Source organism: Prionailurus viverrinus, chromosome F2 (assembly GCF_022837055.1).
Source record: "Prionailurus viverrinus isolate Anna chromosome F2, UM_Priviv_1.0, whole genome shotgun sequence".
Classification (NCBI taxonomy): Eukaryota; Metazoa; Chordata; class Mammalia; order Carnivora; family Felidae; genus Prionailurus; species Prionailurus viverrinus.
In genome coordinates, this window is record NC_062578.1 from 33,797,218 (window position 1) to 33,869,306 (window position 72,089).

General features: G+C 37.3%; 1 long non-coding RNA gene across 1 annotated transcript; it reads left to right on the forward strand.

Annotated features, from left to right (window-relative positions):
• Nucleotides 1-12,117: 12,117 nt before the first annotated feature.
• On the forward strand, nucleotides 12,118-58,936 carry LOC125156042 (uncharacterized). The gene is made up of 3 exons (XR_007148449.1): nucleotides 12,118-12,243; nucleotides 32,438-32,614; nucleotides 58,695-58,936. It is a non-coding gene; the product is annotated as an uncharacterized LOC125156042 (long non-coding RNA).
• Nucleotides 58,937-72,089: the final 13,153 nt, after the last annotated feature.

The following is a 72,089-nucleotide window of genomic DNA, read 5'->3' on the forward strand; positions in this document are numbered from 1 at the left end:
CTGAAGTGGCTGATACAGACTGGCTTTGAGGCGTTTTTGTGACAATCGGTGAAAAATGATAGCAAGCTAAACTGTAGCATTCTTGTGCTCAAAGGGTAAGGCTATTCTCTGAGATCTAAGTGACTGTTCAGCCCAACAAATCAGTAGCTCATTTGATTCCATATTTCGTGTGTTTTTGTCTTATGATTCTATCATACAACTTAATTATAAGAGGGGAAATTAACTTCTGACTTCTTAAAAGATATACCAGAAAAAGGTTAATTTCTTATGTAGTGTTCTGGCCTGAAGAGGGGTCACATTAGGTAGAAGTAGATCACAAAATGATCAAAATTCTCACGTTTTGCATGATTGTCAGAATCTGTAAGGAAAGAAAGGGAAACGGAATTATTATGCCAGGATCAAGAGACACCTGAAGAGTAGGTATGAAAAAACTTCAGTATCTCCGCATATGTTCTCTGTTATTCTTAGATACACTTCTTTTGTTGTTGTTGTTATTATTTTTTGTTCTTGTTCTATTATAAAGCAGTTGTGGTATGTGTACACAAAAGATGTGACATATTAGATTCGAAGGGATGAGTGTTTAATGTTTTAAAACAACTTCTTTGCTGAATCACTTTGACAGGGATTAAAGTTATTTTGTCCAGGAAGTACTCACAGACCACATCCATCGGTGTTAACTCTCTTTGCTACCTGTGTGCCTATTTGTGCATCTATTCTTGTTATTTATTTGGCAGTTTACGGTGTTGGTTTGCAGGCTGTCTCCCTTACAGAATGCAGGTCCTTTGAGGATTTTTTTTTCTGTGTAATGTCACTATCAGAATTATGTCTACTGCAATTATATCTATATATACTCAAAAAAAAAAAAGCTTGATGATTGAATTATTGAATTAATGAGTGGGTGAATAGATGGTACCAGACTAGAAATACAGAAATGATCACGACAGGCTGCTGTTTGCACGTGGAAAGTAAAGGTGCTTCTGGTGTAACTAGAAAAAGAAAAAGTGACCAGTGAGGTCATTGTGGGCATGATGGGGGGTGCATAAAAGGACTACTTCTCAAACTTCAATGTATATATGAACCTCCTAGGGATCTTGTTTAAATACAGATTCTGATTCACTGCATCTGGGGTGGGGCCCGGGATTCTGCATTTCTAACAACCTCCCAGGTGCTGCTCGTGCTGCTGATCCATGTGTGAGGGGCAAGACCTCCCAGGACCTGTCTTAGAGGAGCAGATGGCAATATGATGGGGCGACTTAGAGAAAGGCTGAAATTGAGCACAGAGTAAGCAGGGCCTGGCAAATGGAACTACAGTGAACTCTTGTAATTTGTGGTCGTTGTGATCTGCAAAGTCACTAAACGCTGAATTAACAAATACTGAACCATTGCTCCTCGGAGAAATACAGAGCGAGGTTCCTGTGAGCCTCTGGTTGTATCATCTTTGCCAACTAATCCATATATAACCTTACTTTATGTGTTTTTCTGTTTAAAGGCACTTTAATATACATTGATGATTCATGAGCATTAAACTTATGGCCATCAGCACTATAACTCAGGCCTAAACGAAGCTTGTCTAACACATGTATTTTCTCTGCGAGGACATCAGTCTTCTTGCCCTTCGGAACACCTCAGACAGCACATCTGTACTATGCTTGGGAGTCATATAAACAGCCGAATCTCCAACAAAAAGCACAAAAATCTGAGAAATGTTGCAGCAAATACAGTGTACAAAAGACACATACTTCCAGTATGAAAGCTGAAATAAGAAGGCAGATGTCACCTTGTTTGACCTCAGCTGGTAACTTGCAAATTGGGTGACTCAAATGTTTTGCCTCTCGGCACATGTCTGCTACTGACCATGCAAATGTCATGAATATTGATTTGGAGGTTACAAATACATTTTAGTGAGTAGGTGAAATTACAAATATGGGACCTGAATAATAGCATTGACTATATAATATTCAGATGTGGGATGAGCCAGAAGAGGCATAATAACCTGAAACTAATGTAACATTTGTGTGTCAACTATACTGCAATTTAAAAAAAGAAGATTAATAAAAAGAGACATAATAATTGCAGCAACCTCAGCAGAACAACAACAGAAAGCTTTGGGACACTACTAAAATAACTGGATTCTTCTTGGAAACTACCAAGCAAGTGTGAAAGTCTCATCGGCCAGCAGGCAGAGTCTACTGTGAAATCCTGAAAGACTACAACATTTGTTAGTCTCAGGACAATGCAATAGGTCCAGCACTAGCCACGTTTCCGACTTCTGTGGGGAAATGAAGGCACTACAATTAGGCGAGATCATATCGGTATTCACATGTAGTCATTAGTTATAGAAGTATCTCCCGGTCAGCATTTCTCAAACTTTCCCACCAAAGTTCCTCTAATAGTAGAGGAGAGTCAAAAACGTATTCTGAAGAGCCTGCCTCAACAAGGTCCAATGTTTTATTTCATAAAATATCTGGGCTTGTTTTAACATAAAAGAGTTTCATGTTATTTACCACCAAATGAATTGAACTTCCATCAAGAGAGACTTCATGCCTTCTCATCCTCCTGGCACCCGTCATGGTGTGGGGGTGGGGGTGGGAGCCCACCATTCAGCGTGTGCAGGTCATCTGGATCAGTGTTTGTCAAACTACTGCCTATGGGCCAAGTCTGGCCCACCACCTGTTTCTGTAAATAAGTTTTGTTAGAACATAGCCATATCTACTCATTCATTTAACATTGCCTATGACTGCTTTCATGTTGCAATGGCAGAGTTGGGTACTTGTAACAGAGACAATAAGGCCCACAAAGCCAAAAATATTTGCTATCTGGCTCGTTACAGAAAAGTTTGCTCATTTCTGGTCTAAACTATTGAGTTTCTTTTTCTTAATAATTGATGCTATTATTTTCCCAACTTCTTAGGTAAAGAGGCCCTTCAGATATTAAAAACCAGGCAAGCACGAATTAGTTAGATCCCACCAATTATTAGCTCAGATACTGATTTCTATGGAGGGAGCCAGATCTTCCATTAGACTTGCATAACCCAAGTGAAACCAAACAGGGAGCAGGCCCGCTAAAGTGAATCAGCTTTTACTAGCCTGAGCTTGAGTCTGTCCCTCCTGACTGGAAGAGCCAAGGGTGTTTAATATCACGTAAGTGCCTCTGCGAGTAGGCAGTGATGGGTGATGAGCAAGGAGAGATTAGTGTTTAGATGAGCAAGGAGAGATTTATCTAGTACTGATAAATATAAATTAAAATAAGGAATTTAAACATAAAGGGAGGAGAGGGCACAAGGAAAGGGAAGAAGTATCTATATGCAGGGCTAGTGGAGGGATTTGGCAGCCCGACACCAGGGGCCCAAGGCAGTCAAGAGCAGAACCAGCTAGGGCAGAGTTCAAGCAAAGCTTTGAGAAAATGCTGCGGGTTTAATCTGGGATAAATGTGGCTGACAAATCCAAAGGACAGGCATTGAGCTAAAAATAGCAGATAAACCAAGGGAAAGGAAATACAGATTTGAAACAGAGCAAGAAGAAGGGTGAGAGTAAAGCTAGGAAACATCTAGAAATTTGCATCATAGAAAGAAGAAAACTAGCTTGTCTTAGGTGGCCTTGGGGTTAGTGTTTGGAGTTTGGGCCATTTGAATCCATGGAAAAAATTGAAGGTATTTATGAGAATCATTTGTCCAATAAGTAAAAATTTCAGAATGCTTCTGAAATTATATATATTCTTTTTTTTTTTCCCCATGAGATTCAGGGCAGGACTAGAGAACCACAAAGAAAAGACTTTAATTCCTCAGAGTTTGGGAGGTGGTTAGTTTCAGGAGTTCGGGGGGGAATGGAAAAGCAGCATGGGATTTGTAAGATAAAGGACATTTTTTGGAGCAAAGTTTTAAAATTTTGCTTTTTGAAGGGTTCGGCTTAAAGGAATAGAGAGAGAGATTCATGTTTGGGGAAATCGCAGAGATTTTTTTTTCTTAAACTGGGTAATATGGCTTCTATAATTATATATGAGAAACCTGATTTGCTTTATGTATTATCTATCCCATGATTTTCATATCTGGGAAGGGCACCTGGGTGGCTCAGTCAGTTAAACATCTGACTTCAGCTCAGGTCCTGATCTTGCACTTTGTGGGTTTGATCCCCATATTGGGCTCTGTGCTAGCAGCTCAGAGCCTGGAACCTGCTTCGGATTCTGTCTCCCTCTCTCTCCGCCTTTCCCCAGCTCATGCTCTGTCTCTCTCTCTCTCAAAAATAAATAAACACCAAGAAAAAAAAAAAGAACTTTGACATCTGGGAAGTGTACTCCAAATAGGCATTCCTCCCTCTCGTCCCCTACAAATAAAATGTCTGGCTGGTTATGGTTGTTGATTATCCACTGTCAACTAAAGGTACAGAAAGATAAAAGGACAGGGATTTCTTTTTGAAAAAGGAGTTATGTAGTTTCCCTTGCTTCCCACAGGTAGCCATGTTGATGAATGGAATTGGCCTTAGGATGAAGTTGATCCATAAGGTAACTAAATGGTAAGACTAAAAGAACCTTAACTCTTGTTGGCATCATGAAGCCACTGATATACTCTATGCTGGACTTCCAGTTTTATGATAGGTTATATTTCTTTTTTTGCTAGGTCATTTTGAGTTGGAATTTCTTTTTTAATATATATTAAAGTTTATTTATTTATTTATTTATTTAGAAAGCGTGTGCACTCACGTGCACACAAGTGGGAGAAGAGCAGAGAGAGAGAGAGGGAGAAAGAGAATTCCCAGCAGGCTCCACACTGTCAGCACAGAGCCTGACTCAGAGCTTGAACTGATGAACCAAAAGATCATGACCTGAGCCAAAACCAAGAGTTAGATGCTTAACTGATTGAGCCATCCAGGTGCCCCTGGAATTTCTGTTACTTCCAGCCAAAATCATACTGATACATACCATTTTGATATATGTACCAAGATCTCCTCCAGGCACTGAGGCTATGCTGCTGAATATGAGCTAGACAAGGGCTAATTAAGAAGACAAACAAAGAAACCAGATGATTTTAGTAGAATAATCTATGATGATTGTTAGACCCCAAAATTCTGACTATCCCGTCCATGCTACCCTGATTGAATGATTTACATTTAGGGAAGGGGATAGATTCTAGGGGAGCAATACAAGCCCATAGCAAGAGTTAAGTTTTCTAAAGGTGAAGGGAGATACATATATATGGTGAAAACTGGGGAGATGTCAGTGAGAGGGGGAAGTTATGGCAGGGGAGACAAGAGGGAGATGAAGGGGTGTTTCCACTACAAAATTCCTTTGAAGGACATTCAGAAGGAATGTCTAAGAATGTGGATGAAAGTCAGGAGAATATAGAATCAAGCCAAGAAAAGAGTAATTAAAGGAGTCAATGGTCAACTCTGTCAAAAGCATCTAACAGATCAAGAAGGATGCAACTGTAAATTGTCTATTAGATTTGATAACAAGGATATCATTGAGAACCATAACAAAAGTAGTTCCTGTGTAGAGAGAGGGGTGAGAATCAGAAGGGAGTGAGCTGAACAGGGAATTGGAGTAAAGAAGTGGAATCAGGGCTTGTTTTTTTTCTTCCAGAAGCTTACCTGGGAAAGGGAACAGAGATATGGAAGGAAGGTTGTGTACATTTGGTGGTGAAACTTGAAAGTTCCTTAGGAAATTCTGTTTGGACCTGTTAATGAAGACTTTCTAATATAGAAGAATGATTGAGCTCCTTTAAGCCTGATTATGGACCCCTATCATACAATCGGTATTTGGAAAGGCAAGCCTGTTGTTACAGATCCACTCTGCAATTCACGCACTGAGCAATGGGAATTAAACAGACTGGCCAGGATGTCCCAATAGTATACTCAATTTGTTGAGTTTGACTGTGAAAGTCATGGCTTTTCATTCATTGTGTAAGATTGCTGTTTCAAGTACCTTTCTCAGCTAGATATGCTTACTCTACAGTTGTAAATCAAGCTCAGAGTTTATTCAGCAAAAATGTAAACGTTTGTTTTTAATTGATAATGTTTTATATATAGGTGATGGGGTAATCACACTGGTCCTCTCTAAACCCTTGGGTCTATTTCCTTTTAGTCTTCTTGCTATTTCTGTATATTAGTACCTCTGATGTACTTCATTAGTCCTGGGAGCCACTAGGAGCAGTTATGAAATGTCAGGTTTAGGCCCCTCTCCAAAAGCTGAATATATTTGAAAAGGTAACACATACAGAAGCGAGCATCATTCAGCAAGGGCTTCATTGTGCAAGTCCAGAAACAAATGCTGTCTTTGTTTAAAATTCTGATAGCTTCTTTATTATGGAATTTCTGCACTAATTTTGATTTTTAAAAAATCCATTAAAATATTATATACCTTGATTAGTGAGGTTTTTAGTGCCCTTAAATTTTGCATCTAAAGCAGTGCCTTCCTCACCTCACTCTGGTCCTGACGTGTAACACATTGGCTGAGAGACTGGCCTTGACCTCAGACAGATGTTAGTTTGAACCCGTTCTCCCACTTATTGAAAGGGTGACTTGAGCAAGTTACCTGACCTCTGTAAGTTCAACAACCTCACTTGTAAAGTGGAGATCATTAGACAAAGTGAGTTAATACAGGTAAAGTGTTTGGCTTAGGGATAACAAATATTCAATAAATCGAACAGTATTCCAAAACAAAAATGAATAACCTAGATAATTACCATATAACAACCCTGTCAAATACCTATATACACATGAGCTTAAATTTTCTAGTAGTCACTTTTGAAAAGGAGAAAAGCAAAAAGTAAAAATAGTTTTAATAATTGATGTAACCCAGTATATACAAAATGCTAATATTTCAGCATGAAATCAATATAAAAATTATTAATAGGATATTTTACATTATTTTTTATACCATGTCTGGGAAAATGAGTATGTATTTTATAATTACAGGGCACCTCAATTTGGACAAGGCACATTTCAAGTGTTCAGTGGTCACCTTGCTGGTGACTGCCATACTGGATGGCACAAATACAGACATTCTCAAAAGACCATTGGAAGCAAGAGCCATTGGGACAGGAATGTGGAAAAAATAAGGCATTTCTAAACTTTTTTTTTAATAGGGCAACTTGAGCAAGAGCACAACTTCCAAGTTCAAGGCAATTTTTACTACCCTTTGAGTAACTCTCATGAGGTCTTTGAAATATGAAAGACTGTGAACATTTGGGAACACAATTAGAAAAAAATAACCATTAGGAAGAGTACATTACTTCCTTTTTAATTTCTACAAGTTTATCAAACACTATTTGCTTCTTCTCTTATTCTGCTGGGTTCTAAGAACATTTTAGTATTACTTATAAGTACAGTGGCCATGGATTTAAAATACTTTGAGTTTTAAATCAGTCTGTCCTTAGTGCCAAAAATTGATGAGCATTTGAAAACATAACACTCTGAAACTTTACAGGTATTTTGAAGACTCGAAAAATTCAGACTTAAAGGAAAGAAAAAACTAAAAGTTGGTAAGGAATGATCATTTTAAAGACAGTCTTATTTAGGGGCGCCTGGGTGTCTCAGTGGATCTCACAGTTTATGAGTCTGAGCCCTGCATGGAGCTCTCTGCTGTCAGCCCAGAGCCCACTTCAGATCCTCTGTCCCTGCTGTCTCTCTTCCCACCCCTTGCTCGTTCTCTTTCTCTCTTTTTCTCAAAAATAAATAAATAACTTAAAAGAAAATAAAGAAAGTCTTATTTAGGGCTAAATACCTAAAAAGAAACAATGAGCCAGTGGTAGTATGCTTTTATTTAAAGGAAAGAGTCTATGTTTAATTCACTTAACTCACTTGTGTTAAGAAAAAAGAAAATATTTCCCAAAGAACATGTGCAATACTCTTAGATATGGTGTATGATCTGAAGCATTTTTATAAGATGTTAACTTCAAGTATATTTGCTCCCAGGCCTCCCTCAGCCCTCCCAATGGCATATTTACCTTCCTCGCCATTTATGGCACCTCAGGTTAGCAGTGAATGCAGAAGAGCCAGATTTATCAGGAACAAGTTATTTTCCTAGCATAAAAAAATGCTGCTTTTTTTTTGTGCTGATAGTTTATGTATGGCATTTGACATTTCACGTCAAGACATAATTTTGGAGTGCATGAATTGACTCTTCTTGTGCATGGTAGGGATGAAATTTCTTGAACTAAAAAGTGTTTCCCCATGACCTATATATCTTTAAGGTAAATGCTGAGTCATTCATGATACATTGGAAAAGTCTTTCTTCCTCCAGCTCCACCCTCCTGGATTGGAAATAAACATGCCAAATCTCATGTAGAAATCGTTTTCTGGAGGTTTTCCAGGTCTGAGAGTATGGGAAAGGAGGCCATTTAAATTACAGCAGCCTACTGCTCCATTGCTGTGCTGAGACCAGAAGTTTCAGCCACACCTGAGGGCTCTTTAGAAAAACAGAATCTCAAACTCCATTCAGAACTATCAGATTAGAACCTGCCTAGTAGTGAGATCCCCTAGATGATTCTCTTGCAAATTGATGTTTATTTAAGAAGCACCTATCTATAGGTTGCAATGGTCTCCACAGTTCTGTTTAAATAATCTTTGTTCAAAGATCATAATAAAATGTTTCATTACTGTTACCATTCTTCAAATTAAAATGAAAAGGTTTCATATTTAACCATTTAACTAACTTTAAGAATTCCCTTAAAATACTGTATAATAATGTCATGCTGCTATTTAAAAGTGACTTGACTATTACTTTAAGAAATGTATTTTCATGTGACCTATAAGTATCATTGTAATCTACAGGTTTCACAATGTGGAAAGCCGTTCTTAGTACTATGCCTTTGTGGATAAGACCTGGGCGTGGGTATTTTATCAAGCTCTCTTGGGGAAGCTGATATGCAGCCAGGGCTGAGAGCCCCTGCTCTGTCTCCAGGATATCTGATCCAAGGCTTCAAGGTCTTGGTGGGATTCAGAACATTGTGACCAGTATCTCTCTCTCTTTCTCTACCCACCCCTTCTTTCTCTTTAACATAATTTTGGCTCTGGTTCACTTAATATGTGTAGTAGTCCCCCCAGTGGACTGATACAAGTGGGGGTTTCTTTCCTGCCTTTCCTTGTTCTCTCTGGTTTCAAGGTCTCAGTCATATCCCTGAACAAACATTCTATAGTTCTTCTGCCCCAACTTTACTCATTAATCATTTCCTTTTACACTTCTGGTCTCTTTCCAGCTTTCCAGAGTCTTTCTGGAATCCAGGAGACTGAAAATAGCATCCCAGATGTGTCTACCTCCGTTTTCCTCCCTCCCTTCTCTATGATAGTCTTCAGAGACAGCCCGAAATAGCACTGTCCTTTTCTTGCTGGGACTTCCAACATTCTCAGGCAGTTTTTCATTTTTTAAATGAAAAAAAGATCTGAAATAGCTAAATTAGATATCTAATAATTCAGATCACTGATTGATTTTCTACAAAGCTATCAGTTATATTTAAAAACTAGAGACTCTATTGGAAAAGTAGCTGAGCTCAGAATTCAGTAAGTTTCAGCCTGCTCTGCTCTCCGCTGGCTCAATGGCTGTGAGAAGCACCTTAGGGCTGGTTTCTGTGCTTGGGCATGGAGCCAATGATACCCTATCCTGTTATGTTTATTCTAAAAGCATTTAAAAATGATTTTTGGATGAGTAGTATTAAGATTCTAAAGAATGGTAAATATAACCCAACTAACTTAATTCTATAAAACAAATTAAAAAAAAATTAATGTCTTAAAAACAATCCAACCCAATTATCTGTTCACATAATTTGGAAAATGCACATATTTCACAACTACTGAACCAATGTGGATTTGAGAAAATAGCTGTTAGAATGACTTATATATTGTATATTTCTAACTGCTTGATTTGGAGACTGTTTTGATAAGCCCTTAGTTAGTAAAGATACTTCTTAAAAAAGAAACAAAAACTTTTATCCCATTTGTTATCATATGTCTCGATGTTCTGGAGTGCTGGACTCTGTTTTCTCTTTCAGGAAATCACTTCGAATATTTTTGTCCTCTGGCCCAAGCTTCCCCCCACTTTGGGTTCTAGGCTGAAAGATCTCTGCAGCCTGTAATCTATTTTTCCACTTGATCAGTCTACCAGTTTGGTCTTTAATAATTCACATCTACATTGAAGCCTAAGACAGAAAGGCATGTCAAGTGGACACAATGAGAAAACCAATTTAAAGATGGGAAAGAGCATCAAATGATTGCCTTGGGTTTTGAGTTCACTGTGAAGAGAATTAAAGTACCCTATGTCTTAAATTCATACAATTCTTCTACCAATATCTTGGCCAGCCAAAATACCCCAAATCAAGTAGGGTGGTATAATTTGCCAGGAAATGTACTTTTCAGGAAAGTGCTTTAAAGATAAAGATTAAAAGTACTTATGAGATCTTTAAAGGGCATGCTTAAAAGTTACACTTTTACTAGAAAACTATATAAATAAAAATAAAATCATCAAATCATTTAAAGTGCGAATTATCAAGATTTAAAATTTTTTAAAAATTGATGTAGGAGTTTATAAATGGGACAGTAATCTAAATTGTTTTTGAAATAAACGGTCTGATGTAAATGCATAAATAACAACTTAAAAAATTCTAAGAATTATCAAATAGGCTGTGTAGAATTTATGAAAGCATTTCTAAAAGAGAAACATTCCAGAACACACACACACACACACACACACACACACACACACACACATTTTAAAATATTGTTAATTCATCAATATGTAGTTTGCCTTCTCTATGGCTTAGCAAAGGCCAAGTTGAAATCCTGAGCTGCCTTCCTCATTGTCAACCATATTGAATCTACATCCAGCTATCTTTTCTATTTCACCCAGCTGAAATGTGCCCATAACTCACTTTAATACCAGCCAGGACAAGTCTGCTGATGAAAAACAAACAAACAAACAATCCAGCCAACTTGACCCTTACATGTAACCCTGATTTCCCTCGACCAAAGCAATCACAGGGAAAAATCAAGGGTTTCAGGAACAACCACAGTGGGATTAGCTCCAGTTTCAGTGACATTTGTTATTTTGACTCTAGATCTCCCTGCACATGGATGACCCAATATAAGTGCTATGTGGTGGCTGGTAGGCCAGAGTGGGACTGACCAGAGAGAGAAGTTCCCTATGCTGCTGCTGCTTCCCCTGTGGGCCTGTTCACACTGCTTCCCCACCCAGAAGCTGCCCTGAGGTACTGCCCCTCCCTGCCACGAATCCACCTTGCCTACAGCCAGGCCAGAACTGCTCTTTATTTGTTCCACTGGAAGGCTGGGTGTTTTCAACCCAAAAGAAAATGAAATTTCATAGTTTCATATTCAGTCTTAGATAGTGTGATCTATAAGTAATGATAGTTCTTTGGTCTCTTTCAGGAGTATTTTGTGTTTTCCTAGCTCCTTTTAGTCCTGCAGTTTTATAACCTGCTAGTATGTGGAAATACTTAGGGAGCTTTTAAAAATCTATTTAGACACAGGCCTGAAATTTTAATTTAATTGGTCTAAGGTAAGGCCCAGACTAAGTGTCTTTGAAAAGCTCCCAAGGGGTTTTAACACAGAGCTAGAGCTTAGCTTGGAAAGTAGCCCCTTGAGCATTTCTGGGAGTCCATGGAAGATGTCATCAGTGTGGTTAGGATTAACTGGTCAGTCACCAGGGAGCTCTGTCCTTCCTTCCTTCCCCCAATGCTTGGCATTGCTACATCCCTGCTCTCTCCCACTAGATACGTCTCTTTCTGCCCTGTCACCAATACCACTTCTAGAGGCCTGAACCACTGGAGAGTTGACTAGGTGCCACTTTTAGGATTAGGGCCAGTGGGCCTCAAAACTAATAATAATAAACACTTAACGATCCTATTCCTATGTGCCAGAACTGTTCTAGACACTTTACATATATTACATCATTTAATCCTCACAACAACCCCATAAAATAGGCACTGTTATTATCCCAATTTATACATGAGGAGAGTGGAACACAGAAAGGTTATATAATATGGCTGGCAAAATCCTAAAGAGGAACCCCCCAAATTCCATTCCCTTGTTATTCAAACACTAATACAGACTACTGTTGATGGGATTCTGTAGATGTACTTAAAGTTCCAAGTCAGTTTCCCTTAAGGTTCAGAGATTAACCCAGTTAAGTCTGATCCAGAAAGAAGAGTTTTCTCCAGCTGGAAGCAGATGGGGATGTCAGAGAGATTTTAAGCATGAGAAAGACTCAACATGCTATAGCTTGCTTTGAATGTGGAGGAAGGTATGTGACAAAGAATGCAGATGGGCTCCAAGGAAAGATAGTGGCTGGAGGCTGACAGTAAAAAAATGGTCATGAAAAACAGGGATGACCTTGGAAGTGAATTCTTCCCCAGATCCTCCATATCAGGTAGACCCCAACCTACCTCACAGCTTGACCTCAGTGCTATGAGACCCCAAAGAGCAGAGAATTCAATCACATCCTCTTGGATGTCTGACCCACAGAATTATGAACTAATAAATGGGTGTTGTGTTAAGGCTCTAAAGTATGGTAATTTGTTACAGAGCTGTAGAAAACTAATACTGATAAAGTTGCCCAAGGTAAGCCAGACAGTAAGCAGTAAAATCAAGATTTGACCCTAAGTAATATGGGTCAACAGCTCTTTCAGATTACTTCAATTCCCACACCCAATGGATCAAGGCTGCACTAAATGATACATAACTGTACTGGGCTCTCCCACTGATGACCTCCTCACAAGGGTTTAGTAATGAGGCCAAATGTGTTTAACTCCCTTCTGAAGATGTCTCCCAGCTGGCTGCTTAATCCCTTTGGCAAAACCTTTTGGTAGATTTGCATCATGTTCCCCAGAATTAACTCCACTTGGGCTTAGGTTGAGGTATGATCTCCTGTGTACACAAATTTATAGTTCTGTTTGCTGGGAATGTACAATAATGCCTAGGAAGTCCAGGGCTATTTATGACAGGACCCATTAATTTACATACTTAGCCTGCATTTTGAAACCTGATGTGGTATTCAGATATAGGATGTATTTCTTTGGATTCTCTCCTACTTCAGTATGCATGAATCATTGGTATATTTATATTTATTCATTTCTTTCTCATTCAAACAAATAGTGAGTATTCACTGACTAGTATGTAATAGCTTTTCTTTCTATAGCTCTGAAAGTTTTTATTTACTGAATGACAACTATGTGCCAGAGAGGATGCTAACTGCTTTGTAATAATCTCTCATTTAAACCTCTGTATACAGGTATCATTATTTTCATATTACAAATAGGCAACTGAGGTACAGGATTATGAAGAAAGAATCTGTCTAAGGCACACAGCTTACAAGCAGTGGAGCTAGGTTTCAAATGGGCTCTCACTTCAAAGCCCCTTATTTAAAATAAAAAGGCTGCTACCTATCTTCTGAGCACCCCTGAAAGTTTAGAACTACCCCATGGCACAGGGCTTCAGTATGGTTCAAATGAATGACCCAAAGACACTCACAAACTCGGTCTTCAGGCAACTTCTACATTAGCCTGCTGTGCTATCACATATCTGCACATCTGGTAATATCATCAATATAAAAACCATTTCACTTATGGATGCTGGCTCAGGTGGGGTCTTGCAGATTTAAAGATATTTAAGTAAAAAACCCAAGGCAAAAACCATCTTTGTGTGGATTCATCCTTAACCATACTTGGTTAGTTTATTTAGAACAAATAAATCACACCAATTCTGAGGTGCCTTCTATACCTTTCTTGTGCTTTCTAAAAAATAAAATGCTTACCATGTGCATATGTAAGAATTTGTTGATAGTATCAAATAACAAACCCTACATGAATAAAATATTTCTGGATGTTACCCTAAGTCAGTCAGTAATGCTGACTCTTTTGATGTCCATGAATCTGCCAATTAAGCAATCCTCAGATTAAAATCTAGTTTATTCTTTCCTTTGTGAGAAAAAACTTGGTTAATAAAATGATCACATTTTTCTATTCTAACATATTCTAAAGTAAGGTTTGTGAATTTTTAATACAGAAATGAAGCGGAAAGGAGTAGCTAGAAGAAGGACATTATGTTATGTTTGAATGTGCCATGTCATGTTTGAAAATTAGGAGACCTCTGGGGCACCTGAGTGGCTCAGTCGGTTAGGCATCTGACTTAGGCTCAGGTCATGATCTCACAGTTCGTGGGTTCAAGCCCCGCGTTGGGCTCTGTGTTGACAGCTCGGAGCCTGGAGCCTTCTTCAGATTCTGTGTCTCCCTCTCTCTCTGTCCCTCCCTTGCTCACACTTTGTCTCTCTCTGTCAAAAATAAATAAACATTAAAAAACAATTTAAAAAAATTAGAAGACCTCAAATCTTACCCTTCTCATGTCACCTGCCAACTATGCTTAGTTGGCTGTCTGAGTCCCATTTTTTACATATGAAACAAAAATAATGCTTAAAGCATTATATGAATTTATGATTGTTATTATCATTATAATTATTAAAAGTGAGAACTGACAGTGGGTAGATACCCTAGACTCTGGAAGTCATAAATCCTCTGTAAGGGGCTTTTCTGACCTGGCTTCAATTTCCCAGGTAACTCCCTTTTTGTTTTGCCACTAGAACCCTTTCTAGGCAATAGAACAGTAAGATGATGATCCTATTATTGCAGAAATAATTGGTGTGGTGGTATCCAGCACTACAGTTGGCTGTGATTATCTGCCCACCAGGAGCCTTTGGATTTGAGCAAGTTGCAAAGTACAAATGTGAGCTTCACATAGACTCACTCAGGATATGCCCCAGTACCCATTATACAAAAGTGTTTGATAAAGTGATTAATGAAGTAATAAATGAAGGACTGACTTTTTATCCTCAAATGGAGCCCAATGATTAGGCTAAGAAAGAGAATCAGAAATATTTCCTCTTTTATTTTCTTTAGGAGATTATTAGTCAGAATTTTTGTCTCCAGGAAACCAAGCCCCTAGTATAACATTTCTTTCTTTTTTTTAAAGATAAAATTTTTAATGTAAATGAGGAAACCAAATTACCAAGAAGATACAAAAATCATGAAATCATACCTACTTAATAATATAATCTTAAAATACACAAAGCATCTTAAAATTGGTGGATTTACACGAGGAAACAGACAAATCTACAATTATAGTAGGAGATTTTTAAAGCATATCTCTCAGAAGCTGACAGATGAAGCAGACCAAGAGTTATAGAAAATTAAGGCTCCCTAAATTTGAACAAAACATTTAAAAAGGGCTAACTCAAGCACATAGCACATAGGCTCCTGCCCCTGTCAAATAGACAACATACATTTTTTTTCAAGCACAAATGGAACATATTCACAGCTAGACCACAAGGGAAGTATCAATAAATTTCATTGAATCAATATCATAATGACCATCGTGTCTGAAAACAATGCAATATTAGTGATTATTAGAAATCACCAATAAAAAGATGTCCAAACCACTTCCCCATGTATTTTGAAACTAAATGGCATACTTCTAAATCATTCATAATTTAAAGATGACATTCAAGGGAAATTACAAAACATTTGAAACTAATAGTTTTGAAAACTCATCATATCAACTCTTTTGGAATGCAGCTAAAGAAGTACTTATAGAGAAAATCAAAGCCTTAAGTACATCTATTAGAAAACCAAAAAGACTGGGGGCACCTGGGTGACTCAGTCAGTCAAGCATCAGACTTCGGCTCAGGTCATGATCTCATGGCTCCTGGGTTCGAGCCCCATGTTGGGCTCTGAACAGTGCAGAGCCTGCCTGGGATGCTCTATCCCTCTCCCTCTCTCTCTGCCCCTCCCCCACTTGCTGTCTCTCAAAATAAATTAAAAAGAAAGAAAGAAAGAAAGAAAGAAAGAAAGAAAGAAAGAAAAAAAGAAAGAAAGAAAGAAAACAAAAAGACTGTAAACTAATGAGCTCAGAGTTAAACACATAAAGCTAGGAAAAAAACAACAGTGATATTTGTCTTAAGGAGTGTTACACTTTTTATTTTTTGTAAGGAATGTTGCACACTCCTTATGGAATGACATATATATTTGTATATTTTCATCCATTGTGTAGCAAATACAAGTGTTAAATAATGTCGGATACCTCCCTTACCATGTAAGAATGTATATTTTACCAGTAAGTTATTTTCATTCATTCGTTTATTCACAGATTTCACCAGGACATGGTAAGGCTATTAATTTTCTCCTGAAGTCCAAGTACTCAGTAAATTTATCCATTTGATAAATATTCACTGGGTTCCAGGTACCTTGGTAAGTCAAATATTTACTCTGGTGAAACCACCAATGATCAAAACATTTTCAGAACTTCCTTTTCATTTGTTTCCAGCCTGAAGTGTATTACTTTTATAACACTGCTCAGTCATGGAACCAGTGCACAAACTTTGTCTAATCCAATCCTTAGAAGAACAAGGAGTCATCATGTTATATGTGCAGAGAGCACATCTAACAGGAACTCAAGACATAACTCAGGGAATCATTATTAACTATGTCTGACAAACAAAGACATGGAGACTTAAAACCATAAATGACTTTCACAAAGTCAACATCCTAGGTGTAAGAACCCCAACTCAACCTCTGACTCTCAATTCAGTTGTTTGAATTCAATATACAAGTATCTTCCATAGTAACATCTTAGTATTCTGAAAACACTCAAAATTCATTGAGAGCTAGGTTTTATAAATAAGGTGGGGAACCAAACTGGATAATAACAGGGGGTTTGTATTCAGATTGTTTTGTTTTTAATTAAGATTGAGGCCTGGGGGTGCCTGGGTGGCTCAGTCGGCTAAGCGTCCGACTTCAGCTCAGGTCATGATCTCACGGTTCATGAGTTCGAGCCCCGCGTGGGGCTCTGTGCTGTCAGTTCAGAGCCTGGACCCTGCTTTGAATTCTGTGTCTCCCTCTCTCTCTGCTCATCCCCCACTCACACTCTGTTTCTCTCTATCAAAAAATGAATAAACATTAAAAAAATTAAAAAAATAGATTGAGGACTGGACTGTCAGATAATGAGCCATATTTTCTTGGGGGAGCTTATGAAGTGGCTCTGTACATAATTCTGGGAATGTAGCTCTAAATTTTTGTTGAGCAGTGTCAGGCTAAGAAAATCTCATGTGTTTTCTACAGAACTGTTTTTGGAGGCATGGAATATTTTTGCAGGATATACAGGGGATCACAATTAGTTCCAGGAATCTTGGTCTTCATCTTTCCTTGAGCATACATAGCATTAAGTGTATTTTATTTACCTTTAAAGCAGACACTAGAGCATAGCACTTGAGGTCTAATGAACACACAAAGAATAATAATTTATATCACAAGTATATAAAAATAAATATATATATACTATATATATGTGTATATATATATTTAAATATATAAATAAGCAAACAACTCATAATTAAACAAATCTAGGCCCAATCAAGAACAAGGAATAAGAACTGCATCATATACCAAGAAAATCTGCCCAGGTTCCCTTTCTCAGGATTGTACCAAGAGCATAGGAATGAGGCAGTTTAGACTAGTGGCAGGTAATTCTGAATAAGAGCCTGTCTTCCTTCTTTGAAGACTTGAAGGTAAATGGCATAAGCAAGTTAAGCAGAAATCCTTGGTAGTGGTTTCTAGATAAGGATTGCAGCCCTCTGGCCTTTCTGTGATAAGGCCAAGGAGAGAATGTTACATAAACAAAAGCCAGGAGGGATTTGGGCTTAGACGTCTTTGTGGGCCGGCTGATCAAGCTGAACCATTTCACCCTCAGGGGTAAACACGGTCTGCAGAGTGTGGTTACAGAGTATAGGAAAACTCAAATTCATAGCCTTTTATTTCTAAACTTTAACTTTTATGTATATGCTAAAATTTGACATATTCTCAAGGTTTCTACATCCCATAACTATCAAATAACAGCAAGTAATCTATGACTGGCCATTTTTCAGTAGAAAGGAAATAGTTTACAAAAATATTGAAAGTAATCTTTGACTCTTAGCAAGCTAGTGTTCATTTGTTTTTTCTCAGGTCCTGCACCAGGAAACTCCAAAGGTGAACTTTCACATTGCATTGAGGTTGTTAGAGGTCACACGGAGAGTCAGTTGAGTGCCAGAAAAATCACTGGGCCAGGTATATCATCCATGACCTAAGAAACTCAGCAAAGGAAACAAGCATTTCTAAATATTGAGGCTGATATTGAAGGAAGTGGATGGATAACACAAACCTACATAAATATACAGTAATGGTTATCATCTGACAGAACAAAATCTGTAAAGCCATGACCATTGGAACAAAGCAGTTATTCAATGTTAGGTGAGAGATAGATAACCAAAGATCAAAGCATGCTTAATTAAGACCATTGTCCCAATCAGAACCACTCACAGTGCTTCCGCAACCATACCTGCCACACTCAATGCAAAAGAAGAGAGGATCACTAGGAAAATAGTACCTGGTTCCACACCAAAACCTCTGCCACTGCTACCAAACCCAAATACTTATCCTCCCCAAAGAAAGAATTAATCCACCTTTCACTTATTCCTGACTTTACCAGTTATTACTCATAAAAAAACCCCTTTGTTAAACCAACCTGTCTCCAGACTGTTTGAACCCCAAACCCCATTACTTCCCGCCTCCCAAGCACTTTGGTTATGCTTTTCAAAATAATGATATGATTTTCCTTATCAACTTCCTCAATCTCCCTGCCTTACTTGAAACCTGGCTGTTCTCAGAGAAACCTACGTTTTCTACAACACTCTCAAAGGGAGACGTTCCTTCTGTTACCTTTCACGTAACTTAGGAGTGAAAAATGGGAACAGTGTCTTTCCTTCCCATACCACTTTCATATCTTTCTCCTTATCCCCATAGCAGCCCCCACTTCCACTCCTGGTTTTAAAAAGAAAAAAAAAAATGGTCAATTAATTTACAACAAAGGAGACAAGAATATACAATGGAAGAAAGACAGTCTCTTCAACAAAGTGTGCTGGGAAAACTAGATAGTCATATTCTGTGAAAGTGGACCCCTACCTTATACCATACACAAAAATCAACTCAACCTGGATTAACAACTGGAACATAAGACCCGAAGCCATAAAACTTTTAGAAGACAACATAGGCAGTAAGCAACTTGACATCAGTCTTGGTAATGATTTTTGGATTTGACACCAAAAGCAAAATGAACAACAAGTGGGACTATATCAAACTAAAAAGCTTCTGCTCACCAAAGGAAACCATCAACAAAATGAAAAGGCAACCTACAGAATAAGAGAGAAATATTTGCAAATCATACATCTGATAGGGGATTAATATCCAAAATATTTTAAAAATCATACAACTCAAAGAAAAACAAAAACAAAAACAAACAATTCCATTAAAAAATGGGCAGAGGAACTGAATAGACATTTTTTCCAAAAATGACATCTAAATGACCAACGGGTATATGAAAAGGTACTCAGCGTCACTAATGTCAGGGAAATGCAAATCAAAACCACAAAGGGGTATCACCATATACCTGTGAAAATGGCTATTATCAGAAAGAAAAGAGATAGCAGGTGCTGATGAGGATGTGGAGAAAGGGAACCTTGTATACTGTTGGTAGGATTGTAAATTGATGCAACCACTATAAAAAACACTATGGAGCTTCCTCAAAAAAAAATTAAAAATAGAACTATCATTTGATCCAGTAATCCCACTTCTGGGTATACATCCAAAGGAAACAAACAAAAAAAGATATCTGAACCCCTTTGTTTACTGAAGCATTTTTTACAATAGCCAAGATATGGAAGTAACCTAAGTGTCCATTGATGAATGAATGATATAGAAAATGTGATATATATACATACACATATATATAATAAGACATGAAATATTATTCAGCCATAAAAAAGAAGGAAATCTTATAATTTTTTACAACATGGATGGACATTGAGGGTATTCTGCTAAATGGAGTAAGTCAGAGAAAGGCAAATATGTGGGATATATCTCACTTATATGTGGGATATAGAAAACCAAACTCATAAATATAGAGAATGGATTGGTGTTTCCCAGAGGAAGGAGATGGACAGTAGGGGAAATGGGCGAAGGTTATCAAAAGATATAAATCTCCAGTTATAAAATAAATCCTGAGAGTATAATGTACAGCATTGTGACTATAGGTAACAATACTGCATTGTATATTTGAAAGTTGCTAAGAGAGGAGATCTTAAAGGTTCTCTTCAGAAGATAAAATAGTTTGTAATTGACATTAACCAAACTTACTGATATATGCAATTTATGCATATATCAAATCATTATGTTGTACACCTCAGACTAACACTATTGTATGTCAATTATGTCTCAATAAAACTGAAAAAAACAAAACAAAACAAAACACGTCTCCTTGAAGCTTCTATCACTGAGTTAAACCACCCTTTCTCTTCACTGCAGCCAGCCAGTGACTGCCCAGTCATATCCCCTTCATTTATTGAGGACTCCATTTCTAAGACTCTGTGTCTTTCTTTCCACCCCAACACCAGCCATCATCCTAGGAGACTTTAACTTTCATATAGATATTCGTATTCATTTCTCCACAGTCATCTCCTACCATGGTCGCACTTTGGACCTTGTCTTCAAGGTGAAATGGTACAACCTCCAAAATCACTCATTGAAAATCACCTTTCTCTTAACCTTCTAGCTAACTTGCTCATTCAAACATTCATTCCTGAAATCGTTCCTTCACCTTACTGGGTTCACTAATGCCTTGATCACCCCTCTTTCCAAGGAAGCTTCTTTTTTATCTAGTCATTAATCCCCTTTGGTTTTCAATCCTTTATTTCACCGGCCCAGATTCCACAATACATCCATACCATCACTCTCTTGCAAATACTCTCCTCTCTTCTACTGCATCTACCATATCTCATATCACTCTTGTCAGTCTCTCCAGGTAATGTTACCCATTCTTGTGGCTTTAAATACCACCTCTGTGCTGACAACCCCTAAATTTATATCTCCACCTCCACACTCTCTTCTGCATTCATGTGAACACACACACACACTTAATTGTCTGCTTGACATCTCCCATTGGATACCTTACAAGCACCTCAAAGATATTATTGTCAAAATTGATTTTTCAATCCTCCTGGGTTTAATAATTCAGTGATCGAAGTAAATGTCACCTCATTTTGCATTCACTCTCAACACCCAGTCAACCAACAAAAGTCCTGTCAGTTGTATTCTTTGTAACTTTTCTCACCTTTCCTCATCTTTCTTCCTCATCTTTCTTCCTCTGCCTTTGGCCATCTCGTTCAAATCTATATTCAAGATTATAGCAATAGCTTCCCCATTGCTCTGACACAGCCTCTCTTTATACTACTTCCAAGTTCATGCTCCAAATAGTAGTAACCTCTTTAAAAAATGCTGATCATGTCCACATTCTTTAGAACCTTTCAATGACTTCCCTTTGTTCTTAGCATAATGTTAGAAATCCCTAACACGACCCTCAATACCAGGCATCATCTGATCCTGCTGTGCCTCCAGGCTTATCCTGCACCACTGGCTCAGACCTGCTGGCCTCCTATCCGTTCTTAAATGTGCAGAGCACCAGTCTCTTTCCATGTTATATTTTGCCGTTTCCTCTTACTGCTGCTCTTTGCTTGGTTAATGCCTGCCTGTCTTTAAAGTCTCAGCCTAAACATTCTTTAGGAAAATATTCTCTGTCCTACAGAACTATTTTTCTTTGTTAGATGTGCAACTAAGTAAAATACTATGAAATTATAGATAAAATGAAATAACTGTAACTACATAAAAATGCACATTTAGTAATTATGTGTTTAGTGTGTGTTCCCCATGCTAGACAAAAGTCCATGCCCTAAAGATTGCCTTGGTCTTATTTGTGACTCTGTCTCTGGTAGAATGAGCAACCATCCAGGTTTGCCCGGAACTGAGGAAGCTTCTAAGATGTGAGGCTTTTAGTTTTAAAATGAAGAAAATCCTGAGCAAACTGCAAGAACTGATTACTTCAGTAATCTCCAGTGCCTAGAACAATCCTCAGCACATACTTGTAAAATGGACATGGCCCTTTCTATTGAAATCGTTGAAGCCTGTCCTGATCATTTCCATGCTATCTCTGCCTTTCAATTCAATTCCACTGTTAGGTTTTCCCTTCCCTGGGTTCCTATGATACTTGGTAAGGAATTTCCAAGTATTACCAAGTATCATAGAAACCCAGGGGAGGGAAAACCTAACAGGGAGTTGAATTGAAAGGCAGAGATAGCATGGAAATGATCAGGACAGACTTCAAAGATTTCAATAGAAAGGGATATATATATACACACACACACATATATATATATACACACATATATATATATACACACACATATATAAATGTGTATACACATATATATATGTGTATATATATGTGTATACATATATATACACATATATATATGTGTGTGTAGATATAGATATAGATATAGATATAGATATAGATATAGATATAGATATATCTTCCTCACTGGACTTTGAACTCTTTGCAGATAAAGACTGAGTTTCTAATCTTTCTTTTTGCAATTCCTATTACAATGCTTGGCACATGACAGACACTGATAAATACATGAGGAAGAAAGGGAGAGAGGAAATAAAATAAAATAAAATAAAATAAATGAAAGGAAGGAGGAAGGAGGTTGGAATGAAGGGAGAGAGAGGAAATAAGGCAGGCAGTGATCCCTCCAGTCATTTGACACAAATGACTGAAGCCATGTGTAGCCTACTTGATGCCAGGAAGTATAATCCTCCAGTGAGAAGTGGTGAGCAATGGAACAAACTAATGGAGCAGAAATTTGGGATAAGAGTCTTCCCCAAATTGCCACCTGATATGCTTATGCACATTTCCAGACCTGTACAGATGCATTCTCCTCAGTTCTGACACGCTTACTCTAAAAATGATAATTTAATGATACGGGCTTGGAAATAGGCATTCCCTTAAATGCTAGATCAGAGCACAGGGACTTGATGCAACAGTTGCCATAACCCTACCTGTCCTCAGTACCCTTGAGGAAATAATAATGTTGGGTACTAGTATCAATTGGTCTATTTACTGGCTGTGGACCATAAATCTGAATTACTTCCCTGGGGCAAAATTAGTTTCTCTAGAAAATGAGGATGTTGGGTTATGTACTCTTATCAAACTCTGAAAGTCTTATGATTTTGTGGATTTATTTTGTTTCTGTATGATTTCCTATATCTGCCTATGTGTGTTCTCATACACAATCTGATATGAGCATTGTGAGGATTCCTGGGTATATTAACTATTTGGAATGCTCTAGAAATGGTGACAGGAATAAAAGGAAAGAGAGGGATTCTGGGCTATGTAAGGTTACCAAATAACTAAATAGGGACTACTGATAGATTCTTAAGGATTCCTCTTTTGAATAAGAACCATACATATTATTCAGCAGAGTTCATTGGGTTGGAAAGATATAAAAAGGAGATCTATTGATTGAAGTGCAAATGCCCAGGTGCTTGTCTCATATGGTAGGGTTATGAAACCATGAGGGTACCTGGCTGCCTGGCTATTGCAGGTGTCATTAATTAACCCTTCAATTTCTTTGAAGAAAAAGAAAAGTATGAATTTTTTTAAATACCAGCAAAAGAAATTACCAAAGGGACAGAGTCAATGAGCTTGTGAGGAAAATTACAGTAAAGAGAATAAAGAATGTGAGTATTTTATTCCTATTATAATCTCCAGAAAGTACATGTGTCATTTTTCAGAAGTTAGACCTGTCAGCTGCAGTGTTAATCTCGATGAAGCAATGGCTCAAAACTGTATTTGCTGAGAATGGGAGAAAATGAGACAACTATACAAGCACTTGTACTTGTATGCATGCACACATAAGTGTGCATGGTACATGCGCACACACACACACACACACACACACACACACACACAGACACACACACACATTCATGCTTTCTAGAACTTCTCCCAATGACCATAACATGCATTCACGTTTATAAACCTTTCCCATAACCCTTTATTTGCTTAACATTTACATACATTGCTAACTTCATGCCTTTCTTAGATCTAAATAAACATTTTTATTTTTATTTATTTTTTAGTTTTTTCAAGTTTATTTATTTTGGGAGAGAGAGAGAGAGAAAGTGAGTAGGGGAGGAGCAGAGAGAGAGAGAGAGAGAGAATCCCAAGCAGGCTCTGCATTGTCAGCATAGAGCACTATGTGGGGCTTGAACTCATGAATCCTAAGACTGTGACCTGAGCTGAAGCCAAGAGTCGGATGCTTCACTGACTGAGCCACCCAGGCGCCCCTAAATAAGCATTTTTAAAGGAGAAGTCAGATGATAGTGCCGTTTCTAGTTTTTCTATCCACATCTGTCTACACATGTTACTCCCAAGTAAGTGATGAGATTAATATGTTTCATGAAAATTATTAAAATTTATTTAATTATATGTCGATAAAGGCCAAACTATAGCTGTCATGTTCCTTTTGTTTTTCTCCTGTGGTATTTAATAAAACAAGGAAGAAGCACAGAAAATGTATTAATAGTACTGAACTCAAGCAACAGCTTACACCAACAGCTAATACCTTTAACATCAGCCAGCTCCCCAAGCAAAAGACTTATGGTATCTACTGGATTATGTAGAATTTTAAAGGGCTCTGATAACCAAGTAAATATAATATTTTTATTTTAAATATAACTACTTTAAATATAATATTCTGCTGCCTGAACATTAGAAAGGGTTGGTTAGTGGTCTGAAAATGAATGATAGGAGGTGCAGGAAATTAATTAGGAGGTTGTTGCAGTACAGCAAAAATAGCAGGAGTTTGAGCTAAAGCTCTGCAAGGAAGATGGAAAGAAGGTGGTGGATGCAAAAGATACTAGTTCCAGGACTTGGTGACTGATTGGATGTGAGAATTGGGGTGAGGAAGGTGTCCAGGGTGATGCCCAGATTTCCAGATTGGGAAGGTGCAGAGTTCGTGAGAGTGTTCCTGGGATAGGCATTCCGGGTAAGGACAGGATTGAGCACTCAAGATGATAGTTTCGAATTTCACCATGTTAAATTGAAGGTCCTTGAGGAACTTAGGAGAGATGTCCCATTGGCAGTTGATTTATGATGCTAGACTTCCGGGCAGAGATCTGGGCTAGAGATGTGTATTTCTTTTTAAAAATTTTTTTTTCAACGTTTTTTATTTATTTTTGGGACAGAGAGAGACAGAGCATGAATGGGGGAGGGGCAGAGAGAGAGGGAGACACAGAATGGGAAACAGGCTCCAGGCTCCGAGCCATCAGCCCAGAGCCTGACGCGGGGCTCGAACTCACGGACCGCGAGATCGTGACCTGGCTGAAGTCGGACGCTTAACCGACTGCGCCACCCAGGCGCCCCATGGTGGTTGAACTTTAGAGAAAAGAGCACCAAAGATGATCCATGTGAAAGTAACACATTTTGTGTATTTTTTCAGTGTAATAAGTGGACTGAGCATGGTAAGCTTCGTCCGAACACCAGAATCACTTCACATCTTGGGATATTCTGACTCACTGTGTTGTTACTCTGTTATTTACAAATACAGTCAGTACTTAGTACATACTTATAAGCTCTATGACTTCATGCTTTTATAAACCTATTTCATCAACAGAAAAAAATTTGATCTGTCTATAGAGATTTCTGTAAACTATCAGCATGGTATTGTGGGGAAACCACTGGTTTAGGAATAAGAATACTCAGGCTTTGTTTTCATTTTGGCCACCAGCTTGTATGTATCATGGGAAAAATCTCTTTCTGTGCCTAACTTCAGTCTCTGCCTCTATAAAATTATGGGGTAGGACCCCTTCCAGTTGTAATGTTATGTATTGTCCATAACTTTCAAAAGGGAAGTATATATCTCTAGAGGCTTCAACTGATAGTTTATAATCCTTTAAAAATGTCCAACATGCAAAACTCCTCTTAACAGTAAAGTCTAACGTAGTAAAGAAGGGTTTCTTCTCTGTGCCCAGTAATTTTCTCAGTAGAGAATTTAATTATCATGTGGGTTCTAAAAATGAAGATAGGCTGGAATCTGTATTATACCTCAGATAAATAAGTGATCCCCAAATAGCATGTTTGTATAACTAAAGGAAAGAGAACAGACTGAGAATGGAAAAGAACTAACTTCTGCAAAGGTGCTGCTTGGAAAATATTTGGGGGAGAACTTCTGACTCATATGCAATTAATTCATTGATCCTTGTTTATTTGTTTGTTTGCTTGGGAAAAAAAATAGACCTAAGGAGAATTTTGTATGTCTAATAATAGAGCAGGAAGGCATTCAACAGTGTTTCTTTAAATATCTTCCATTAATTTCCTGTCTCTTTTCACTGAAAAGGGAAACTAAGATAGGATTTATTGTTAATTGTTCATTTTTACTTAGAGATTAAACATACAAGTCTTGCTGAAAGTGTTTGGTGCATGTCTAGAAATGTTTGTTTTATAAATTTAATCGTTGTGTAGCCTTATGATATATAAAAATGACTAGTTAATTTAAAAGAGAAACACTTTTTGCTCAAAAAAACTCAAGTACTAACAATTGAATTATTTTTAATTTATGTTCAGTATATTTGAAAAATTGTAAATGAGTGTGGTTAAATTTATGTCAGTAGTATTTTAAGTAGTCATTTTTTAAAAATACTAAAGTGGAGGGGCGCCTGGGTGGCGCAGTCAGTTAAGCGTCCGACTTCAGCCAGGTCACGATCTCGCGGTCGGTGAGTTCACGATCTCGCGAGATCTCGAGTGATCTCGCGTGAGTTCGAGCCCCCGTCGGCTCTGGGCTGATGGCTCGGAGCCTGGAGCCTGTTTCCCATTCTGTGTCTCCCTCTCTCTCTGCCCTTCCCCCGTTCATGCTCTGTCTCTCTCTGGCCCAAAAATAAATAAACGTTGAAAAAAAAATTTAAAAAAAATACTAAAGTGGACACTTTCTTATATTCTAAAAGGAAGAGCTTTTGTTTGACTTCAAGTAAAATGTCATTGAACTCTTTAATGAGATGTAATTCAACTTCACCTAATTTCCACCATGATCTTGTAACAATCTAGAAGCTGATATATTCTAATATGTTTAAGAAAATAAGAATTTATGTGTGATTAACCCAATTAATTTATCAACTACTAATCTGCTCTTTGAACATAGTGAAGTGGCCCAAAGTAATGGACTGGGAGACAACACAATGACAATAAAAACTAGCTCCATGTTTAAATATATTTGAGCAAAAAGTAGGCTAAACAAAAGTAAGAATGTTTCTTTACTACAGCACTTTTCAGAACCTTTATATGTTAAAGTACATTTTGAATCTTCAAAGAGAGTTTGCAAATCCAAACTAATTTGGCCATGGAAAGCTTTCTCCTTTCCCAACCCACCATCTCTTCTGAATAGTGAACCACAGAATGTGCAGTGCTGCTCTCCAGCTTTTAAGATCTGTCCCTAGGTTAGCTAGCCCAGTACAGAACTGCAAATCAGGACTATGTTGTAGTCCTCTAAAATTACTTTTAACGAATTGGCTTTGGAATGATATAAGTCCAAAAATAAAGACCTTTAAAAAGTCATATGTATGGCTGGCTTTTACAAGATATAGCATGTACATGGTGTACCTTCTTCAAGAGGGTCCATGGGAGAAATTCTTCTCAATTCTCTGCACTGAGAAATGTTGCCCTTCACCTTGATGCTGCTTGTGTCTATCTTTTGGATACAGTGAATCAGGTTTTCCTTTAGGCATTAGCTGCTAAATTGCTTAGAGTCAAATTTGTGTCTTGCCTCTTATAAACCTGCAGGAAGAAACTCTGAGCACTTGTTTTGAAATTAACCTCATTCCTGACTTCTTTTATTTCCCCTCTAACGTGATTTCCTTAGTCAAAAAAATTTGCTTTCATTTGATCTAGTCATGTTGTACTATATTTCATTTTTAAGATCTTTTACATCCTTTCTGGGTGATGAAGAAAGGTGCAAAGAGGAGGGAATGAGAGAGGAAGCAGGAGAGAGAGATAGGAAAGGAAAGAAAACTCTACACGTATATATACCTGTGAGTCTTAATCATGAAGTTTTTGCAAACAGGAAGTTTTCAAGAAACTACTGGCAAAATGGAAATTGATTCTAATTTTACCAAGGAACATGAATGAGATAAAGCCAAACTTAAAGGGATGGGAAGCAAAGCTCATTGACTATAATAAGAGATAAAAAATAGTTTTGCAACAGGGCGGATCAAAAAAGTGAATTCTGCAGCAAGGGCCCCCAAACAGAGTAAGGTCATAGATGAGGATAAGAGACAGGGAGGGCAGAGCTGACTGGGTTGCAGGACAACATAATTTTGGCAAAACAAGAAATGAGAATGAGGCAATAGAGTAAAAGAGATGACAGGACAATCTGCATCTCTGATTCAGAGTTCATTGCAATTAGGACAGCCAAGAACAAAGGATTCGTACATGCTATAGTAATGGCGTTTTATGAGAATCATGCCTCACTAATATAAAATTTGGCTTTACCCGTGTGCATCCCTAACTTGTAATTCTACTACTGTTATGTCATCCTGACCATCTCCCACACTGAAGTTGAGTAAAGGGGGCATTGCTGCTTTAAACTGCAATCACCCTGGGTTTCACTGGACTTTCCTTCCATACTGAGCTGAGGCAGAGATATATACACTTGGTAAAGCTTCGTTTTACATGGAACTTAATCACACAAATAAGAGACTAAAGGAATAAGATAAAACAGACATAAATCTCCAGACTAGAAGGGATCTAAGTGCTCATTTAAACCAAACTTCTTAACTCATGATGAGGAAACTGAGGCCCCAGAAAAGTGACCTGACATTTACTCAGCTCAGAAATTGTAGCTCAAAGCAATGTAAACAGACAATAAAACACAACACAACAAACACAACACAACATGTAGTTCAGCATCAGGAATAGGATATGACTCAGCTTCCCTAAGGAGGTCCACAAGGCCCACCCTGATAGGGCCCTCCCAAATCACTCCAGCCTCACTGCTAGCCACCATCGTCCCCCTTGACACCAGGTTTCTTGCAGCCCAGCACCAGTACAGGGCACGTGGACCTTCAAGATGCTGTATGTCACTCTCAGACCTTGGCTTGACTCGTGCTATTCATCTCCACATCTCCTTACCTTTCTTCTTCATTTCTTTGCTAGCTAACTCCTACTCAGTCTTTATGGTTCAGCTTGAGTTCTGCTTCATTATGAAAGTCTGCCCTGACCTACTTCCATCATCAGTAAGGCACTGTTCCCATAGCATCTCCTTGTATCACTGCATAGATTTTAAGAGCATGATCTCAGGGCCAAATCACCTGCATTGAATCCTGTCTCTACTTCTTTGGACAGGTCACCCTGTGCCTAGTGTCTGCACCTGTGAAATAATACTAATACTAATACTAATACTAATACTAATACTAATATGTCTACCTTGAAAAAGATACTACTATATATTAAAAGAACTTAGACACATAAAGATCTTAGAAAACTGCCTGGCACGTATTAAGTACTCAATAAATATTAAGTACTACTGATCTGACCAATATATTTATAAGTTCCTTGAGATTAGAGAGAATGACTTAATCATTTCTATCTCCAGCCCCAAGCACAATACCTGGCACATGTAGATGCTCAGAAAGTGTTTTATGAATGAATGAATGAATTAATTAATTAGTATAAACAAAAATTTTTGTCATTTAGTTTGCAGAAGTGGCTTAGGATAAAACATATTTGAGAAATAGTAGTCAAACGGAGCAGTGAAATATGTCAACTACATTTTGAGGCAGGCAGATTTGACCTTCCACCAGGATGTTGAAGATTTCTATGAGATATTCTTTCATGCAACTAAACCGCTAGCTGTTACCAGAATTTAATAGACAAGGAAAAAGGGAGGGAATTTAAACCATTTATACATTATATCAGAGTGGGACTGGTGACTCTTTTCATCTCATGTCTAGAAGTCCTATAAAAAAATCTTTTAAAAATATTATTAAAAGACATTATTATAATTATATTATTTACATTATTAATATTATCAAAAGGCAACTTTGATAATGAGTATTAGTTTAGGGGCGCCTGGATGGCTCAGTCAGTTGAGCATCTGACTCTTGATTTCATCTCAAGTCATGATCTCACCATCGTGAGATCAAGCCCTACCACAGGCTCTGTGCTACATGTGGAGTCTGCTTGGGATTCCCTCTCTCCCTTTCTCTCTGCCCCTCCTCATTGCATGTGTGAGCTCTCTCTCTTAAATAAATAAATAAATAAATATCCATTAATATTTATTATATCATATTCACCATATCATGTTGTGTTATGTTCTATTAATTTATTAATTTAACATAATATGAAACATTAAAAGGTAAACTCAGAAAGGGTGTTTTTAAATGGAACTAGTTACAAAATCAAGCAAGAATCTATTGATTATCCATGTTCAAGTAAAATCTTTCCCACCTCTTTCCACTGAATGGTCTGGAATGGATGTTTAGCAGCAGGAATGAAGGAAAGAGTTATGAGCTGCAATTGTCACTAACTACCCTTGTGACAGCACAGACAATGAGAATAATCTATAGCGTGTGTTTCATCCCCATTTGAAAGGAAAAAAAAATAGTTTCTCTATTCTGTTGCAGTTCTGACACTGTCTCATGAATGAACTTTTGTCCTTCCCTGGCTATTGTTTGCTTTGTATATATACAGCCTGAAGCTTTTGTAACCAGATATAGAAAGTTCAGTGATCGTGACCACTAACACTAGTGTACCGACTAGAGTCTGACAACATTGACAAGGAACAAAGGACAATATATCTATTGTGATTTCTAGTTTGGGGAACACAATACAAAATTGTAGCTTATTAAGATCTAATCCTCAGTAAGCTTGGGATTTAAAGAAAAACAAAACCCCAAAAAACTTTGTAGATCTTGGGCATGATTCCCTTTTGCCAGACAAAGAGAGTCTTAACTTTGGAATGGAGCCTATATTGATGATGTCATACATCAGCAGGTGACTGATGCCCACTGTGGTTATCACTGGTCTTTCTCTGCACTCTTCAGCTCCCCATCACCCATCTCTTAACTTGCCCTTGAGAGGTTAGTGCTCTTTTCTAGGAAAGCCTCCTCCATTTTGTTCTTCTCTTGTAGAGGAGATAAGAAACAAGAGCCTATGTACACAGGCTCCTGATGACCTCAGAGCCAGTGGAAGATTTGGAAAGAAGAAACTTGCTAGAGACATCTGTGCCAAACCTACTGTAATGACTCTGAACCCCAAAAAGAAGTTCAAATCTGTACCCAGAAGTCTTGATGCAGATCATGACTTTTGATGAGTAAAGACCAGTTTCATGAAAGTTTAGAAATGGCTTGAGTCTCCTTTGATTCTTTGGTGGCTTCCCAGAAACATTGACCAAGAGGTTCTTCAGATGCCTCTTGTTTTCTTCTACCTCTCATTTAACCAGCCTCCTCCTCACCATTCTCACCACTACTATTAGGACTTTGATTATCTTTTCCAAGAATTACTCTAATAGCCTCACTTACTTATTGTGTGACTTTGGATGACACAGGAATTGCTGTTAAACAACTTCCTACTCTTCAAGATTGAGTTAATTTTAGGCGCGCCTCGGTGGCTCAGTTAGTTGAGAGCCCAACTTCAGTGAAGGTAATGATCTTGTGGTTTGTGAGTTCAAGCCCCGCATCAGGCTCACTGCTGTCAGTGCAGAGCCTGCTTTGGATACTCTCTCTCCCCTTCTCTCTCTCTGCCTCTCCTCCACTCATGTTCTCTCTCTCAACACATAATCAATTAATGTTTGGTAATGTATTAAAAATATAATACTCCTAAGACTTATTTCCATGTGCTTGATTGCATAAAAATAATGCAAGTTTTCACTTTATAGATTTCCATAAAAGACAGTGATTTTTTGCTGCTGACACAAAGTCTATTTTTCCCAAACAAAAGTGAAATCATGCTGGAGTAGCACAGAAGCACAGGAGAAGCACATGACTCAGTAATTGTGTGGTAAGGAAGCTTTTGAGTAATGACTTCTGGTCATTTTAAGAACAGTAATCACAGTGTTTAAATGTTCACAGAGTAATTACCAAGAGACTATTTACTGAAAAGAACACTCATCCTGGAAAATATCGGAAACTTCATTCATAATACTGTTTCTATTAATAAGAATCGTGTCGGGGGCACTTGGGTGGCTCAGTGGGTTGAGCGACTGACTTCGGCTCAGGTCATGATCTTGCAGTTCATGAGTTCAAGCCCTGCATGGGGCTCTGTGCTAACAGCTCAGAGCCTGGAGCCTGCTTCAGATTCTGTGTCTCCCTTTCTCTCTGCCTCTCCCCTTGTTCACTATCTCTCTCTCTCTTTTTCTCTCTCTCTCTCTCCCTGTCTTTCTCTGTCTCAAAAATAAATAAAAACATAAAAAAATAGATTAAAAAAAAGAATTGAGTCTATAACATGTCAAAGGTTTTTATTTCTGATTTCAGAGATTTAAGGTGATGACAACCTGAAAAAGAATCAGGAACCCCAGCTGAAGGAGTAACTGAAGACTAGGGTAGGAGGCATCATTGGATTGGGTTTGGCTGAAATGTTGTCCTACAAAGAGCAGTATACTCTTGCATACTTGTATACATCAAACAAGTAGAAGATGGCTCATCTCCAGTGTGAGTAGATTATAGCGATTGTGTAGCTTATTCTGTGCATATCAAAATTTAAATTCTTAGCTTATCTAATAATTGCTTTACTGTGTGAGGTACAGCAAGTGGTTAAACTACTCTGAAGTTTATTTTCAAAATTAAATGAACTCTGGGATTGCCTAAGATGTTTAATCATTTGTCCTATTTCTCAACATTAACAAGTGGGTTGGAGTTAATTAGAATAAAGATAAGATTGATTTCAGGGCACGTGGGTGGATCAGTTGGTTGTGTCCAATTCTTGATTTCGGCTCAGGTCATGATCTCACAGTTTGTGGGATCGAGCCCCACATCAGCCTCCGTGCTGACAGCACAGAGCCTGCTCAGGATTCTCTCTCTTCTGCTCTCTCTGCCCTCTCCAGTTAACACACTTCTTCTCTCTCTCTCTCTCTCTCTCTCTCAAAATAAATAAATAAACTTAAAAAAATTGATTGATTGATTTCTACTTCTGATCAGAACTGAATTTATGAGATAAATTTTCTGGGATAAATTTGCTAGATTTCACTAAATTCTCGACTGTTTTCTTCCCCTGAGGGAAAGAGAGCTTTGGCCTCTCCTTGAGGGTCAGTACAGTATTACATTTGTCAAGTTTCTCATATTCGCGGGTGATCTTGTTGTTTAGAATATTGATTTTAATTAGCACTAGTGGATCAGCAGTTCTCAGTTCAGGTAAGTTAAATACCAACATGTCTAGATGCTCTTGCTTGACTACTCTTACCTTCAAAATGAGGGTGGGCATTTTTTCCACCCTTGCAAAACAGTAGGAGAATTGCAGATCAAGAGCTCTGTGCCAACAGAGCTGATCCATGAACAACCAAAAGAATAGACCCAAATGAATGGTTGGTTCATTTTTGTTGTAATAGACAATTACTTACAGGTGTGCCTGTTGAGGAGCTCTAGACAGAACAGAGCATTAAATAGCTCCTGCCAGCAAAATGACTTATACAGATAAATAGAAACTAAAAGTCAGCATATGACAAAGAAGAAAGCTAGCATTCGAGGAAAGAAAGCCCAGGTAGTGTGACTCAGAAGTTGCAAACGTTTAGAGTTACCAAGAGCCCCAGTTGGCCCTCTTGGTAATTTTCCATGGAGCTGTTCCATTCAGGTTTCTTTCACCTACTGAAGTGACCTGAACCTGCCTTGCATTTCCTTTCATTAAGCATTGAACATTGTATATTTTTCCAAATGCTCTGGTCTAAATATCAAGTTAATTTCAAACTTGAGAAGAATGTTTTTAGGAAGGAGAAACTATTTTGAAGACCCTTTTTTAATTTTCTCATTAATTTCCTGGGTTTATTGCTTAGAACTTGAGTCTTAGAGATTGAATCTAAAACTGCAAACACATTTTTATCTATTTTCAGTAGGTTTATTTTCCATAGTGGTATATATACAGCAATCCTGAAACATTTTGTGTTTTATTATTAGACTGAGAAACTGAGAAGGGAGATTCAAGCAAGGAAGATCATTGTGAGGTTGGAATGAAATTGGAGGTATCACTAGATGCTCATCATTTCTCTTTCTTTTTCTTTTCTTTTCTTTTCTTTTCTTTTCTTTTCTTTTCTTTTCTTTTTTCTTTTCTTTTCTTTTGAGAGAGAGAAAGTGTGAGTGAAGAGGGACAGAAAGAGAGTGAGAGAGAGAATCCCAAGCACCCAAGCAACCTCCACACTGTCAGCACAGAGCCTGATACGGGGCGATAACTCATGAACCTTAAGATCATGACCTGAGCCAAAACCAAGAGTCGGATGCTCAACCGAATGAACCGCCAGGCACTCCTATACTCATCATTTCTGATCTATACAGTAGCTTGACTTCAAGATGGCTGCTGTCAACTACTTCCCTCCCCTACATGCTTGCCGTCTGTCATTGGAGAGGTGGTATCTATTTCTCCACCTACTTTAATGTACTTGCCTAGGCTGAAAGGATCCCTTAAGAAGCTAAATTTTATAATTTAGCTATGTTGTCGAAATGTCATCAACAAATGAACACCAATTCAATCATTTTTATTGGTCAGTCAGCATTCAACATCATATCAATTCTTTCAAAATGGCAAAACAGCTTGAAATAGCTGACCATTAATTTGATACAGATATAGTAATTGGTTAAGTGGTATACATTTATTATATCACATATTTAATTACTGCAAACGTATTGTAAGTTATTATAAACTGTATTATTGTTCTCAACTATTTGCACCCACTCTCTGAGGGTGGAATATATTCCCTAGCTCTGTACCATCAAATTAGGCCATGAGATTTGGCCAGAAATCTTTTGAAATGAAGGGATGGCATGTGTGCAAATCCTATCGTAAAATTAAGAGATGGCCTGTGGTCTGCCTGCTCCTTCTTGTTCCCTACTTGGTGATTATATGAACATATGTAAAGATCAGTCTCTATCAGCCAGGGTCCCAGAATGAAGATTATGTGGAGGACAGCTTCATGCTAACTCCTGATACACATATTGCTTCAATGAAAGATATCCTTTGTTTTTAAGACATAGAGATTTGGGCACTGTATGCCACTGAAGCAAAATTCAGCCTATTCTGATTCACAAGCATGTGGTTAAAAAATAATAAAATTTTTAATAATTAATAATGACAAACCACTGTCTTTTATCTCACCCACCCCCTTTCAGAGGCAACCAATTTTTAACTTTTTTAGTTATCTCTTCTGATCAACCATCAAAAATTATATTTTAATACTACTATGTCTTGATTTATCAATTTCAGACATTATTTCCCACTATAATAAGTAAGGCTCTAGTTCTCTTACGTTCCCATCTCACTATCTACCTTCTTACGACAGTTAAATAACCTTTTTTTTTTTCACATTCAACTGTCACCATTCTCATTATTTTCTAGATTCTACATTTTACTTTTCTTGGTTTATTCCTTCAAGAAACTTCCTAGAAAAAGATTTCTTGGAGATGTTTTCTGAGCCCTTTCACATCTTAAAATATTTTTATTCTACCCTCAAAATTAGATTGATAATTTAGCTAAGTATAGAATTCTGGGTGAAAATCATTTCTTTAAAATTTTAAAAGCATTTCTCTACTGTCTCCTGGCATTCTGTTGACAAGTCATTGGCATATTGTTGAGAAGTCCAGTGTTATTCTGATTCTCATGTCTTTGTAGATTATGTGTTCAAGGTTTTGCTCTTCTCAGAAAGCTTTTAGAAAATTCTCTTTTCTTAAATTTCACAACAATGTTTTTGTGTCATTTTTTGTCATTCATTGAGCTAGACACTTATTTGAGCCTTTTCTTTCCATATGTGTGTATATAACTCTTATTAGCCTCATAGTACATTTTCTTGGATAGACTCTTTCTCTTGTCTTTCTTACACACTTTTTTCCCTGTGGATTATTTTAACTTTGTATTTTTGTCATATTTCCAAGAAGATTCCTTTGACTATAGTTTTCAACTCTTGTTTTGAGGTTTTTATTTTGATAAACATATTTTTATTTTTTTTTTTTTTTTTTTTTTTTTTTTTTTGACTTTAGAGTTGACTTAAATTATATCAAATATAAAGTTTCTTAAATATTGTTTCTTAAATATAAACATAAAACAGTTTACAGTTTATACAGCTATAAAATGAAGCATAATGTATGAAGTCCAAACAAATCCATAGACATACTATTCATTTACAAACATTAAAAATGAAGATTTTTTTCAGTTGAAACTCTATGTCTTGTGTTATATTTTAAAGTAATGAATGTACCTCTTTGTTTACCATGACATTCATTGTCAATGTAATTTTGTAAGCTTTTGAACACAAGGGACTGTAATTTGATTCATCATTGCTTTAATTATTTCTCTTTTTAATGAATTTTTAATTTTAACCACTATTCTTTTATTTTCATGAGCCAATCAATTTAAAAATATGTATAAAATATAAAATACAATCATAAAAATAACTAAACGAAACACTTTCCAGAGCATATTTGGTTTTATACGCACTGATAATGAACTATTATTGCAAGATGCTCTGTAGTCAGACTAGCCTGTATTGTCAGTCAGGCAGTTTTTTTTCTGCTCAGTTTGTTTTCTTTTTTTTTTTTTTTTTTTTTTTTTTCTGAAATTTATTGACAAATTGGTTTCCATACAACACCCAGTGCTCATCCCAAAAGGTGCCCTCCTCAATACCCATCATCCACCCTCTCCTCCCTCCCACCCCCCATCAACCCTCAGTTTGTTCTCAGTTTTTAACAGTCTCTTATGCTTTGGCTCTCTCCCTTTCTAACCTCTTTTTTTTTTTTTCCTTCCCCTCCCCCATGGGTTCCTGTTAAGTTTCTCAGGATCCACATAAGAGTGAGACCATATGGTATCTGTCTTTCTCTGTATGGCTTATTTCACTTAGCATCACACTCTCCAGTTCCATCCACGTTGCTACAAAAGGCCATATTTCATTTTTTCTCATTGCCATGTAATATTCCATTGTGTATATAAACCACAATTTCTTTATCCATTCATCAGTTGATGGACATTTAGGCTCTTTCCATAATTTGGCTATTGTTGAGAGTGCTGCTATGAACATTGGGGTACAAGTGGCCCTATGCATCAGTGCTCCTGTATCCCTTGGATAAATTCCTAGCAGTGCTATTGCTGGGTCATAGGGTAGGTCTATTTTTAATTTTCTGAGGAACCTCCACACTGCTTTCCAGAGCGGCTGCACCAATTTGCATTCCCACCAACAGTGCAAGAGGGTTCCCGTTTCTCCACATCCTCTCCAGCATCTATAGTCTCCGGATTTGTTCATTTTGGCCACTCTGACTGGCGTGAGGTGATACCTGAGTGTGGTTTTGATTTGTATTTCCCTGATAAGGAGCGACGCTGAACATCTTTTCATGTGTCTGTTGGCCATCCGGATGTCTTCTTTAGAGAAGTGTCTATTCATGTTTTCTGCCCATTTCTTCACTGGGTTATTTGTTTTTCGGGTGTGGAGTTTGGTGAGCTCTTTATAGATTTTGGATACTAGCCCTTTGTCCGATATGTCATTTGCAAATATCTTTTCCCATTCCGTTGGTTGCCTTTTAGTTTTGTTGGTTGTTTCCTTTGCTGTGCAGAAGCTTTTTATCTTCATAAGGTCCCAGTAATTCACTTTTGCTTTTAATTCCCTTGCCTTTGGGGATGTGTCGAGTAAGAGATTGCTACGGCTGAGGTCAGAGAGGTCTTTTCCTGCTTTCTCCTCTAAGGTTTTGATGGTTTCCTGTCTCACATTTAGGTCCTTTATCCATTTTGAGTTTATTTTTGTGAATGGTGTGAGAAAGTGGTCTAGTTTCAACCTTCTGCATGTTGCTGTCCAGTTCTCCCAGCACCATTTGTTAAAGAGGCTGTCTTTTTTCCATTGGATGTTCTTTCCTGCTTTGTCAAAGATGAGTTGGCCATACGTTTGTGGGTCTAGTTCTGGGGTTTCTATTCTATTCCATTGGTCTATGTGTCTGTTTTGGTGCCAGATAAACATATTTTTAATATCTATTAGCTTTGATGACCATTAGCATCTGCCTTCTTTTCCTCTTTCCTTCCTTTTCCTGTCACAGCTATAGAGATAGACCGTGTCACCACTGGGCCATCCAAAATTCTCTGCCCATTCAGTGCTCTAAGCTGGCCACTTACTATAATTTGTATCATTGTGTTATAATTTTGTTTTATGTAGCACTTTTCTTTTACCCCCATATTTTACCTCCATACTTATTTATTTTTTAAATCTTTTTAATGTTTACTTATTTTTGAGAGAGAGAGAGACAGAGACAGAGACAGAGTGCAAGCAGGGGAGGAGCAGAGAGAAATGGAGACACAGAATCCAAAGCAGGCTCCAGGCTCTGAGCTGTCAGCACAGAGCCTAATACGGGGCTCAAACTCACGAACCATGAGATCATGACCTGAACTGAAGTCGCATGCTTAACCGACTGAGCCATTCAGGTGCCCCCTTACTTCCAAATTTAAATCTATAATATAATCATTGAAAATATCTTTTGGCTATAAGCAGTATATTAAAAAAAACTTTACTTTTCTTAACAGTTAGGTTTTTCTGAAAGCAGAAAAGGCTATGAGATTATATCCTTTTAATCCTGAATTTCAAGAACAAATCTGCTGATAAAATTTTCATGCAAGAATTGTGGTAAAATGTGATCTTTAAATTTGAGACACCCAAGAAGGGAAATCCTACTCACAGTCAGACATGATACCTAAAATTTAGGAAGGAAAATATCAAAAAGTCTAAAAGGAGTCTGACATAGATCTACTTTAAAGGGGAAAAAGTGACTCAAGAGGACAGCAAGGTTATTCTACATTTAACACATTTTAATAAGAAGAGGGGGCTTATTGCATATGGTTACAAAAGGAGCTTTCCAGAGTTTCAAAGAATGGAAAAAAAACATGGAAGGAAAAGCCAATATATATCATAGCAGTTGAGGGCAGATGCTTATATAAGATTGCTTATTTTAGTCTAACTGTACTCCATATGAGATTCCTGACTGGTCAAAGTCCTTGATTTCTTATTTTTAAAATAATTTAATAATACATACCTTGTGGGATGTTATGAATATCAAATGAATCAAATGAATAGCAAAGAAGATAACGTATAGAAACTATACAATAAATGTGACATTAAATCATGATACCTAGTTAACATCAATACAAAGTGTGAAACAGGCCTAAGATAAGAACAATATAGCAAGGGATAAAGCTGGAAATGAAACAAGGCTTGCAAAAACATCAAGAACAAAGAAACAAATTTTTGTCCTAAGTGCAATCCCAGGAAAATAAAGAATAGGTGTGATGATTATGGTGAATAGCAACATGTTAATACATGACAAAGTGAAAATATTGCAGCATTTTCTCTGTCTTCTCTATCAAGGAGGTGATTGTGATATTGTGAAGAAAACTTAAGAAAATAGGGACGCCTGGATGGCTCAGCTGGTTGAGCGTCCAACTTCGGCTCAGGTCATGATCTTGCTGTCCATGGGTTCAAGCCCCGTGTTGGGCTCTATGGCGACAGCTCAGAGCTGGAGCCTGCTTCGGATTCTGTGTCCCACTCTCTCTCCACCCCACCCCTGCTTGTGCTCTGTCTCTCTCTGTCTTTCAAAAAATGAATAAACATTAAAAAAGAAGAAAACTTAAGAAAATAAAAAAAAATTTTAAAGAAAATAATAAAGCAATAAAATTATAGCAGAAATTAGAATGGTTAGAGAGAAATTTTTTTATTCTACATGAAATTAAGTCCCTTAGTACTGTACCCCAGGATACAGTGCAAAGATTAAATATTAAGCCATTGTCCACAATCTTTAAGGAAATGTTCTCAAAAAAGGTATTTGGAAACAGGAGAAAGAGTACTATTTTTCTGAATTTGAAAAAGAAGGTAAATGGTGTAAACCCTATAGCCTGGTGACCTTGACATTAGTCTCACACAAAATTCTTTAACAAATACAAATTTTGAAACACTTAGAGAGTGAAGCCTCACTCATGTTAATAAGGGATTAATTAAGAATGGTTGTCCATTTTTGATGAGGGTTTTAGCAAGGTATCTGGTTAAATTTTACTGTTATCAACATAGTAATACAAACAAAAGACTGATAAATGAACAAATCAAAATTTGAGTGAGGTTTTATAATGGTATAGCTCCATTGTTCTTTCTGAGATTCTGTGTGTGTGTGTGTGTGTGTGTGTGTGTGTGTGTGTAAAGTTTTTTGGTCAGTGACTTCAGTAAGGACATAAATATAATGCTTGGCAAAATGGCAACTCACTGACAAGTAACCACTGACATAACATGAGGGCAGAAGGAAATAAAATATGTTAGAGAAATGGATTTTAAGATTATGATAAACAGGGGCACCTGGGTGGCTCAGTCAGTTAAGCATCCAACTCTTGATTTCAGCTCAGGTCATGATCTTGCAGTTCGTGGGATTGAGCCCCACATCAAGCTCTGCACTGGGCTTGGAGCCTGCATGGGATTCTCTTTCTTTCTTCCCCTTTCCCCTTCCCCCCCCAAAAAAATAGATTATGATAAACAGATCTAATATCACAAAATTTAGTAAGACAAATAAATATCTATAACATAAATATGTAAAAAAAATGAGTAAAATATAAAATAAAACTTATATTTATATATTGTACAATATGGCTATATAAATAACATATTAATGTTATGTATTAATACAATAACACAAATAAATATATGAAGTACATAATAAAGTATAAATTAAAAATTTCTCTCATCGATAATCACAGGATTAGGATGGATGGTCAGAGCTAAGTAGTTCATGTGTAAAAATCAATTTGGTGCTATAGTTGCCATCAAAACTTAAAAGCAGTGAATAATGTGATAAGGCTAGTCCAACGATTAGTATACAGTCTAAACAATATACATAAAATTTTAGAGTCCAGAACAAGGGCAGTGATTTTCCCCCCTCAATAATGTACATATTGGGCCATTGAATTTCTATGTACATTTCAGAAAAAATCACATCTACAGGGGTGGAGGCAAAATTTAATAGTAAGAAGACAGAAGAAGAGAGAAATGTAGACTATTTGGTATGGAGAAGAATGGCTTTTGAAGAAAAAGTAATATGCTTGAAAAACTTTCTTAAAGATCACTGGATTTATAAATGCTAAAGATTAGACAAATACTTTTGCAGTTCTGTAGAACAGAAAGGGAACAATAATCTCCACATAGATTCCATGGCTCTATCTACCTCACGGTTTGGAAAGGAGGAAGATAAGTTTATGTAAAATGCTTAACAGTGCCTGACACCTACAAGCCACACAATACACAGTAGCTATTAGTGTTATTGCTGCCTTTATTCTTTGGGGTGACATTTCCCACCCTTCTCATTGATTTCCCTACTGATCGGAGAACAAATTCGATATAAACTCAGACTTCTTCAATTAATTGTTACATGTCTCCTCCTAGAATTGTATGGTGATGAAGGCGATAAATGAAATTATTTAGAACGTCAATAAGAATAAAACTTTTTACTGCTACTATAGTAATCACAGAAATTTGCCCAAAGATATTTCTGCCAAGAAACACTGGCTCTTACTCATTTGTCCACTAGAGACTCAGCTGAGAAGAAGCAATTGAGTTTTCTTTCAAATGAGAAGAGCTGTTCTTATTTTCATTATTCCTGGATTCCTAGGTTTACCTCTGGGAGCTATTGTAGACACTTTAAAATGATGTTTCTTTATTGAATTAAATACTTTACAAACCAGCCCAAGGGAAATTGTTACACTTATTTATGTAACCTAGTAATGTGACTCTGATGGCTACGTATTTCCTACAGAAAACATCACTGAACCATTCTACAATTGGTTAATGAGTGCCAATTGTAGAATGGTTTTACAATTTATATATAAAATATACATTATATACATTTATATATAAATATAATTATAATAGTTCAACATTCCTAAAATAATTGCCTTGCATTACATTGGTTCCTGAGTCATTTCATTAAGTCTCATGGACTTAACTTACGATTTCTTGTAGTATTCAAGACTACCTGTGACTTGTCCACAATTAAGAAAATGAATTATATGTTTATAAAAATAGCTAATCATCAAAATTTACGGTAAGTCTGATATATATATCTTAACAATAAGCAAATTTTAAGACATTACCTTTCAATAGTATGAATTATCATCATCTTCACTACCATCATTTTTAAAAGAAAGAGAAAATAATTAGAAATGACCCAAACTTTTATCATAATTAATATTCACAGTTAAAACCAATTACAACTTCAAATGAATTCTGTGAAATCTGTGGGATGTTGTAAAAAGTTTAAAAAGTTGTCTAAAACATGTAAATGTTTTTCTCCACTTTGCTTTTTTGCTCCTTTATTTCTACCTGCTTTCTTCTGTTTGCTCCCTTTCCATTTATTACTCATATTTGTCTTATATTTTGTTTTTTCTCTCCACTGTTATTTATGGAAAATTCCAAAAAAACCATGGTTTATATGTGAAATATCCACTTGTCATGCAGGAAATATATCTGGCTTTTGTCTTGAGTTCTGGCACATAGCTTTTAAAAGATTTGGAATTTCCTGAGTAATAGGAATGTCTTTTGCTATTCATAACAAGCTCCTTTTGGAACACCTGAGTTTATAATGCAAGGACTTAGGTTGGGGCCCCTAGATAACCTCAGAATGGGCCTGATCACCAGACCAGGAGATTAGAAGGTTGGAATTTTAGAAGGGAGCTGCAAACAAGGGAGATCACTGTGGGCTTAGAACAAAATTGGAGGTATCAGTATAAAACTCATCATTTCTAATATAAATATAGTAGTTTGTCTCCAAAGATGGCTACTATCAACTTCTTCTCTCCCTTTACATGCACACCAGTCTGCCTAAGAGAGGTGGTATCAGTGTCTCCACCTGTTTGAATCCGAGCTTGTCTGTGTCTACTTTTACCAGTAGAGTTTTCAGGAAAAGACACTGGGCCACTTCCAGACTTTGCCTGTAAAAGCAAAGGCAGTTCTGTTTCCCCCTCTTACTCTTGGGATACCTCCTCTCAGAATCTACCCATCATGCTATGGAAGCCTAAGCTATGTGGAGAGGTCACCTAGAAGTGTTCCAGTTGGAAGTCCTGGCTGAGCTTTCAACTGACACCCAGCATCAACTGCCAAGCCTTGGATGTCAATTCCAATCAAACCTCTAGACAACTCCAGCCCTGGCCACCATTTAACTATAACTGCGTAAAAACCCCAATGAGAACTGCCTCGCTGAGCCCAGTCACAACTGTGAGAGATGTTAATAAGCTGTTGTTTCAAGTCATTATGGCCTGGGGTGGTTTGTTATGCAGTAACAGATAACCAAAAACTGCTGAAAGACCTTGAGAAAAAAAAAATTCCAGAAGCAATGATCTTAATGCCCAGATCAGAGTTCAAATTTTTCTAAATATCATTCTTCATTAAGAGAAACCAATTTTTTTGTTTGCTTTATAAATAGATGATTCTGGGGGCAACTGGATGGCTCAGTCTGTTAGGTGTCTGATTCTTAATCTTGGCTCAGGTCACGATCTCATGGTTTAGGAGACCGAGCCCTGAGTTGGGCTCTGCACTGACAGCATGGAGCCTGCTTGGGATTGTCTCTCTCCCTCTCTCTCTCTGCCCCTTTCCTGCTTGTGTGCACAGCTCTCTGTCTCCCTCTCTCTCTAAAATAAAAAATAAATAAATAAACATTAGAAAAAAATGGCTGATTCTGGGGCTGATGCAGGGAAAGTACAAGAGAAGTCTTAGAATATCTTGTGCCAGAATATAAAGGAGTGCAATTAACTGAATAAGCAAGTCAAAAGGACACAAGGAGGCAGTACAAAGGGGCAGATCTGGGACAATTTGAGAATCAAAATAAATGAAGACTAATGGATTAAAACCAAATTGAATAAAAAGTAATCCATGAGTTTATACTGATAAGAAAGAGAGAAAGAGAGGAGAAGGAAAGAAGGAAAGCAAAAAAGGACAAAAGAGAAAAACAAAGTCACTTCTTCTTAGAGTGGAGTGATGACTAATATAGACAAGAAATATTGAAATTAGAAACTCATCACTTTGACTATCATAAGAAAAAAAGACTTAGGTAAGAATCATTAATAGATGCTAAATCAAGGTGAAGAAGGGAGTCAGAAAAGGAACAGGATGCTTACATAGTATCAAAACATCTCCCTGTGAATTATTTATTAATCACGAAAAGGAAAATAATGACAATACAATGGAGAAAATAGACAAAATTTTGACAAGGTGACCAAAACTGACATCACCAAGGAAGGGTACATGGGCATCTTGTGCTGCCAGACATGGTTCCCTGAGAAAGACACAACATCTGTTATGTAGCATTCCAGCCAAAAATGCATAACTGAAACCCAATCATGAGGAAACATTTGAAAAACTCAAACTGAGTGACACTGTATAAAAATAACTGGCCTAAATTCTTCAGACGTGTTGTAGATGTCCTCACAAACAAACAAGCAAAACCAAAGAAGGGCTCAGGGACTGTTCCAGGCTGAGGAAACTAAACAGACAAGACAACTAAAGCCAAAATGTGATCCTGCACTGGATTACATATTGTGGGAAGTTGTATTAGGGGAAATTCCTGGGATAAGTGGATGAAAGTGGAATATGGAAGGTAGGTAAGAGAAATATATATACGTTAATTTTCTAAATTTGACTATTATACTGGGGTTACAGAAATTACCATCGTACCGGAGTTATCATGGTTCTTAGAAAATACACATTGAAGGATGAAGGAGTAAAAGGGAATGATTTATGCAATCTATTTTTAAATAGTTTTTAAAAACATGAAAAACTCTGTGTGTGTGTGTGTGTGTGTGTGTGTACACAGAGAGAAAGACAGAAAGAAAAAGCAAATGTGGCAATATTGTGTAAAAATTGGCAAGTCTAGATAAAACATATATTGGTGTAGGGCCCCTGGGTGGCTCAGTTGGCTCAGGTCAAAGCCCTGTGAGTTCAAGTCCCGCCTTAGGCTCGTTACTAACGGCTCAGAGCCTGGAGCCTGCTTCAGATTCTTTGTCTCCCTCTCTCTCTGCTCCTCCCCCTCTCACACAATGTCTCTCTCAAAAATAAATAAACATTTGGAAAAAAAACATATATTGGTGTTCTTTCTCTAAATCTTCAATATTAAATATTGCTTTTTAAAATTTAAAAATTATAAAAGAAACTGTGTGGAAATACAAAGACAAAAACTATCTGTAAGTCAAATGCTATCCATAAGCTTCCAGTTTGTGGCTTCCAATTTAACATATCTTTTGACTCATCTGAAACAATTAAGGAAATAGTTAAACAAAACCCCCACCTAACTGCAGTAAAACTAAAATCAATTAAAAGGCTTTTAAACCTTCCACCTCAAGGCTGATTCTATGTTGTAATGCCTGGAAGTGATTTCTTCCTAAAAATTAACTTTAAAAAAGATGGAGGAGGTAAATTTCAAAACAAGAAAATAACACGTTGTAAGAATTCAGCTTAGAGCCAAAGACTTAAGAATTGTCAAGGACTCTGGGAGTCAGACTATCTGGCTGCCCGGCTCTTTTCCTCTTATCACAGGAACGCTGTTATCTGGTGGTTTGGAGAGTAAGGGGCTATACCATATGACACTTTTCCAGATAACAAGCTTTCACCTTAAATGCTTTTTAAAAAATGGTTAATTTTTGCTAAAACACTTCTTGTCATTAGGATACACTTTTACATATCTTCTTTTCATCGTGCTTCAGCTAACGTTATTTGGGGTTTATCTGTCAGTGCCATGAACATAAGGCTTATTTATGTTCAATTTGCCGATTGAATATTGTTAAAAGGTGAGAATGTCCTTGGTTAAGAAAAAACACATGGGCTTCATGATAGAAATGCAAATGGATTTTGCAGACCCAGCTCTTCCACTAGCATGCAAATCATTGATAGTCACTGGCTCTAGTTCATCTGTAGAAAGACTAAGTTAAATTAGATCACCCCAAGACCCATCCAGACCTAATAATCTTTGTCATCCAATTCGGAAATTAATCTTCTTCCATCCTCTAGTTGAGACTAAAGAAGATGTGGTTATTCATACCAGTTGTCCCCATGCTTTTTGGCTGTGCTCCCTACTGGGGAACAAGTTAATAATGGATCCCCAACAGATATATATTAATCAACATAAGATATCCATTTACTGTTCCACTAATAGGTAAATTTAAACAACAGCAACAACAACAACAAAAAAAACGTTAAAAATATACATTCAAAAGGAAAGAGACAAAAAGTAAATTATAATTGGGACCCTAACACTCCTGGCTGACACTATTTTGGATATCACCATTTTGTAGAAAAAGTCTAAATTTCTCCGTGTGTCATTTGAGGACAGTCATGTTTCCCCTCCTAGCTTCCCTCCCCGCTGCTCTCCTCATTCCCCCCACATTCCTGCCACCTGGGATTCTTTACCATTCTCTGAACAAGCCATGCACTGTCACACCTCCTTGTGTTAGCTCTTGCTTTTCCTTTGTCTGTCTAGTCAGGTAGAAAACAAGCATCACACATATTCTACCTAGTCTTTAAGACCCAAAAGTCATCTCTTTTGTGAAGCCTTTCTTCCTCATTTCAGTTTTATTTCCTGCCTCGGAATACAACACGTCCACCATGTAGGACAGTGCACCAAAGTAGTGTGTGTAAGTTGGTGTTATGCACATAAATTACATGAGTCTGTAAACTCCACAAAATGTTGGTCTCTGAAGACCAACATTATTTTTCACCTTTGCCTGATTTCCAGTACCTTGTTCGCAGCAAGGGCTCAATAAAGGTTAATTTAATTGAATTTCTTTAGGGAAGTTTTATCCTACTGCTGAACTCTTCTTTTCAAAAGACCCTGTTTTCTAGTATAGCTGTGAAGGCAGTGACCCATTGTACTGAAGATTAGAGGGAAGACCAGTCCTCAGGCATCTTATGTACACAGAAGACTGTGTGCTGCTGAAGATAACAATTATGATGAAACTGTGAGTCTTGATGTCTTTTCTCAGTAACAAAGTTTTGTTAAAAGAATCTATTCCTGGGAGGTAGGAAATAAAATAAAGTGAATAAAAATAGTGATTTAATTGTTAAATATGCCTGCTTCATTTGATATGTAACTGGATCAAACAAATAATAACACATTCCAGGAATAAAGTGTGACCATTAATTTATTTTTTTTCCTAAACCATTTTGAGCTTTTCTGATTCATGGTGAGTGTGGCAGAGCATCTCGTGGCACTGTGTGGAGACCAGATTAACCCAGGAAACGGATGGTGAGTCAGGACCGTGGAGTTCCTGGTTCACACAAATAACTGCACTGCCTTAGGGATGTAAGAAGCAGAGAAATCCCACAGTCTGGAGTTAAGGAATGATATTGCAGCAAAACTCACACAAGGAAGGTGGTTGCCTTTGTGGCTATGACTTATGACCTTCTGTATGTAAAAATAGTTACAGGTTACTCCAGGAACTAATATTGTGCTTGTTGTTTAACTGGGTGCTAAGCTGATGGTAAAAATAAGATTGATTACTTTTAGAGCATTGGGAGGTCCTAGACCAGGAGGTTTTAACCATTTGTTTACTATGGACTCTTTGAGAAAGAAAGAAAGGAGCCATGAATATTTTACAAAGATGTGCCATACACTTAGGAAAAACATATATCCCTGGGATATCAGGCTAAAAGGTCCTGGAGCTTCTGTTCTCTCCTATGGTTCCATAATTTTTGTGTCCAATTCATTATTTCTGTGTTGTGCTTTTTCAAAATCAGGGCAGTCATTTGTGTGGTTCTTGAACAACTTCTTAAAACTCTGACCATTCACGAAAGGTTTCCAGAAGCATTTTGGCAGAAATATTAATGCCCAAGAACCAAGCCAAACTTCCTGGAAGTTTTAGCAAAGATTTTCCTTTATACAAGTAAACAAAGCATCTTTATAGGTTTAAAAAGATACATTTTCCTAATAAAATGAAGAATAAATAAGGTTTTAATATATAGTAGAATAAAGTCAACTCTCTCCATGTTAAACCTGAGCCTAAGGGTTCCTAAGTCACCAGTTGTCAGTAACACAATCACACAGATTCTTAATTACATGGCCAACATTGAAAGCTCATGTGAGTATTCTAATACCTTTGAATCAATATGTATTATTTGTTTTATTAAACCTGGACCAGTAGACTTCTATGAATGATTCCATGTTATAAGTAACTCTTCTGTACAATAATGCATTCACTTATTACAATATTTTCCTAAAAAAGAAAAAAAAATCTCAGGCCACAAAATTCAGCAAAAGAATGAGAAGTTCTAAAAATTCAACTGAGGGTAGGGGGTGCCTGGGTAGCTCAGTTGGCTAAACATCCAACTCTTGATTTCAGCTCAGGTCATCATGATCTCACAGTTTGTGAGTTCAAGCCCCACATCGGGCTCAAACTGTGCTGACAGGGTGGAGACTGCTTGGGATTCTCTTTCTCTCCCCCTCTCTCTGTTCTTCCCCCACTTGTGCGCTCTCTCTCTCTCTCTCTCTCTCTCTCTCTCTCAAAATAAATAAATAAACCTAAAAAATGCAGCTGAAGGTAATATAAATAAGGAAAAAATAATTTTCAAAATCTTGGCCTTTGACCTCAAAATAGATTTATAAAATCTGAAGCCTATGTATGGTTCTGATTATTCCTTTTTTCTAGAGCAGACACTTAAAATTATTAACATTTAAATTATCCATTACACTTTTTAAAAACTCAGTTGAGCACGTCCTTATAAAGCAAAGGAAATATTTCAGAATAGTTCAGGCTGGTTTCAACAAGATCTGATTTAGAGATCTACTCTAAGAACAGGAGGAAAAAAAGTATGCTAAGATATATAACTGACTTCTCCTAAAACTTAAGATATGGAGAAAATTGAACATCTCATCCAATTTTCTGTCCCCATGTCTCTTCTGTGATGCACTAAAGGCTTTATAAACACAAGGCTGGTGTGTGGTCAGCCAAGGTCTCAAAGGGCAGGGTATTTCTTACTCTGTTTTTGTTGGGACTTTGAGCTTATCTCTTCTGCTTATCCCAAACCAAGCTCTGTTGCCCCAACAGTTACTCCAGTTTGGGAACTAAGGAAAGCAATAACACTCTTTTGACCGGAGACAGCATGACTTGGAGGGGTGGTAGTGTGGGAACCGGAGAGTGGTTAAAATACAGAAAGCAGGCTGAATGAACAGCAGGTGGGGTAAAGCCAAAGACATCCCATCCCAGAGAACTTTTGACGACTGTTACATGAACTCAGGGTTCAGTGAGAAACTGTGTATTTAGCCACTACTCTCACACAGGGATGTAAAAACTGAACCAGAATATATGGCTGCTTATTAATAAATCTATTTTATTAAAATGCCTTACCTAGTAATGTCTCCTTAATCATCTAAATTGCCCAGAATTAGAGGTGCAGACTTAAAATTGACATGCAGGTTTAGAAAACTTAACTCTAGCTATCAGATGGAAACAAGAAGATATATTCTGCTATCTATAATTCATAGGGGAAAACTAGCTGATCCAAAGACAAACCTATCTACACCACTTGACCGGAATCTAAGAAGCAAACCCATGATGCTCATCTAGTCATGGCCTAACATTTCATGATTACATAGTGAACGCTGTGATGTGCCCTTACAATATTCCTATCTCTTTCCTCCTCAACCTCCACATTTTCTTAGTCACCAAGGTTTACCCAATTGGACTGATTCTTGAATAACACCCTTCTTTCACCATCCATGTCACTGCTTTGATGCTTTCAGGTGGTCTGTTCACAAGGCTACTGAGGGTAGCATTCCAACAGACATGTGGCAAGTCCACTCTCTTTTGCACACAGGACAAAACCCAGCTCCTTGGCATGGTCTACAGGCCCCTGACATCATTTCACCATCCTCCAATTTCATTGTACCCAAGCCCACTCTCTAACCCATGCACATGGGATTCCTTGCTGTTCCTCTAATCCCTCTCAGGCTTCTAGCTTTTACATGGACTATTTCCTCTCCCTGGAGAGATACTTCTTTGGTCTTCCCCTGGGGAGCTCCTATTAATCTTTCAACAGCAATTCAAATGTCGTCCTCACCCCCATCCTCACTCCCACAGGGAAAGTAAGCGTGTTTCCTTGTTCCTGTAGCATTTTGTTCATATCCCTATTAGGGTATTTATCACATTCTCATGCCATGGTAGGGCATAAAGACCAACTTCCAAGTTGACTCTGTCACAAATTGCTCTGTGACCATATTAAACCGCTATAACCTACATCATCTACAAAATGGGAATAAATACAGCTGTCAAACAGAGCTGTTGTAACAATCCAAGAATGCATTAAAGCGTCAACACAACTCCTGGCTGTAGTAAAAATTCAACAAATAGAGCTAAAATAATTATTATTGATAACAATTATTACTGCATTAATTATGTGTGTACATAGCAATGTAAGGCTTATTAAAATTCTATGAGGGTAAGAACTGTGTCTTTTTATATAATCTGCATCACACATATACATAAATTTAGTTTTTTGGTTTATCTCCTGCATATCTGAATGGATTTTCTCTTTTCTGACATAACCCCAGTTGTATAAGACTTCTTCCTAGGTTCTTGTCTCTAGAAAACATGACCAAACTGGAATGGACATACCAAAGTCCTGCTAAGCCATAAGACATAGGCCCTGATGAGGAATACAATTTTTAGTGACTACAGTGATTCAGTAATGTGCTGAGAATGCTTACTCTAAATATTTATAGTTTCTTGCTTTAAAAAAAAAAAGCCTGAAGTATTTTTGAAGGAGACAGCGATGGGTAGGGTGAGTATTTGAATGTGCACGTGCACAGAATATATATTATCATGGAATAACCCAAATGTTTAAACTAAGTTTGTATTGCTCATTCCCAATACTTCCAGGTGCCCTAAACTTTCCCTAATTTCCCTAAAGGGATTAAATTAGTACAGCTATATCAAAGACTTGATGTGAACAGAATTTTCATCATAAAACATCCCTTTAGTGTTTTATATTTCAGATCACATTCAGGCCCCTGAAGAAATAGGCCATTTCAGGAACTTTATTTCTAATCTCCTAACATGTCCCCAAAGAGTGATTTGTATTTTATAAACAGATAGGGTCAGATTAAAATCACACCGATAAAAAGCAGAACGCAGCATGTCTTACAGATTTCTATTGATTTCTCTGCTGTGGTAGCATTTATTGACATGAAAAGGTCCACTTCCTGCATCATCCAGATTTTTCCAGAAATTTTAAATTATATATTTTAATTATATTTAAGTGTATGTATATTGTATTATATAGGCTTAAATTATATATTCTTTTTATATTATATATATCTTTTAATTTTCCATATATTTAAAAAGCATATATATGTATATATGCGTATATGTATACATATGTGCTGGGCAGCTAATGCATATCAGTTATTAGCACACATCCAGTCTTTCTTCTTTCTGCTCATACCTTGCTCATTCTTTGCAAATACATCCTACCTACCAATCCTCATGTGGTCACTGTGTAGTTATGATCTCTGTTGCCAACTAGTACTACTAACAGCTTAATCCTCTTCCTTATGTCAGATGTGCATTATGTCATTAATTCTAAGATGCACACTTTCTTCATATTTTAATCTCTCAAATAAGGATACATCATAATCAATGACATACTGCCAATATAATTTGACTTTGCTTTTCTTTTTTAGTGGCACAGACAAGTAATAGTGTATGTCATAATCTACAGCACTTTATGATTCAATGAAAATTAATCTTGCAAGTATTTGAAATGCCATTTTATACACTATCCATATCCTGTCTCTATACTTTACTTTCCAACTTTTATATGGGATTATATTTTTATATTATTGTACTCCTAACCACTAGAATTTATTAATTATGTTTTAGGAATTCATAGAGAATTTTATTAACAATTAAGGAAATACCATCACCCAAGGAGCCAAAATATTCTAGATTTCTGAAGAAACATTCAATTTCATTTCATTGTAGGTAGCATACTATATTTATTTAGGTAGAGATATGGATATTCTTTAATATTTTAATATGGATGTACTTTATTTTTTTTTTAATGTTTATTTATTTTTGAGACAGAGAGAGACAGAGTGCAAGTGGGGGAGGGGCAGAGAGAGAGGGAGACACAGAATATGAAACAGGCTCCAGGCTCTGAGCGGTCAGCACAGAGCCCAACGCGGGGCTCGAACCCACGGACTGTGAGATCATGACCTGAGCTGAAGTCGGACGCTCAACCGACTGAGCCACCCAGGCGCCCCAATATGGATGTACTTTAATACAGATATATGGATAGATTTTTCACAAGGATTAAGTCAAAAGAATCCATCTTTTCTTTATCACTAAGATACAACTAGATGTTTTTCATTTTCTTATGCTTTCTCAGACTTTCCCAAAATCTTAAGGATAGTAGGAATCTCTTACAGGGCTTTGACCATTCCATGTTTCTGTGCAGGACTTTACCTAGAATGCTAGGGGAAAATAAGACAAACTGTCAGAAACTAGTCTTCTCTGTAGTTCCTATTTCAGTGTTTCTTGTCATAGTGAAAATTCATTCCAAGTTGTCCTATACTGGATGATAGAAGTATTGATGTTCATTGAGTTTATAGAACTGCCTGAACTTCCCGTCCCTTAACCAGATAAAGTACACAATGAACCTACAAGACAGAAATAACATTAAACATTCATATTTCAAAGGACTGGGCAATAGTGGCTCACCTTCAAAAATCTCCACTTTAATATATACCAAACAAATTCTGAAATAAGAAATTAATTTTCAAAATTGCGCTGAGTTGTATTTCTCTTATGCTCACTCACCGCTGCCTCTAGCCTGACATAATACGGCACTGGGTTTTACCTCTCTTCTTCGCCAGCTAAAGGTTCATTTTATAAACAATTGTTAAACATTGGCCACATGTGGATACTCTGCCAGGTCAGTGAAGATGCAAAAAGAAATTACTTTCAAGGGACCTACTGTTTAATATAAATATTCAAGACAAGAGACCGCACTGCCTTCTAAGGATGTCACCCCACCACTGTTTGGGAACAATGACACTGAAGCTTTCCTCCACTGTTTACATTGAAGCTGTGATGAAGCAGACATTGAAGAAAACAGTATTTCACCCCCCTTACCTTATCTGGATGTCAGAGGTCTAAAAATAGCATAGATATCTTTAAAGGAACTGGTGCCAGAGGAAATACAGGTATTAAAAAATCAATATCCATTTAGCATAAGGAACAAGTTTTTACAGTTCAGACACATGAATTTTCTGAGCTCAGAAAAGGAGGCATCTAGGCATTGAGATTCCAAGAAAAAGAACCCATTTCGGAACTCTGAGAAATGTGCTAGAAGAGTTTGCAATCTGCTCTCCCCTTGGTGCCATCATGGAGGTGCAGGAGGAGAACATGTGTTATTTGATGTGAAGCCCGTGTGAGGCCACATCACAGCCTCACTCTGGCTGGGCGATGTAACTTCTATCTGTGTGCAGAAGCTAGACTACTCAGGCCACTGGCAACACAGACACCTTCTAGACAACTGGGACTGACAGTAATACAGAGAGTTTGTGAAGACACGCATTGTGTGTGTGTGTGTGTGTATAAATGTTTAGTTAGGACACAGACTAACACAAAAAGGAAATACATCTTGGAGGTCATAAATCATTTTAGAATGAGAACTAATTATTCAAATAATCTTATTTTGCTTTAGAATTTACATATGTAGCAATCAGGTCAAGTGACTATTAGCTACAAAAACGTGCAAATAAATTTATCACAGAATTTGGAAAAACAGGTCCTGCAAAATTTGGATTGCAAAGATGTCCTGCTAAATGATTAAATAACATTAAGAAGATATTAGGTAAAGACAAGTAAATAAAGATAGTGGTCATTTCTATCCCAAATACCACCCAGAATATATGATCTTGAGTGGTTTTACTGGGTAAGGAAGATGAACCAGATTAGGAGTGAACCACCTAAATTGTGATTTTACTTTAAAAGTTTCTCTTTTGGGGCGCCTCAATGGCCCAGTTGGTTGAGCTTCTGATTCTTGATTTTAAATCAGATCATGATCCCAGGGTTGTGGGATCAAGTCCCCATCGGGCTTTGTGTTGTACATGGAGCCTGCTTAAGATTTGCTCTCTCTCCCTCTGCCCCTCCCCTGCTCACACACTCCCTATCCCTAAAAACAAAAACAAAAAACAAAACAAAAAAACTCTTTTAAAAAATTCCTTTGATTAAATATTTCATGTAAAATCATGTGGCTTCATAGATACAAACATAACTTAAATCTTACCAAACTGCACATTTTAAGCATGTGCATTTTATTGTATATCAATTATATCTCGATAGATCAGCAAAAAATATTTCTGTAGGTATTTATGAACTTAGGCACAAGACAACACAGTGGGCATATAGAATTATTTAAGGAAGGAGTAGTGTTTCAGAGAGAGTTTGGTATTAGTGCTTTAATCAAATCTTTAAATCCATTTACTCAGACATCTTCTCATTCAGAAGTAGGACGTCTTGAAACCTCCGTGATGAAAGTATAGTAAAACTAAATGATCAGTATGTGCTTCTCAAGCTGTATGTGAAGCTCCATTACTGTGTGGCTTGTGCCATTCACAGCAAGGTGGTCAGGAATCGCTCTCCTAAAGGCGGAAGGACCCCCCCCCCCACCGGATTTAGACCTGTGGGCACTGCCCCATGACCTCCACCAAAGCCCAGATAAGAAGCTAAGTGCTTAAGGATGGAAGAAAACTGTCCTCTGAAAAGAAATAAAATTAAAATTATACTTAGGAAAAAAACTTAGGGATAATGTAAGGTTGATGAATAATGACAATAAAAATATAGCTGCAATTGTTGTAAATCTGAAAATATTGCAAAAATATTGCTAAATTGGGTGGACAATACTAGGCAGAAATCAAAGACTGTAGACTATGGAAGAAATCTTCCTACCAAACAAAAAAAACAAAAAACAAAAAACAGTATAACAAGAGGCACCTGGGTGGCTCAGTTAGTGGAGCATCGGACTCGATTTTGGCTCAGGTCATGATCTCACAGTTCATGAGTTGGAGCCTCGCATTGGGCTTTGCACAGTGTGGAGCCTCCTTGGGATTCTCAAACTCTCTCCCTCTGCCCATCTCTGCTGCTCTCTCTCAAAATAAGTAAGTAAACATTTTTTAAAAACAGTAGAACAAATGATAAGCATGATAAACCTTACCATACTTAATCCCAGCCTCCAAATATATTGACTATTTTATAGTTGTGGGAGGAAAAAGCTCTCTTAAATTATGGACATTTAATCCGTTACCTTCAATAATTTTCTGTTGAAGGGATTAAATAGATTCTTAGACTATCTCTCTTCTCAATTGATTTCCACTGAATTAAGTTCTTTTAGATAAATTCAGGAAGAATAGACCAGGGAAAATCGTGTATAACTTAAGTGTCATTTTAACAGGAAAAGACGTTTGGCTTAAAAGAGTTATCCTTATGAATGTTCTCCACCCTTGTGAATTTTTAAATATCATAAACCAAACACTAGATAGTCCAGTGTAACTAAGGGAGAGAGATACATGTAATCAACTAATAAGTCTATTTGCAGTTTTGGATTGAATAGGAGGTGAAAATAAAGCACAAGAAAGAATGAGAATACCAGGAGAAAAAAAAAATCCCACTCACTTCTGATTTTATGCACATATACACATACAAAAATAAAATTTATATCATGTGACTTGAAATACAAAAAAAAAACCACATGAAAATGTGTATTTTGTTCCAAACAGTTTGAAAAGACCTTCGAGGCCACCCCTTGTCAAAGTATGCGAAAGCACAGTGACACGTGTTTGCTGAGGGCAGTTCGGTGGCTGCTGAGTAGTAGAAGCAATTGGCAATGCCAGGACTCAATGGCCTGTGGTCAGTGGCACATGAAATGGTCTTCTGGAAGATTTAGGGCTGTAGTTATGTAAAGGGAGAATCTTTCAGGAGGCAATAAATATAGATTGGTTCCTTACATAGCCATAGTCCAAGATCAACATCACACGATTAGAACTTTTAATTGCAAATTCTTTTAGTCTATAAAAGTGGTTGAGAATACAGATGGTTTTGTAAAAAATGAATATCACACTATCTAATCCTTGCATATGCCAAGATGAAAGAATGAGTCTACTACAGTATTATGTGACTAAAACATGAACTTAGAAATGTTATGGCTTGCTGCTTTCATGAAATGTGCCCCCCTCCTCCCCATCACCACCAAATAGCACTTCTCCTTGAGTAACATGTGTGGGCAAAGTAGACATAGAAATGACACACATATAATAAATTTTTAAATAGTTTTGGATAATGATTATTCTTAGAAAAATGTAACAATCACATCCCATGAAGAATTAGTTTTTCACTTGGCTTCATCTTGGTGACTATTAATAATAATAAAATAATCCATCTCAACCCTCTTCAGGGTGGTGGATTATCCCAGCTTTTGTCGTCTTTCTTCATACCCTTGGCAAATTGATTCCATCACAAGAGGAAATGTGAGACGAAATTCAAGCCAAGCAATTTTTCAACCTAAGATGTAACTTGGTGGGAAACTAACACTGCATTAATAGGAGCATTGAGCAATTGTTATTATCTGTAGAATCAATAAACTGGAGTGAAACAACAGTTTCTCTGGGGAGCACAACCCTACTTAATTCAAATTTCCCCTTTCTTGCCTAGTAATGTGCAACCTTGGGCAATTGGTTCAATTTTGCTAAGTATCCTTTATTTTTTTTCATCTGTATAACATGGATAATAATGTCTATTATAGAATTTTTGTGAAATTAAGGTGATAATATATTAAAGCACAATCCCTGGCACATTTTGGAAACACAACAAATGGAAGGTATTACTGTCACTGTTATTATTTCAGTGCTTAGTATGATGTCCCCTTTTGTAATTCTCACTGGTAATTGAAAGGTGCTTCATAAACAACTCTACTCAGCACTCACAGTTAGGTTTGTATGAGAAGCAAGTTAGTTTACAAGTGCACGAATAAGGGTCTTTCCCACATTGTCCCAGAAGCAGAGCCAGATAGCTAAGCATGGATGTCAACCTTGTGAAAGAATGACAACCAGAACTTTTGGTAAGAAAAGACTGTTTTGGGGCGCCTGGGTGGCGCAGTCGGTTAAGCGTCCGACTTCGACTCAGGTCATGATCTCAGGGTCTGTGAGTTCAAGCCCCGCGTCGGGCTCTGGGCTGATGGCTCAGAGCCTGGAGCCTGTTTCTGATTGTGTGTCTCCCTCTCTCTCTGCCCCTCCCCCATTCATGCTCTGTCTCTCTCTGTCCCAAAAATAAATAAACGTTGAAAAAAAAATTAAAAAAAAGAAAAGACTGTTTTACTGAAAGATGATAATATATAAGAGGTAGCTAGAACTAAAAAAATATTCAAAGGTCTACCAGGCTCCCCCTGTCCCACCCCACCACCATCACCACCACCCATCCCTAGAAAAGAATATCGGGAACAATTCTTCTTCTTAAAATGGGAATTCATTCAATATTACAGTCCAAGGTTTCAAGGGAGAAGTTCAAAACATATACCATCTGTCCTCCCTCCCTGTCCCCTGCTGCCAGCCCCCAAGCAAACAATAATCTATTTCTATTACTACAATTGAGTTTGAATTTTCTGGAATTTTACATAAATGGCATCATAGTATGTACTCTTTTAGGGAGTGAAGAGAAAGCCTACCCAGATACCTTCCCCAACTACTACTAGATGCGTGAAGTTCCACTTTCAGTGCAATTCAGTACAATCCCCTTACGGTGATTCTGAACCTTGCTTATGCCACAAGTTCCTGTGAGAACCCGATAGATTCTGTGAGCCACTTTCTGAGAAAAAAACAAAAACAAAAACAAAAAACCCACACTAGTGTACATGTCAACAAAATATTCCATATAATTTCAGGGCATTCAGAGGAAATAGTTTGCTTTATCTTAAAACTTTTATAGACGTTAAATATGATTCGACTGAAATTCTCCATCTATCTATCACATCAAAGCTGGAAAGAGAAGAGGAGCTCAAAGCTCTGTAGAGCTCTGCATTCATATTTTGCAGGTTGACCAGAAGGCGTTTTATTGCTCAGAGGATGTTTTCTTTCTCCTCTACTTAAGGAAGCACTACACATGATGGAGCCAACTTTCTTCTATTGTTTAATAATAGAAAGGTTGGCTTTAAAAAAAAATTACAATAGGTTTATTGTGTGTGTTTTTGAGGGGGAGGGATACTATTTCAATGTAACATTGATGTGTGTATATATTTATATATGTGTTTTAGATATAAGCTATCTATATTAATATATACATTATAATTTATGAATATAAATGTAATTTATGAATTATATAAAATATAATTTATGAATGTAAAAATGGCTTACTCAACCATTTGCACACATATATTCTCTTGGAAAATGGTGTCTAAATCTGTATGCAAAACCACCTGTCAGATTAAAACACTATTTGATATGTCTCAAAATATTTCATTTTATGCCTAGATGGTAACTTTTTCTCTCTTCCCTTCAGCAATAAATGCTGCAACATTGTTTATCAAAGGAACAAATATGAAAGAAAAACATTGCTTTGAAGTGAATGAAGACAGATCCCCTGGCAAACTACAGCTTGAGGTGCAATTTCCTAATTTTCAAATTCCTAAGAAAGGAAATGAAAGAAACTCAACTCTTGAGAAAGCTTTAATGCCAGCTTTGATCTCGATTATAAAAAGTTATTAACGGAAAGTGCATGTTTACATTTAGGATTCAAGAGGGGACATACTATGGGGTGTTTAATAAAAAGTTGAGTAGAGAGTAATGGATGGCTTTGTACTATTGATTTTAAAAACTTATCTCTTTTTTTAAAGCTCGAAAAGATTGTTGAGATTGATATGTCACAGGAGTTGACACAAATGGTAACTAGCCCCGTATGACTGGTAGTTGAACAACATGTGGAGCCTTCACTTGGGAAGCTGGAATCCAGGTTCAGGTTGAGTTCTGTGCAGCCACTAGTGATATAACCTTGAGCAATTCATTAAATCTCTCTCGGCCTCAACTTGCCTACTCATAAAATGCAAAGGATGAGTTAGATCATCTCTGAGATACCTTCTGTCTACAATGACTTGTTTCTTAGTTCCTGTTAACTAAACAATGCCCTCACTCCAGAAAACATAAAATCTTAGCCTTGATAGAAATAGGTTTTTTTAAATCAATTAATGAATAATAACAATTAAATCGTCACCATACATCTGTTCATTTAATGGACATTATTGGGATTCAGCATATGAAAGGCACACAAACGACCAAATTCGGGTCAGTTTTTGGTATTTGCGTAAACACTATGCAATTGTAGATATCTAAGAGTAATTTTTGTTGGACTAAAATTTTCTAATTAACACTTTCATAGTCTTTTGCCTGTCAAATGTTTTATTAAAGTCAGTAAAGAAATTATTTCACATTCTCTAGGCAAATATTTTTGAAGTAATGGAAAAACACCTCAGAACAATCTACAGCAGCAAAAAGGAGAGAGGAAGTGGGGGGGGGGGGGAGCAGAGACAGAGAGAAATAATCCCCAAAACAGAAAATGTCTCCTGCAGATACTGGAGACAAGCTTATTTCAGGGAGGGGAGAAAACTCAGCAAGCCCATGAATAGGCCAATAACTTCAGCTACTAAGATATTTTGATTGCTGGGTTAAAATGGTATGAGGCTTTTGTTCAGACTACAGCTGTCTTTCTTTTTCATGAGAGAGGTGGTTTTGTGTTTTTTGTTTGTTTGTTTGTTTGTTTGTTTTTGGCAAAACATATGCCATGTCCAGACGATCTGGGAATGAATAGTCTTATTCCTACTCCAATCTCATTTTCTTTTCTAGTTCTTTTCCTATTCTTTGCAGCCTACAGGAAAAAAGCAGACCAAGCAGGAGGGGAAGGGAAGAGTATTCATCCAATATGACCCCTTGAGTCACTGCCCTGCATGTCAGCTCCTCCGAGCACTAAAGAAGCAAGCCAGACCCTCTCTCTGCTGATCAGAATCCCTGAAGTCTGAGTGGCAGGCCATGTAGTCTGCTGTTTTCCCAGTATGGAGCTCTTTGGTATCATCCCACTTTTTCTGTACATGGGTATCAGTTGGGCTATTGCTTGGGAAATATTTTTTAATGGCTCATTTTTTATTCAAATAATTTTTTAAATAAAATAATATTCTACTAACCAGTTTAACAAAAACAGGATTTAAATATAAATTATCTGTACAATAAAAGCAATACAGTATTACTTAATCCCCAATTAATCCACAATCCGTGGGATAGAGCCCAGCTTCTGGCTTAGTGTTGATAGTGTGGAACCTGTTTGGGATTCTCTCTCTCTCTCTCTCTCTCTCTCTGTCCCCCCACCCCCCACCGTGTGCCTCCCTCGTAGATGCACTCTCTCTCTCTCTCTCTCACACACACACACACACACACACACACACTAAAGAAATAAACATTTTTTAAAAAGGAATTATTTACTAAGCATCTACTCTGGGCCAGGCATGGTGTTCAGTGCTTCAAAAACATTATCTCATTTGACCTTCTTACCAATCCAATAATGTGGGAACATTGTTTTGCCCACTTATGAATGAGGAAACTGAGGTTCAAAGAGGAAAATAAACAAGCTCAGGATGGCACAACTGTAATAGAGGAGCAGGACTCACGTCCATCCTACCTCAGTTCTGTGCATTATTGACTGGATAAGGAATAAAGAAAGTATTCTAAAGAGGGGAGCTAGAAGAAGTTAACTAACATGCTTTTTATTTTCTTTTTGGTTCCTGCCCACTATAATTCCTTTCCTGGATAGCAAAGGCAGCACTTTTCAGAATCCTCATTTAGATGCAGTTTTAACCCCAGGCAACTGCCAGAATTGTCAGAACCCCTCTGGAGCCCAAATTCTATAGGTGAATCCCTTGTGAGTGTGGCCCAGTGCAGTGTCCAGTGGTAGGAGGGTTATGAGAGATAATTGTGAAAAAGTCCTTTAATCTGCTTTATCTGGCTCACAGGCTCTGAAATCCTCCCAGGCGCTTAGTTTTAAAAACAAAACAATGACCTCAACAATAACCATTCCTCAGCCTGTGTGGAGGGGCCTCTGAAAACGTATTGCTTTAGGCATTACCAGGGGGGCAGAAGGTAAACTGTTTTACCAAAACTTCAAGCTTGTACTGAAGTGTGACTCTAAATTGAAAGGCAACTTCAAATTAAAATCATGGACTAAAATATGATGAAAGGGATTTTATCAAAAAATCCACCAGAACACCAGGGGAGACAGGGGAGAAAGTTCAAATTGCTGCACAGGCAGCCACAGCTGGAGGGTATTACGTGCAGTGAAATCTCTGTCCTGGGGTGGAATATTCAGGTACCATGCTGCCATGTTTTAGGAACCCCAGCAGGTGTTGTCTGGAGTTTGACCAAAACCAGAGTGGTCCTGTCGCCAGCAAACTGAATGACTCCCAAAATCATTCTAGGCATAAACTACTGTTGTTTGTACTCTCTCCATCTTCTCTCCTCCAATTTGATCCAACTCCCTAGGTTCACATAATTTAGAAATCCATGTATTTAACAGCAAGTAAAAGCAGTATTTAGATGGAATGCCAATAAATACAGTATTCATTCTGTACCGGCAGCCTAACCTGCTTTGTAAGCTAATTTCCAGCCAAGAAAAATTAATTGCTTTTAGAAATTAAAGTGCAAACAAATTACAACTGTTTTCACACTTAAATAATATGTCCGTTATGATGAAGTCACCGAGAATATACAAGAGGAAAGGACAGTCTCGTCAATAGATGGTGTTGGGAGAACCGGACAGCCACATGCACAAAAGATGAAACTGGGCCCCCAGCTTACACCATACACAAAAATTAGCTCAAAACTAATTAAAGACTTGAATGTAAGACCTGAAGCCATAAAAGATAAAAGATAAAAGATTTCTTCTCCTAGAAGAAATTATAGGCAGCAATTCCCTGACATCAGTCTTGGCAACGACTTTTTGAACTGATACCAAAAGCAAACGCAACAAATGCAAAAATAAACAAGTGGAACCACATCAAACTAAAAAGCTTCTGCATAGAAACCACCAACAAAATGAAAAAACAATCTACTAAAGGGGAGAAAATATTTGCAATTCAGATATCCAATAAAAGGTAAATATATAAAGACCTCATACAACCGAATACCAAAAAACACCAATCCCATTAAAAAATGGGCAGAACTGAATAGACATTTTTCCACAGAAGACGTGTAAATGGCTAATAGGTATCTGAAAAGGTGCTCAACATCACTAATGATAAGAGAAATGCAAATCAAAATTACAATGAGATACCACCTCATACCTGTTAGAATGGCTGTTAACAAAAAGACAAGAAATAACAAGTGTTGGTGAGGGTGTGAAAAAAAGGGAATCCTTGTGCACTATTGGTGGGAATGCAAATTGGTGCAGCTACTACAGACAGTATGGCAATTCCTCAAAAAATTAAAACTGGAACTACCATATGGTCCAGCAACTCCACTTCTGGGTATTTATCCAAAGGCAATGAAAACACTAACTTTAAAAGATATATGTTCCACTATGTTTACTGCAGCATTATTTACAAAAGTCAAGACATGGAAGCAACCTAAGTGTCCATTGATGGACCCTGTGATCTCATCTCCTGCTGTTCAGCTCTTCTTCCACTCTGTTCCAGCCATCCACCTCCTATTTCTATGCCTCCAGCTCCTTCTCTTCTTCCATGCCAGGCACACTTTCTACTTAGGCCCCTGGCACTTGTTATTTCCTCTGCCTGGAGACTCAATGCTCTTCCCCCAGATATCCACAGTACTCACTCCCTGACTTCCTTGAGTCTATTATGCAAAAGTCATCTTCTCAGCAAGGCCTTCCCTGGCCACCCTATCTACTATTTCAACTTTCTTCTCCCATCCTTCACTTCCCTATTTTATGTTTTATCATTATTATGTATTCCTCATCACTCTCTATCTACAATTTACTTATACTGCTCACTGTCCTCCCCAACTAGCCAATAAGAATATAAACTCAACCCCAGGGTCTGGGAGAGGTTTTGTTTGTTTGTTTGTTTGTGTGTTCAGAGTAGTGCAGTATTCCCTGGCCTAATACAAAGTCTGGCATATAGTAGATACTCAATTAATATCTACTAAATTAATGAAAATGTATATGCCTTATTTCCCCAATTGAGTATTTCTGCCCAGCATACTAGAAGGATCTGACTACAAAAGGATCTCAATAAATATGTTGTTTTTAAAGTTTGAGTAAAACAGGGTTGTTTTTGTTTTCTGAACTTTGGCAAGAACTAACACTTCATAGCTTCAAGACTATCTTTGAAATGATGGTCCACTGTAGTAAAAGGTATTTTAGGGGAAAAAATATGTGTGACAGACATATCAGTGCAATTTTTTTATTTTTTATTTTTATTTTACATATCAGTGCAATTTGGCATGAATTTCCCCAGATTATTCTGACTTAATGACATGTTGGTAATGACATAATTCACACCCATATGTTTTCAGAACCCACCACTTCTAAGAGTATTTACAATACTAGATGAGCATTCTTTTTTTTTTTAATGTTTACTTATTTGAGAGACAGAGAGAGAGCATGCACATGCACAAGTGGGAGAAGGGGCAGAGAGAAAGGGAAAAAATGGTCCAACCTGTTGGGATGAGCACTGGGTGTTATATGGAAACCAATTTGACAATAAATTTCATATTTAAAAAAATGGCCCCACAGACCTATGCTGTCAGTACAGAGCCTGACATGGGGCTTGATCTCACAAACTGTGAGTCCATGACCTGAGCCAAAATTGAGAGTCAGGTGCTTAACCAACTGAGTCATCCAGGCACCCATAGACAAGCACTCTTATGAAAAGGCTACTTAAAGATGTACCAGGAACTTAAAATGTCATATGATATCCATATCAAATATCATGAAGGGTATTTGCATCATTATCTGCTTCAGACAATCTTCTGGAAATCCAAGGGTCATGCTAAGCCCACATTTCTGCTTTGACTCACATCAACAAATTCTTAACAATTCTTTTCAGAGATAGGATCACCCAATTCATTTCATTGGCAATTTCCCAGAATTATTTCCTCCTATCTTCTTCTGTTCTTCAAGAAACCTCTAACTTTATGGACTTTTTATCTTTTCCCTAGGGTTTTTCTTCCTTCCTAAATCATTATTTTATGATACATTTCTATGTATCAGCATGTTTATATATGAGACAGTAAAAATAGCATACTTATATTTTCTTCTTATAAATATGTGATGTGGATTTGGAAGCCACAGGAATAATAAAGCAAAAAGCTAGTGAGTATCAAAGTCAATATTAATACGAAAAGCAACAAGATAAATACATGATAAAGAGTATCATGCCCTCATGCCTCTTCCCCTCATGCCTTCAGAACTGTATTTGTGTTGATAAATCTCACAGGCTGAGAAAAGCTGACTCATTTCTTTTATACATTTGCTTCTAGTCACGAAATCATGTCAGTGCTACTCAGGAGGCTATACCTGCTTTGGTCCAAAAGTAAGAAAAAAAAAAAGAAGAAGAATAAAAAAAAAAGAGTCTCATGAACCTATAATTATCAACAGATAAGGACGAAATTGATATCATTGACATGTCTGGAGCCATTCACCAACTCTTTAAAGAAAACATTTAATGAGGCTTCCAAATTTGTAATAACATTCCTGGGAAACTTTTTATTCTGAGGGTCTCCCACTCACTTAAAATGTGCCAGCCTCTCCCAATAATGCTACGAGATATATATATGAACATCTCCGGTCTTTATAAATGAAGAGCCAGAGCTGCAGATAAGTGAGGTAAGCTGCCCACAAACACAGAATGTTAGATGGTAGACATGGATGCAAGTCTTTCTGACACCCAGGCCCACATCCCTAACTATGTAGTTTTCCTGCCCCTCCACAATTATGTGCTGCCCACACAGAGTTCCAATTTGTCCAGGGCTTAAGTCGCTGCAAATTTGGAGCTGAATTCTTATTTATGTTTCTAGCCCAGCATTTCTGAAGCTGTGATTACCAAAAATATAATCAGTATTCCTGGGGCAATGATGTTCTGTTGAATAATGTCCAAGTGTCCAACTTAACTTACAATTTCATAGAGATTTTAATATGCTTCAACACATTATACAGGATGCCTGGGTGGCTCAGCTGGTTGAGCATCTGACTCTTGATTTCAGCGCAGGTCATGAACTCATGGTTCATGAGTTTGAGCCCTGAGTCGGGCTCTGCACTGACAGCACAGAGCCTGCTTAGGACTCTCTCTCTCTCTCTCTCTCTCTTAAAATAAATAAATAAACATTAAAAAATATGCTTCAACACATTACAAATCATCAAAAGAAGAAGTTTCCCAAACTTTACTAACCCAAATTTATTTATTTACCACAAAACTCTTAAAGTGTGTGTGTGTGTGTGTGTGTGTGTGTGTGTGAATTGGGGAGCAGGAATGGTGATCAAGAAGGGTGAAAAATATTTCTTACAATTTCAAGAGTTGATGTTCCACAAAAATTTTAAAATACTGAAGAAGAACAAATGTCACATTTATTGATGTTTGTTTATTAATTTTAGCTCAGTGAAATTTTATTTGCATTTTTCTTATTATATAAAAGGTTGAGGATCCATGCAAATATTTTAGGGGCTCTTTGCATTGTTTTCCTCTGTAAACTGCCATCCTTGTGTCTTCCTGTTTTCTACTGAATACCACCCACTTAATCTTAGCTTTAACTCTCAGAATGGCGTACACTTCCGATGATCTTGGCGATCATTCTGGGCGCAGCGCCCAGTATTGTCCACCCCTAATCCTGCATGCTTTATTGAGGAGTCCAGAAATTCTAAGTAATTCCAGGAAAAGCCTACCAAACTCAGGAGATGTAAATGAAAACCACGATACTAATTAAAGTAAAAATGAAAAAAAGCTTTGTGCCAGGCAGCACGATTCTCTCACATTTATATTTTAATTTGAGACCAATTTTTAGTGCTTTAGGACTTTCTTTCTCTCACCTTTCAGCACTCAAGTGTTTTTTTTTTTTTTCATGAAAACAGTTTGACCAGTTTTAAATGAAATACTAAGGACAGTAAGTGTTATTAGGAAGGTATTTTGCCATTTTGCAATTAAATTCTCACTTTACTTTGACTTTCTTTCTTGCCCAGGATGGTGGTAGTGGTGACAGCATGGGAGGAGATGGGGAAAGAATGAGAAAATAAAAATAGACTCAAATGTGAGATATATAAATTCAAGAAATTATACCCAAAGAAAAGTGAGTTATTTTTCTCAGGTAGGCTTTAACTCTCTGGGGATAACAAGATGACAAATTCTAATATAGTTTTGTTTTCTTATTTTATTTATGATGTTCTTTGTTACATTTAATCATTTTTACTTGCAAGAAACATCAGTGACTCTAGTGATTCCAAAAACTTTTGCAGTCTAAAGGAAAGGCAGCCTTCTAGCGATCCTATCTATGTCTGGCTCTTGGAGATAGAAGACGCAGAGAGAAGATGCAGACATTGGACATTTATCACCCTTGTCTATAATGCTGAGACTCTTTCACCAAAAGAATTCAGCTCTGTTAACTCCAAACACCAAGAAGATTCTACATGCGACTCATGGATGGAATCTTAAAGACATTAACACTTTTGATTTGAGTTAGTTTCAAAAACAGAGTTAAAGTTATAATTAGTTCTGACCTTTGACAAGCACTGTATAATGAAACCAAAGTAAGCTTTTCACATACAGACAGGTGTCAGGAACTCAGAACATTCCATAAAGAAACTTCAAACTTCAAGAGTAAGTAAAGGGCAGGGCCTTATACCTATTTGTATTAGGTATATGTAAGGTATATGTTATCACATCTGGAACAAGGCACCACCAGCTTGTTGAGGAATTTTGCTGACAAATCAAATATGTAAAGACTGAGTATAACAGGAATCAAATCTTCCTTGTTCTACCACTGCTCCTGTGGCAATTTTAATGGAGAGTTGGTCACGATGCCAACTTTACAGACAAGTCGATAATATGATTAAGGGGCAAAATATGATGAAGTTGGCTTAACACTTATAAAATTGGAGTTTGGAAATGCAAAAGTAGAAAATACACAGTGAAGGACCTAATGAAAGACAGATGTCACATCATGTACTGAAATATTAATCAGAGTGGTAAGGAAGCCAGGAAATTATAGTTGATCAAAACCCTCGTGCTTACTGATTGTCTTCTTCTCCAAGGAGGAATTTCAGGGTGTTCAAGATGAAACCTTTACAATAACCCAAAGCCATAACAGATGGTGTATTTGTGGCTTTTGTGGTGTCATTTCAGGCATATTTGGAAATCCATTCTACACTTTCCCCTCAAGCGCTACAGGGACAATCATTTCCCAGTTCAGTGCAATTGGGTTACTAGACTGAACATTGCATATGCTCTGAACCAGCATGATGAGATCCGCTCCGATTGCCAAGAATCCAGAGCTGGCAGAAATTCTCACAGTCCCCTAAGCCAACATTGATCAAGACCCATTCTATCCTAAAAGAATCAACCTAACACAGTTTTGCTTCATTTACTGTGTTTATGTGCATGAATTCTCTCCCAAAAGGAAAAGAGGAACAGAGTATAAACTCCTCTGCCATCTAAAAGGTGGGTAATCGTGGACAAAATACACATCTTCCCTGGTCCTTAATTTTTTTCTATAAATTGGGGGTAATAATATTAGAAATTGAAAGGATTTCAAGGAACAGTAAGTGAAAAACATATGTAAAAATGCACCTAGTAGAACACCTAATTCAAAATAGAGATGCCCTAAGTGTTAATTAAACTTTAAAAGCTTTATAGGAGTGCCTGGGCTGCTCAGTCCATTAAGCATCTGACTCTTGATTTCAGCTCAGGTCATGATCTCACATGATCATGAACTTATGTTATGATCTCAGAGCCTGCATTGAGCTCTGTGCTGACAGTATGGAGCCTATTTGGGATTCTCTGTGTCCTCTCTCTGCACCTCCCCAATGCTCTCTCTCTTTCTCCCTCTCTCAAAACAAACAAACAAACAAACAAACAAACAAACATTTTTTAAATAAAAAAATAAAAGCTTTATGCATCGTTTTATTGGGGGAGTAGAAAACTGGCTTACATCTACCGTCCGTAATTATTGACTAAAAGATTAAACATTTAGAGCTATAGTCAAGAACACTATTTTCAGGGCACCTGGGTGGCTCAGTTGTTTAAGCATCCAACTTTGGCTTAGGTCATGATCTCACAGTTTGTGAGTTCGAGTCCTGCATTGGACTCTGTACTGATAGCTCAGAGCCTGGAGCCTGCTTTGGTTTCTGTGTCTCCCTCTCTCTCTGACCCACCCCCTGCCCCCGCTGGTGCTCTGTCTCTCTGTCTCTCTCTCTCTTTCAAAAAATTGAATAAACATTTAAAAAAAAAAAAGAACAACATTATTTTCCCTGGGACACATTGATGAAATCTTAGAAGGTACAATTAGAGAGTTATTAGAAGGTCACTGTGATTAACAGTTAAATTGGGGAGTAAATTTATTTAGATTCAAATCCTCATTCTAATACCTGTTAATTGGATAGATAACCTTTCATTTAATCTCTCAGTCTCAATTGTCTGATCTATAAAATAAAAATCATATTAATAATTACCTCATAGGGTAATTAAGTGTCTGACACATGGTATACATCAAATCCAACCAGGTTATCTTAGAATTATTAGTAGTTATTTTATCAGAATCATTAGAAGTATTTGTTATCAATTGGTCCTCCTGTATTAGTTAGAATAGCTTAGGCCGTATTGTGTTAAATAACACTCCCAAAATTTCAGTGATTAAAACAGACATACTTCTTTGTAGTATAGGTCAATGATTAGCATAGGTTGGCTGGGGCTCTGCTCATTGCCCTATTTACCATAGTGCCTCAAGGACTCAAACTAATGGGGGATCCATCTTTATACTCGCTTCCATTGCTACCATGGCAGCAGAAGAATCCTCTGGAGTGTTTGGCACTGGCAATTAAATGTTTAGCTATGGAACTGACCTACAATTCATTGGCTGGAACCAGACACATGACCCCAGTCAAATGGAAGGGGAGTGGGAAGTGTAATCCTCTCATATGCCCAGATGTATAGAGTTATTGGATATTGGTGAATAGTAGAATCTACCACATTTTTCAATTACTCTCTTGAAGAGCTTTTCCTATTTATACTGACATAAGCAAAAACAATTATTTGGGGAAAGGGAAAGGGGATTAATTTCTCCTCAAAACTGAAGGATGAGAATTTTTAAAAGGAAGGCAGAAAAGTGCAAGAACAAAGCATTTATTCATTTATTTATTTCCATGTTACTTAAAGAAAGGAAAACAGTATAATTGAACTCTAGATTCTTATGACAGATGTAAAAAAGTTGAAAAAGTAATTATTTTAAAATCATATTGGATTATGATCTTATGTATATGAAATGAGAATAATTACTTAAAAACTCATTGAAGAAATATCACTCACCTTAGTTACAACAGAAAAGATAAATTCTTTATTAAATTTTGTCCTTCAAGATTATACTGTTTATCACAAGCAAATCAGAGTCTTCTCCAGTATCTGAAACTACTTAGGAAATTAACTCTTCAATAAACATTATTTTGATAACAACCTGTCCTACTCACCTGACTTAACAAGAATAGGTAATCTTTTCATGGAGTCTGACTAATATTACATGACTATAAAGGCAATATTTTGCAAAATGAGAAAATCTAAATGTGTAATATTGGCCTATACATATTACATATCCTCTGTGAGCTTAGTCTTCATTACTAATTCACAAAATACCAAAGAGCATTCACCAAATTCACTTCAGAATTATTTGTTCAAGGTTGAGTAACCTCTGTGTGAAAAAGAATAATTTGGAAAACTTCAGCTCAAACCTCCACAAGTCTTCCTTTTCCTCTTAACAGCAGTGATATATAAACATTCCTTTTGATTTTCCCTTTTCCTGGCTCAATCATCAGAATCACTTGCAAAACTGAAAGTTTTTTTTAAATTTTTTTTCCAACGTTTATTTATTTTTGGGACAGAGAGAGACAAAGCATGAACGGGGGAGGGGCAGAGAGAGAGGGAGACACAGAATCGGAAACAAGCTCCAGGCTCTGAGCCATCAGCCCAGAGCCTGACGCGGGGCTTGAACTCACGGACCGCCAGATCGTGACCTGGCTGAAGTCGGACGCTTAACCGACTGCGCCACCCAGGCGCCCCAAAACTGAAAGTTTTAAAAAAACCTTTAAAAGTTTCTGTTCAAAATCATTCAAACTCCCTCCTTTTCATTCCCCAGTAACTCATGATTATTGACATGTTTAAAAGATTAGTTTGTGGGTTTTTCATTTTGCCCACGCTTCTTTTGAACACTGAATCCATTAAGTGGATGGTGGCAATCGTCCCCTGCTGACAGTTAGAACATACTTCTTTTTCTTGTTCAATAATCATAACATTGCAGGCTATTCATGAAACCACTTTAGAGACTATGGCTTTTGAAAATAGCTTTTATACATATTTTTTAAATCACAGGTAAAAAGAGTCCTGTCCTACTGAACGATTGCATCCCTTTCCTATCTAATAGGAAGGAATGACAATTGAGATGGCAGTGAGTGCCCACCATGGCAATGGCTTTAACGACTGTCCTTCCTCCCTGTGCCAGACCCTCCCCTACCCGGATCTGCCAGGTGTCTAGACCTTCAGTTTAAAAGTCCATCAACTGCTTGAAATCAGATGCAAAATTTCATGTTATTTGCATGCATATTTTTCTGCAGAGGGGGATTACTGTTTTTATCTGCTGCACAATATGGATTCATGACCCTTCAAATTGTTAAGGGCTACTGCATTTGCTAGGTTTCCATTACAGGGCATTCAGCCATCTGGAGCTCAGGATATGCCCATGCAGGCAGTGGAAGGACAGACAGTCTTAGGCATAAGAGGAGATCCAGTCTGGCAAGTGGATAAACCATGCAGATTACAGGTCCACAACTACAGATAATACTCAAAAGTTCAACATAAGCCATAGGATATCTTAGTGGCCCAGATAACGCAGTAGGAAACAAACAAGGAGCTGGTGTTTATGTGGCAGACTGGCAGAAAGGCAGCCCTGGGAAGTGTACCCACCATTGAGGGCAGAGCCTAGACAATGGACACTGAGTTTCATGAAATAATGACAAGAATGACAGTGGGACTCAAGAATAGTCAGAAGACAGTGGATTTTACCACCACCAGCACCATCACCACCCTCACCCCCCACAAAAAAACCCAAAACCAAACAAACAAAAAATAAGCCTTAAGCACAGAAATCAAAAGTAGATACTAGTCATCAAAATTAGAACATAAGATGGAAATTGTAACTGGGAACAAAGAGTAGCTGAGACAGCTAGCTGATCACTAAAAACCATTCTTTTCTTCCTCCGGAGTAATAGAATTTTAGTTGAGTATATATATACTCACTACAAATACATATGTATATGTGTAGTGTGTGTGTGTGCCTGTGTGTATATGTACAGGTATTTGAAAATAATCATATTTACTGAGATCCTATTACAATCCAGGTATTATGCTTACTTCAAGAGGCACAAAAGTGAAAAAGAAGTGATTTTTGTACTCAATGTGTTCAAAATCTACTAAGGCAAAGACACACAGCAGAAAATTATAACATGACAAGTTATATTAGAGATACACAATGTGCATGGGAGTTGAGAGAAAGGTATGCCTAGATCTTCCCAGGTTCTCAGGACAAGTGCTGTGGTTGCTGATGGACATCAAGTATTCCTGGATAAGAGGAGAAGAGGCTTACAGCAGCCAGGACCAGGCATGTGTTGATGAAGTCTGGTGTCTTAGTCAATCTGGACTGCTATAACAGA